General features: G+C 37.4%; 2 protein-coding genes across 3 annotated transcripts; both read left to right on the top strand.

Annotated features, from left to right (window-relative positions):
• Positions 1-15,900: 15,900 nt before the first annotated feature.
• Positions 15,901-22,018, top strand: LOC104241164 (uncharacterized). Of its 2 annotated transcripts, XM_070148877.1 has the most exons (9): positions 15,901-16,063; positions 17,481-17,935; positions 18,636-18,886; positions 18,976-19,061; positions 19,155-19,258; positions 19,350-19,813; positions 19,914-19,982; positions 21,441-21,497; positions 21,739-22,018. In XM_070148877.1, the coding sequence occupies exons 6-9, from the start codon at positions 19,580-19,582 to the stop codon at positions 21,745-21,747; spliced, it is 369 nt and encodes a 122-aa protein (XP_070004978.1). In that variant the 5' UTR covers positions 15,901-16,063; positions 17,481-17,935; positions 18,636-18,886; positions 18,976-19,061; positions 19,155-19,258; positions 19,350-19,579; the 3' UTR covers positions 21,748-22,018. The 2 variants fall into 2 exon arrangements, with proteins under 2 accessions (XP_070004978.1, XP_070004979.1); XM_070148878.1 differs by lacking the exons at positions 17,481-17,935; positions 18,636-18,886; positions 18,976-19,061; positions 19,155-19,258; positions 19,350-19,813 and adding an exon at positions 16,171-16,241.
• A 20,665-nt stretch (positions 22,019-42,683) lies between these two features.
• Positions 42,684-43,999, top strand: LOC138871157 (uncharacterized). Its single transcript, XM_070149017.1, has 3 exons — positions 42,684-42,931; positions 43,256-43,391; positions 43,556-43,999. Exons 1-3 carry the CDS (start codon positions 42,684-42,686, stop codon positions 43,997-43,999), a joined length of 828 nt encoding a protein of 275 aa, XP_070005118.1.
• Positions 44,000-72,089: the final 28,090 nt, after the last annotated feature.

Raw genomic sequence — 72,089 nt, 5'->3', positions numbered from 1 at the left:
TGTGCTCTAACTCGACCGGTAGATGGCAAGCTTTCCCAAACACCAACCAATACGGAGACATACCAATCAGAGTGTTGTAAGCAGTCCTATAAGACCATAGAGCATCATCCAACTTCTTTGACCAATCGGTCGTATTTGCATTGACCGTCTTTGACAATATGCTTTTGATTTCCTTGTTGGAGACTTCAACTTGACCACTTGCTTGAGGATGATAGGGAGTAGAAACTTTATGATTGACACCATACTTTGAAAGCAAAGTGTCAAAAGCTCTATTGCAAAAATGAGACCCCCTATCACTTATGATTGTACGAGGAGTACCAAACCTTGTAAATATGCTCTTCTTGAGAAATGCAACAACACTCCGGGCCTCATTGTTGGGCAAAGCCACGGCTTTAACCCACTTTGAAACATAGTCCACCGCCACAAGAATGTATGTGTTCCCACACGAGCTAACAAACGGGCCCATAAAATCAATGCCACACACATAAAAAATATCAACCTCAAGAATGGTATTGAGAGGCATCTCATCTTTCTTCGAAATTCCACCCGCTCTTTTTGACATTCATCACACCTCTTCACAAGTTCACTTGTATCTTTGTACAAAGTTGGCCAATAAAACCCACAACTAAGAACTTTGGAAGCCGTCCTCGCCCCGCCATGACGGCCACCATAGGGAGAGGAATGACAAGCCTCCAAGATACTCAATTGCTCTTCCTCCGGGACACACCTTCGGATCACACCATCCGTACAAATCTTGAACAAGTATGGCTCATCCCAATAGAAATCCAAACTATCCTTCTTGAGCTTCTTCCTTTGGTTATAAGAGAGCTCACACAGGATTATACTAGTCACAAGGAAATTAGCAACATTCGCAAACCATGGCATATCATTCATCGACACCGAAAGGAGTTGTTCGTCGGGAAATGAATCATTGATCTCTAGGCCATCACGAGGCCTCCCCTCCTCCTCCAAGCGGGACAAGTGGTCCGCCACTTGGTTCTCCCTACCCTTCTGGTCCACAATCTCCAAATCAAACTCTTGAAGTAACAAGACCCATCGCATCAGTCTAGCTTTGGAATCCTTCTTCGTCATCAAGTACCGGAGTGCGGCGTGGTCGGTATGAATAATAACCTTAGCACCCATAAGATACGGCTGGAATTTTTCCATTGCGAACACAATAGCCAAAAGTTCTTTCTCGGTCATCGTGTAGTTCACTTGAGCATCATTCATTGTCTTGCTCGCATAGTATACCGGATGAAACATTTTGTTCACTCTTTGACCCATAACCGCCCCAACCGCAACATCGCTCGCATCACACACGAGCTCAAAGGGCAAGCTCCAATTAGGTGCGGTAATGATAGGAATGGTGGTCAACTTATGCTTGAGAAGTTCAAAGGCTTGCATACATTTTTCATCAAACACGAACTTAGCATCTTTTTCCAACAACTTGCACAAGGGATTCACTACCTTCGAAAAGTCTTTGATAAATCTCCGGTAGAACCCCGCATGCCCAAGAAAACTTCGGACTCCCTTGATAGATGTAGGGGGATGGAGCCTTGAAATCACATCAATTTTTGCTTTGTCTGCCTCGATACCATGCTTTGAAATTTTATTCCCAAGAACTATGCCCTCTTCCACCATAAAGTGGTATTTCTCCCAATTAAGAACAAGATTAGTTTCTTCACAACGGGCCAAAACTCTATCAAGATTCTTCAACATTCATCAAATGAGTCTCCCACAATACTAAAGTCGTCCATGAACACCTCCAAAATGTCTTCTACCATATCAGTGAAAATGGACATCATACACCACTGAAATGTAGCCGGTGCATTACACAATCCAAAAGGCATTCTGGAGAAAGCAAAAGTGCCATATGGACAAGTGAATGTGGTCTTCTCCTGATCTTCCGGAGCAATCAAGATTTGGTTGTACCCAGAATACCCATCCAAGAAACAGTAGAAGGCACGCCCAGCAAGTCGGTCTAGCATCCGATCAAGAAAAGGCAAAGGAAAGTGATCCTTGCGGTTCACTTTATTCAACTTGGGGTAATCCATGCATACCCTCCAACCAGTGACGGTTCTGGTAGGAATCAACTCATTTTTTGAATTTGCAACCACAGTCATACCACCCTTCTTCGGTACACATTGCACCGGTGAAGTCCACGAGCTATCAGAGATAGGGTACACAACCCCGTCATCCAACCACTTGATCACCTCCTTTTTCATAACTTCTTGCATTGCCTCGTTTAACCTCCTTTGATGCTTCACGGAGAGCTTTGCATCATCTTCCAGAATAATCTTGTGCATACAGAATGCGGGGCTTATCCCCCGATATCAGCTAAAGTCCATCCAATTGCCCTTTTCCGCTTTTGAAGTACCTCCAATGTGGCATCAACCTGCATGTTAGTAAGACAAGAGGAAAGAATAACTGGCAAAGTAGAATTTGAGCCTAAGAACTCATACTTGAGGTGTGGAGGCAGTGGTTTCAACTCCAACACCGGAGGCTCCTCAATTGAAGGTTTTGTTGGTGGAGTCTTTCTATTCTCGAGCTCCAAAGATAATTTCCTAGGCTCATAAGAGTAAGAGCCCATTCCTTGTAAAGCATTCATGCACTCCACTCGGCTTGCATCCTCATTGACATCAAGATTCAATAATACGGCCTCCAATGGGTCCTCCACATTGATTATTGCACTGGTGCATCAATTATCACTGCTGTGATGAGGTCCATAAAAGAGCACACCTCGATACTGTTGGGTTGCTTCATTGATTTGCACACATGAAAGATCACTTTCTCGTCACCCACCCAGAAGGTAAGTTCCCCTACTTCCACATCAACTAAGGCCTTCCCCGTAGCAAGGAAAGGTCTCCCCAAAATGATATGAACTTCATAATCTACCTCACAATCCAAGATCATAAAGCCAGCTGGCAAGATAAATTTGTTCACCCAGACAAGCACATCATCAATAATACCTAATGGTATCTTCATCATTCTATCTGCCATTTGTAATCTCATGGAAGTCGGCCTCGGCTTCCCAATACCCAAAGTCTTGAAAACGGAATAGGGCATCAAATTGATACTAGCTCCCAAATCACATAGAGCTTTAGAAAAATCTGTACTCCCAATGGTGCAAGGAATGGTGAAAGCACCGGGATCTTCAAGCTTCAGGGCCATTGAATGCACTATTGCTCTAACTTGGTGAGTCATCTTTATAGTTTCACAATCTATAGACCGATTCTTTGTTACCAAGTCCTTCATGAATTTAGCATAGCCCGGTATTTGTTCAAGAGCCTCCACCAAAGGCACATTGATGGATAAGCTCTTCATTATGTCAATGAACTTTTTAAATTGATTTTCATTTTTCTGCTTCGCGAGCCTTTGAGGATAAGGCGAAGGTGGCCTTGGCAAAGGAGCCTTGGCTTTAGGCAAAACAGGCCCCGGCATGTCTATTATGTGTTCCCTAGACGGGTTCACATCATTTTGAGTTTACACCTCGACATCTTGAATATCAATCCTCACTTCTTTATTCACATTTTCATCACTCATATTTTCAACCACCAAAGGAACTTCATCTTCTTGCAAGTCAACATTATCATCCACAATTTGCTGTTGTTTGGAGGCACGCACATCACCGCCTCTCCCACTTCTTGTTATTACCGCCATAACATGATTGTTCCTACCCTTCGAGTTCACTACCATATCACTTGGTAGATCACCCTTAGGGCGAGTATTTAAAGACTGTGAGATTTGGCCTAACTGCACCTCCAAGTTTCTGATAGAGGTATTGTGGGAAGCCAACTGAGCATCCGAGCCCGCATTCTTCTTCATCATCTGTTCGAACATCATTTCAATTCTACCCATATCATTGCTAGATGAACTAGGACCTTGAGATGAAAATGAGGGTGGATTGTTCGGCTGTTGGTACATTGGGGGCCTTTGAAAGCCTTGCCCCCGGTTTCCTTGGTTTCCATTGTTCCATCCACCTTGATTGTTATTACTACCCCAATTGTTGTTATTACCATTCCAGTTTCCTTGGTTGTTTTGATTGTTGTTCTGATTTCCCCAGTTGTTGTTTTGGTTGTTGTTCCCCCAATTACAATTGCCTTGTTGTTGATTTCCCCAACTGCTTTGGGGTCTCCATTGTTGTTGGTTGGAAGAATTGCCTCTTTGGCTTTGATAATTATTCACGTATTGCACCTCTTCACTTTGTTCATCATAACCATCATTTTGAAATCCACCACAATCATTGTCAAATTGCTCCGAATTACCTTGGTTCTGTTGACCTCTTTTTCTTCTTTTGTTGAGAAACATGTTAACACCCTCCATGACATTCACTTGGCAAGGATTTTAAACTTGTTGTAACTGTGCCTTTGCTAGTTGGTTCATTGTAGTTGTCAACTCAGCTATAACCTACCCATGATCATGTAATTCCTTGTGCAAATAAAAAACTGTGGGGTCACCCTGGGGCACATTGGTTCTACTTTGCCAAGCGGAAGAAGTGTCAGCCATCTCGTCAAGAATGTCACAAGCCTCATCATAAGACAGCTTCATGAAGTTACCCCCAGCAAGTTGGTTTACTATGCATTGGTTTGTGGTGTTAATACCCTGGTAGAAAGTCTGTTGGATCATCTCCTCGGTCATATCATTGTTGGGGCATTCCTTCACCATTGTTCTATAACGCTCCTAAATCTCATGCAAAGGTTCCATGGCATCTTGCTTGAACGCCAAGATCTCATCTCTCAATGTAGCCATATGCCTCGGTGAGAAAAAATTTGCAATGAACTTGTCCGCCAACTCATACTAAGTAGTGATGGAATGGTTGGGAAGTCGCTCGAGCCAATCCAATGCCTTCCCTCTAAGTGAGGATGGGAAGAGTCTTAACCGGAGGGCATCCTCGGACACATTAGTTTGCTTGCTCTCCTAACATATATCCATGAACCCCTTGAGTTGTTTGTAAGCATTTTGATTTACAGCACCCGTGAAATACCCACGTTGCTCTAGTAAGGTCAACATCACATTGGTTATTTGAAAGTGCCAGCCCGAATTCGGGGTGGGACAATAGCACTTACATAGCCTTGGTTCGGAAGCACTCTAGGAGCCATATATTGTCATTAACATTTGCATTATCCTGGCGGCCTCTACATTGCCCTTGAGGTACAAGAGGCACCTCATCATCTCCGACATCATCTACCTCCTCCACCGCAATCACATTTCCAAAAGGGTCATTGGCGTTGTTCGCTGCCATTTGGTACCTAAGTTGGGACATAAACAAATTAGTAACAAATAAGGAAAGAAGAACAATACACAAAACTATTTAGATAGATAGCCAAAACCGTTAGGTCCCCGGCAACGGCGCCAAAAAGTAATCAAGGCCAACCCTGCACTACTATTGAGTAGCGAGAGAGGGTCGAAGCAGCTTTTACCCGCGGGATCGATTTCCACAGGGAGCTAGAAGTTGGAGTCGGGTGTCTATCTAATTGAGAGTTGTGTATGGTCACACCTCCTTTTTACTTGCGCCTTCAGGGCGTAGAGGGAGTAAGGGAGTTTTTCCAATTAAAGGACAATCGAAACGGGATTTTTATTTAAAGATTCAGAGTCGTCACTTGGGAGATTTATGGTGTCCCAAGTCATCGGTTGAATCCCGAATCGAGGAAAAGAATGACTCTGTATTATAGTCCGCGCACCAGAAATCTGGATAAGGAATTCTGTTAACCTGGGAGAAGGTGTTAGGCATTCCCGGGTTCCGTGGTTCTAGCACGGCCACTCAACTGTCATATTCGGCTTATTTATCTGGATTTATACCTGCTGAACCTATATGCAAATTTTAACTTTTTACCGCTTTTATTACTATTATTTTAAAAGAGAATTGCAACGTCGTGAAAATGCGTCTCGAACTTCGCCACATAAATGCACCCGTCGTTTTTGACACATTCCGACTTTGTTGAGATTTGGATTTGGGTCACATAAATGTGCACCCGAGTTTAGGGAGGTAACGTTATTAAAATACGCGCCTAAAGAGACTAACGCGTTATTATTTTGGGGAAGGCCGTGAAATTAGCTAACGGCCCGTCCCTTTATCTAAGTGTTTTAACATATACATTTAACGAGGGCCCCGCAAATTATGTACTTTGTCCGACGAGGCTCATCTCATTTATTGTTTAAAAGTCCAGCCTAGAAGCGACTATGATTTCCTATTTTTTGTTTGTCTCTAAAATAAAACAAAGATCCTAATTAATTGTGATTAAGAAATCCCATAGTCTATCAGTTAAACACTAGTAGACCAAATGCCATTTCAACTTTTGGGCCCAAAGGAAACCAATCCAGGCGATGGACAAGGGCTCTTAATAAATGTATGGTATTGGGCCTAGGATGGGCTCAACCTGGATGGGGCGGAATCAGCCGCATAGTCGGGGTTAAGGGGGCGAACCCTTGCAGTCGGGCAAGCCATGAAACGGCTCACAAATGTGCTCATCATTTAATCAAACATATTTAAACAGTGGATTCGTTTTGCTTTGTAATTTATACTTTCTTCCTTCAGCTTCCAGTTATTAGAGCAGATATGAAATGTGGTACTCAAAATCCCTTTTTATGGCTAATTGAAAAGAAAGGTAACTACTAAAGGTTTATATTATTGTTGGCTTACTTTTTCAAACATATTTACAACACAAGATAATAGGCAACTAGCTGAAGCTAACCCAACTTATTCTACCAATTTAAATGAACCTAATTACAACTAACACTTAAACTGCAGAAGAAAACTCATATACATTCGAGACAGAACGATTAACATTCCATGCTAATACAAACAGTTTTTAGTTTATTACGACATAAAGAATTTCGATCCAACTAGTACAACTTCAAGCAAAGGTCTTAATAACATTAAGGAGTCAGACATTCTGATACATAAACCAGAAAACTAAATCAAATGATCTCATGCTTCAATTACAGGTTCATTCTTCGCATTTCAGTTCACAATTACCCAAGATCAAGCTATGTACCTGGTAATCAATTACAATGGAAGAAGAAGAGGTCAGCCACAGCAATGCAACAGTATCAACAACAAACAATAACACCAGCAGGTTGACAATCAACAGCAACAAACAGAGCCAAGTTCAAGACCAAACCACAGTCACAAAGCCCAGGAAGAAAGAAGCTTAACCAAAACACTGAATCTACTAGAAATTAGACTAGGCAGTCATAGGACATCTTTCAGCAATCAGATAATACCCAGCACCCTCGAGTAAATCACCAAATATCTTCAAATGCCCTGAACACCTAAGCACAGAACAGAAACAGAGAGATTTGAACTATTTCTATTTTTGAAATCAATGTAACAGTGTGAGCTGATTGTCTAAAGCACTCTCTCAAACTCTTAAGGTTTCAAAGTGTAGAAGAATTCAGCTTTAAAAGCTCTCGAGAAAACTGATCCTCAAACTCTCCCTATGAGTTCTAGTTCTCAGAAACTGATTCAAGGCTCCCTCAGAACTGATTTTTAAGACTTCTATTTTCACCCCAGGTCTGAAAAACTCTCCTCTTATTTCTTTTGAACTTCTATATCTCTCCCTTCTCAATCTCTATCAGAATCTTTTTTCATTCTAAGGTCTGCCCTGTATTTTATACCCTAAGACAGACCCCTTTTCCAGCCTGTTTTAACACTTAGATCATTAAGAAATGTATTTCTTCCATCATATTCCCTGACAGCCACTACTAAGTGTCTAATTTCATTATTTAATTCAAAGGTGTATGGGCAACCTGAATTTAAAACTCAGGCGTGCCCTGACAACCAGAATGAGCTTCCACTTGATTTTAACACTTTCACTTCAGTGATTTACCCTTAACTTTATTAACTAATGATTCCTAAACCGACTAACAAGCATGATATAGATTCAAACAACAACTAAAACAAAAAAATTCACAAAACTCAACTGATTAACCAATTCAGTGTTTTATTCCAACAACAAAAGAAACAAGACAACACAGAATCGCCCATAAGATTGTTTAACAATACGCACGAGCATGGGATGAACAAGTTATATTAAGTTGAAATGAACCAGTTTGACTGACTAAATTATTAAACAAGGCAGGGTTTCACACAACTGACTATACAGACTTGTGAGACCAAGAACAGATTCCCCAAATATTATGACAAACAAAACATCGAATTGGCAACAGAATAAACAAAATGCCAAACGTTTGTTCTTGATAAACAAAATGGTCGAATAAACAAAATGCCAAAACAGAGGACTGGTTGAGTTTCAACCCGAAAACGACCAGAGGAAAGAAAAAGAGACGGGGAAAGATTGACAACAGAATAAACAAAACTAGGAAATAAACTCACCGGCTAGGCTCGAACTGGGAAATGACATGCTGAGTCAACACAACATAATGCCAAACGTTTGTTCTTGTTGGAGAACAAATGTGCGTCATTATTTTATGCTGAAACAGACTTGAATAAACCAAGAAATCCAAACGAACGACTCCCTTGTGCACTAGTCTCAATTTAGGGTTCTAAGTCTTGAACTTAGATTTGATATTCGACGAACTTTGGTCTGATTCGAAAGGAATCCATGATGAATTCGTTATGAAGGAGTCACGGGGGGTATGTGGGTATGTGGTGTTGATTTGGGGTTGATTTGGATGAACTAGAGTTTGGGTCGATTTCTTTGATCTAAGATTCGAGGGGCTCGTGGGCGATTCGAAGAAAAATGAGCATGGATTCGGAGAGGGGATGATTTGGTGGTTCAGGGGAGTGAGTTTCGTGGTCACCGGCATCGTTGCCATCGGCTTTCAGGCGAAGGGGTATGAGGGCGGCTAGGGTTTGGTTGGGGGTCATTTTAGTCTCTGATTTGGAGACGAAAGGGTGAAAATGAGGTGGGTGAAATGGGTTTGGGTGTTTTGGTATATTGAAAATTAGTTGATTAATCTAGGCCGTTGGATGATGGGAACCAACGATCCAGATTAAGTCACTTAAGCCAAACGGGGTCGTTTAGGCTTAGCTGGGGCGGGTATGGTTCAGGGTAAGCGGGTTGGGCTAGAGACGGGTTATGGGAGGGGTGATCTGGACTGTTGGATCAAGTCATATCAACGGCCCAGATTTGGCATCAGAGAACGATGTCGTTTTGGCCGTCTCTGAGACCAGCCGGTTTGGGCCTGGGTTGGGGTGTGACATTGGGCCTGAACCTTTCTTTTAAAACTAGCCCAGTCCGATTTTTTAACTCTTCTTCTCTTGTTTCTTCTTTTTCTTTTATTTTCTTTTTGATTCCTAATTACCAAAATTCTAAAATAAATTGTAAATCCAAAATTAACTTAAACAAATACTAATTAACCCTTAATAATAATTATCACACAAAATTAAATACAAAGATAATCACACAATTTGACATTAAACCCTAAAAATGCGAAGTACGTTATTTTTTCGATTTTCATTTTTGTGAAACAAATTACTGTTTAATTAATCCTAAATTGTAAATGCAATGCAACACATATATTTTTTTGTATTTTTCATTAATTAAAATAGAATAAACATTCACAGACGAAATACAAATAATTATCCAAAAAATGCCACGCGAATTCTCAAAATTGCTCACAAAGGAAAATTATTTTATTTTGAATTTTTGGGAGCAGTTCGCATAGGGCAAAAATCACGTGCTCACAACTACAATGCTAAATTAAACTAGAATAAGCTAAGAGTAAACTATTGCGGGTCGTTCAAATGGTTAAAAGGCACTAGGGTAGTGACTTTCGCCTAGGTAATAAATTGACAGATACTTGAGTCGAAGGCATAATTGACATATTTGGGGAGTATGATGCAACCGTTGCACGATTTTACCCACTCTACACCTCTCGGTGGTTCGAGTGATTTTGCCCGAATTAACTTTCTCAAGACCAATTGGGTATGCAAATTTGCACAAGCAATCAAGGTTCAAGTCGGGTATTACTATCTCTAGGTTTAACATTTTAATTGGGGATATTAATCTCTTGAGTATGCCCCAATTCCTTGTTGGACCAATTTCAAAGACTTAGGCCCTCTTTCTCAAGAAGAGCCAAAGTCAACTAAACACAAACTAGTGTTTGCAACCACCAATTCAGCAATTAAACATGAAATTAGCCCAAGTATCAAACACCCATAGTCAATCTAGCCCTAAAAAATAAGACCCATCAATTACCCACACTAGGGTTGAGCCACAACCCTAGCTTATGGGTCTAGCTACTCATAATTAGAGAAGGAAACAAAGGAATAAATGAAGAAAACCTCATATTAATTAATTGCTAAGATAAACTAGAAGATTCAATGTTGAAATGAATCCAAAATTTCTCAAAATAGCTAAAACTATCGAAGTCACGAGCGCAGCTCAGTACAAAATCTATTTGATGACCTAAAAATGGGAAAAGAAGCTATTTATACTAAGCTAAAAAATCTGGACAAAAATACCCATGCAGGGCTAGTGCGGACCGCACAAAATCACGTGCGGCCGCACTAGGCTCTGAACTTGAAAATCCAACTCTCTGAGCTCGAGTAATGCGGACCGCACGGAATCGAGTGTGGCCGCAGTGGCTTCTAGTGCAGTTCGCATGAAATGGAGCGCAGATCGCATTGGCTTCAATATCCAAACTGACACTTCTCTGATCTTTGGTTCTGCGGACCGCACTAAATCGAGTGCGGCCGTAGTGACTCCAATGCGGACCGCATTAAATCTCATGCGGCCACATTGCCTGTTGGCCTGGAAGTCTACCTCTCTGAACCTCACTTGTGCGGACCGCACAGAATGGTGTGCGGCCGCATTGAGCCTGCTTTGCCTGAGCTTGTCTTGTCTTGGTACTTGTGCAAGTTTCACTCCTTTTTGAGCCGATCTTTGACATCTTGTCAATTTGTTGATCAAACCTGCAATCAAGCACAACTTGTGAGCCTTTTGGGACTATTTTGTACAAATTTCTAATCAAAACATAAGCAAGAAGGAGTATAAAATGTATCAAAATCCCTAGTTATCAAGAATAGCTCTAAATATGAGGTGCTCTGATAGGAGTTGATGGTGCACGGTAGGACTGTTGATCAGAATACTGCATATGAGAACAACGGCCACCTGAAGCACAATGAGAAGTTTGAAGTGCTGAATGAATCCCTGCCTCCAGATGAGGCACCACTAAACCTGCCTGAATGACGGGGCCTCTTGTCAGACCCCTGACTACTACCCTGTGATAGAACCATCTCAACTCTCCTGGTCACATTGGAAGCATCCTGAAAATAACTCTCGCTCACCGTCTCCTTATCCATCTACAATAAAATCGGCTGAGCGAGTCCCTCAATGAACCTCCTCACTCTCTCTCTCTCTCTCGGTGGGAAGAATGATAAGATCATGACGGGCCAAGGCAATGAATCTGGTCTCATACTAAGTGATGGTCATAGAACCCTGCTGGAGACGCTCAAACTGCCTTCGATAGTCCTCCCTCTGAGTGATAGAAAGAAAATTCTCCAGAACCAGACAGACGAAAAGTAGCAAAGTCGACCCTATTGGTCTCCACTATCCCCATATTCCGAAGAACCTCATGAAAACTGTCTAAGTAATCCTGGGATGTACCACCAAAAGTAGTAGTGAATAGCTTGGTGAACCTGTCCAATCTCCACAAAGCATCGGCAGACATAGTTGATCCATCACCGGTCTGAGCTACTACTCCCGGCTAAACTGCTCCAACTGGATGAGCTGTTGGAGTTTGAAACTGGGGAGCCATCTGCTTCGGAGTGCAGGTAGCGGGAGTCTGTGCTCCTCCCACAGCCTAAGAGAGGGCTGGTGCTACAGGAAGTAAGCCTGCCTGGGTGACACTGTCCATAAGGCCCACTAGATGGACCAAAGCATCCTGAAGTACTGGGGTAGCAATGAACCCCTCTAGGACCTGATCTGGGCCCATCGAAACTGTCTGGGCCAGAACCTCATCATTAAACTCAACCTGAGGCTCCGCCGTTGGTGCTGCTGCTCTGGGCTAAGCTTTATCCTTGCCTCGGCCTCGCCCTCTGCCTCTCGTGGGAGCTGCTGCTGGGGGCTATGAATGCTGATCAGTAGATGAGGAAGCTACCAAGCTTGTCCGTGAATTGTGAGACCTAAGCAACCTAGAGCTCTGATACCAACTTTTCACGACCCGGATTTCTCACCATCAGGAGTCGTGATGGCGCCTACTAGTGAAAGCTAGGCAAGCCGATTATTACCATTACTTAACCCTTTTCCTTTTAAATCCCTTAACAGTTGTAAATTAACATTTTATAACATCGGAAATTAAATAAGCGGAAGAATGAAATTCAACAATTAAGCCAATACCAATACGAATCTATAACATAAACAACTCAGAACTGGTGTTACAATCTCACAGAGTATCTAAGAAAACTACAAATAAAGTTTGAACAAGAAAGTACATGCCTGTCTTTGGAATACAATATAACATAAATAAACTAGATAGGGAAGGGGACGCCAAGGCCTGCGGACGCCTGCAAGCCTACCTCGGGTCTCCTGATGGACTGAAGGCAGCAACCCCTAGCTAAGGTCTGTATGCTCCAGTACCGAGATCTGCATACAGTGTAGAGTGTAGTTTTAGCACAACCGACCCCATGTGCTGGTAAGTTTTGAGCCTAACCTCGGCGAAGTAATGACGAGGCTAGGATGAGACTACCAAATAAACTTGTGCAGTTAAAGCATATACGACAAGCAATAATAACGAAAACTAGCAGTTAAAAATGGGAAGGGGAAACATGTTGCGGGGGAACATCAAGTAACAACAGTAATTCAGGAGAAAAACCTAAAGAACATTTTAAAGTTTGCATCAGTAAGAATAAGAAAACAATAACAAGTCAATATCCAATTTGATTATTTATGGTTGCGGCGCGCAACCCGATCCAAATCTTATAATACTGTTGCAGCGTGCAATCCGATCCAATCATATATCATTGTCGTGGTGTGCAACTCGATCCAATTATATATCATTGTTGCAGCGTGCAACCCGACCCCTCTTGTCCTCCCTTATTACTCTATGTTGTGGTGTGCAACCGATCCCATAGAACGTTGTTGCGGCATGCAACCCAATCCCAATATACAATTCAACACCAATCACAAAAGAATCCCAACAAGGGAACAATAAGAAAACAACAATATCCCGACAAGGGAATCAACAAGGAGGATAAACACATCCCGGCAAGGGAATCAACAATAAGAAATAAATACGTCCCGGCAAGGGTATCAGCTATAAACCAAACTTGTTCCAACATTTAACTTCACAAAAGAAACCTCAACTAGAACCAATACTCAACCATAAACAATTGCCACGAGAATAATCATAATTCTTATCCAACACCGAGAATCAACAACTTAGGGATTTGTAATACTTATTAAGAACACAACGATTTCAATTTAAGACTCACGGGCATGCTTGACAATGACGTATAGATACTCGTCACCACACATATACGTCGTACACTAAACTAGCACATGGAAAATAAAGTACGATACCTATTCCCTCAAGCCAAGGTTAGACCAAACACTTACCTCGGATTTCCACGGCCAACTCAATCCTCAAACACCGCTTTTTCTTTAGAATTCACCTCCAAATTACTTGTATTTAGTCCAAATTAATTTAACAACATCAATAAATGCTAAGGAATTCATACCCAATGCTAAATTATAGATTTTCTACCATTTTTCCCAAAAAGTCAAAAATCGACCTCAGGCTCGCTTGGTTAAAACTCGAGGTTAGCAATTAGTTTCGAAATTCGACCCCAAAACGAGGTCTAAATCCAATTATTCAAAAAGCCCTAACTCTACCCAAATCCCCAATTTCTACCATAAAAATCCTATATTTTTGGATGAAAATTGATGAAATGCAATGGGAAATCGAAAGAAAAACGTTTAGAATCATATACCAATGCTTTAGGGAAGAACTTGTCTCTTGAAAATCGCCTCAATACTCTCTAATTTTGAAAATATGAAGTAAATGGGTTCTGTCCATTTTTTGCTATTGTTTTAAAAATGACTGGGAAGGCCTTCATCGCGTTCGTGATGGGCCTGTCGCGTTTACAATGGGTCAGGCCCAGATGGCCATCGCGTTCGCGGAGCTTCAGCTCCTCAAGCCTTCGCGTTCGCGGAGCTTCAGCTCCTCAAGCCTTCGCGTTCGCAGTCAGGTGGCCACGTTCGCGTAGAACAATTTGAAATCCCTCCCCCAGACCCACTAACCCTACGCGTTCGCGAGAGCCTGAACGCGTTCGCGAAGGCACTACAAGAAATTGAGGATACGACGACATTTATTTAGTGACTATTGAAATAAATGTCGGAAAATTTCCTTTTTTGACATTTATGACAAAATGTCGTAAAACCTACGACATTTAATATTAATTGTCATAGAAACAATGACATTTGATATGTCGTAAAAATAATGACATTTGATAGGAAACATCATTAAAACAATGACATTTGATTCAAAATGTCGTCAACATAATGACATTTCTTAAGAAATGTCGTAAAAAGTATGACATTTGCTACAAAATATCGTAAAAATTAGACATTTGATACAAAATGTCGTAAAAGGATGACATTTGGTATAAAATGTCATAAAAACAATGACATTTGGTCCAAACTGTAGTAAAAATACGACACTTATCAGTTGTTGTAAAAATACAGATACAAATGACAAAAAAATATGACCTTACTTTAAATGTCATATTATTTGTCGGTAATTACGAACATTTACATCTACAATTGGAAATTTCTCTATACTTTCTAAATTTTAAATCATTCTTTGTCTTATAAAAAATATCACACCCTTTATTTAATATTTAATTTGTTAAAATATTGTGATAATTACCTACAATATAGACGATTTCTCTTCTTGTTGCTTAATATTTTAAAAGGCTCGTCTAGGACTAGCTCATGGGTGAGGCATTTGCATAATGCCTTGAGTCGGCTCAAGTGTAGGGCTTAATTTGTGAGGCTTACATGCACCACAAACATAAGATTATGCACCCTACATGCTTATCGCTCAGCGTTTGGGCTCGCTCAATATGTACTAGGTAAATCATCTGTTAAATTTTCTAATTAATGGTGTAGACCCTCAAAATACATTAACAAATGAATGATCTTAACTCAAATAACGAGTCATAGTATTTACTAAGTGAAAACATCGTGAGAGTTAATATTATTTGAACATTTTCTCAGAATATATAGATAATCGAACTGTATATCTTCACTCGCTATTGATTTTTATTTCTTAATTTTTTGTCTACCAAAAGAGACTTTAATACTTTGTATTTATTTCTGAAGGAGTAATATTTTGAATTATAATATTGATAAAGTTTATTGATTATTACTTTTAGGAAGGTAATTAAATGTGTAGTTTGATAATAATTTATAACTTCTGGCCTTTTAGGGAAATAATCAAATATGTAGTTTGATAACAATTTTAACAATATTGCATTATTTATACTTGTAAAACATGTTAGATATTTTGGTTTTTTATGAGTTTCCTTAATCCTTTGATTTTCTTAAACTTTTAATGCACTTTCTATATTTTTATTATATATATATATATATATATATATATATATATATATATATATATATATATATATATATATATATTGATTTCTTAAACTAAAAAATTTAAAGATTCATGAGGCTAATGCCTCCCCCGATATTAAGTGAAATGCCCACGTCATATGCCCCGCTTTTAAAATATTTTCTGATTTAAAACTTTTAATATATATATATATTAAAATATTAATATTTAGTCAAAATATATATTATTATTACTACTACTTGTTAGATGTTGGATTTAAATATGAAATATTTAAAATAAAACAAAAATATTATATGAAATCAAGGAACCAACATTTACTGACCAAACTTGAGAAAGCCGTAGCCTTACAAGCACCTCAGGATCCATCCCCTCTCTTCTCTCAATCTAAAATCAATTTTGGCTCAAAATCTCAAATTGGGTTTAGCCAAAATTTCTCAAGTCCGCTCCCTCCACCCCAAGACTCAAAAGGAGCTATGTATGGAGAGTATTGGAGATTTAGAAGGAAAAGATTTTGGCGGTAAGAATTTTGGTTCCCTCCTCCCAATTCTAAAAAATATAGTTTTCCTTCCTTAGTTAGAATTCTACAAAAAACCTATTTTTTTGCATTCCACTGTGTTATAATAGATACTTGGAGACGAAAATCTCTGAGGCTTTTGTTGCTGAGATTCACAAAGGTTATTTTCTACAAATTCAAGGTACCCAATTTAGTTAACAGATATCTTTCGTTTTCTTAGTTGTTCGGATTTGGGTTAACAAATTTCTTTCTTTTTCTTAATTATTCGGATTTGAGTTAACAATTTTCTCTTTTAGGTATTGATTGGTAGATTGATTTTGATTTTTTTGGTGTATTTCTGGGTGTTTGTTGTTTCGTACATTTATAAAGTTGGATATAAGATTTTCATTATTTAGTGGTAGATTATGCTTAGAGTTCAATTAGATTATTAGTTTCTTGGTGATTAAAGCGTTAATTATTGAATAGTAACTAATTGGTTATTCTTTTTGTTGTCTGTTTGGTTTAAAAAATTAGATCTTGCATTTTTTTTGTGGGAGAGAGAGAGAGAAATTTTGGTGTTAATCTTTGTGAGGAGTACCTCATTTTGCTTTTTTAATAAATATATTAATATTAATTTTTATCAAGTAAAAATTTCTGTTGTCTATACAGTTGTGTCAGTTTATACAAAATATCTTTTAGATATTGATTATTAGTTAGTTTTTGATTTGGTTTTGGTTTATTGGGGTAATTATAGTTTAATCCATCTCTAAAGATTTCATTATTAACCACTGATACCACAGCGCCTTCTTCATTGGTAAGAAAAACAGCGGTGAATCCTCTGTTGTCGCCAGATAAACTGTTTATGAGGGGAAACTGCAATCTTTATTAAACGTTTGCAGTGTTGCAATATGTTGATTTAATTATTTGCTTGTCTTTTTCTGTGCTCTAGCATTCATATGAAATCAAGTCTTAAGCTGTATATTAGACTCGAGTATGTTTTGGTAAATGTGCATCCTCTGTGTATGTTGGTCAATTGTTGTAGAGAGAAGCACGCCAGTTTTTTGACTTATATTTGTGCCTGCAAAAATGTCTAGTTAGGTTAGAATTAGGAGAAACACATGTGGTATAATGAAATGTTATAGAATACTATAATTGGCTTACACCATCTGTTTCCTTCCCATTCCTGAAAAACTGAATTTAATGTCATTACCATTTCGTGCGATAGTCATATTACTAGAACCAATTCTTAGACCTGTAATATATGCCTAAATGTTGTTGTTAGTGCGTGGATTCATCTGTCGATATATGTTTTCTTATTTCATCATTCATTGAGAGTTTAATTGGATTATGGTATTTTGATTATCGGATACTTTGTTCATTTTGTTGAGTTTGCGGGTTGATTTCCTATTTGATAATAGTACGAATTGGTTATTCATTACAGTTATGTCCTGCGTTGAGTCGAGGGTATGTCGAAAACAGCCTCCCTACCTTTTAGGTAATGAAACATATGATGAAGAAGACGACGACATATCTTAGTTACTTTATTTTTTTCCCGCTATTTTTCTAAAGATTGTTATTAAACATAGATCTCGAGTTGGGGATTTCTTATTATGCTTTTTAGTTGTTTAAATCTCATATGCATATGTGTCTTTTTGTTTGGCTTGCTAGTTTAATATTATTTTATATGTCTGGATAGTAGAAAATATTTTTCAATTTTGCATGAACTATAGTATTTGAGCAACTTTGTTGTGATGGCAAGAAAAAGACAGAGAAATTTCAGTCAAGAAATGCTTCTGCCTGATGTTCCGGAACAACAAGAAGAACAAATGGGAGGTGCGGCGATGCCTCAACCACCTCAAAACTGGCCACAAAATGAAGAACAAGCTATCCGATCCGGTAAATCAAGAAATGATTCACATGAAACAGAAAATTCCCTAAGTACTTATTCTGTATAATATCTTATCTTTATTGAATAGCTACACTTTGTGTATTTGTACACTTTTTCCCAAGCAACCAAGTAGACCTAAATGTAAAATATCAACTCAAGCAAATCCACCAAGAGTACTTGTACTTTGACCACTCATCTCTATCAATGTTCCTAAAATAATATACTTATAAGTCCCCCACAGAAGTAGAGACACCACTTAAACATACAAATAGTATCATGAATGTGCAGACACCTATATTCTGTTCTTATGAAGGTAGCACTTGCTTTGCTATTAAAAGCTATTTTCTGCAGTACATTGGCCAATTACACTTAGCTCTTCATATACAAATTGAAAACATGAGATAGATTGTGAGCACATCAACATTATCGCTAAGATATATTTAATGGATCTAGCTGAGACATCTAATAATCTAACAGATATGTTATCCAACAAAGAATTCATATCACTATACCTACCTGTATCGTTGAAATATTTTTCCCCAAAAATATATATGCTTCATTTATGGCAGCTTTTCCTCTATCACTTTATTATTCTAATCCCTTGGTATTAATAGAGTGTTTGTGTGAATTTTTAAAAGAAGAAAACAAAGAATTAATTGAGTTTTACTAGTTATGGATGACTCTCTTTTTTATATTTGGTTATTGCAGACTCTAGTACTAATGAAGAGCAATCTAAGCGACCTAGGGGTCTTACTATGATGCACTCAGGATGGGAAAAAGATGGTGGCATTTTACATGTTGAGTTGAATCATCTTAATCAAGCTATTGGACCTGATGCAGCTAGATTGAGTTCAAAACTTGGAGTCATAGCACGAAATTGTATTTTAGCTCCTTTAAATCATAAAGATTGAAGGCTTGTGCCTAAACTGTACAAGAATAGGATATAAGCTCATATTAAGGTGCTTAGAAAATTAAAGAAAAAGGTTATATACTAAGATGCTTATTGATTTTATGCTTTTATACATGTGTTATATGTTGATGTTTGCAGGAAAATACTGATGCAACTGAGGATATGAGACGTATGTTGATAATATCGGTTGGATCTAAATGGAAAGAATGGAAAGAATAGATGATGTATGCCATATTTACTATAAGCTTTCTGCAATTTATATATCAATACTTATTTTCTTGAATATATTTGCTACAAATTTTTTACTATTTAAACAGATGACAAAGAAAATGGTGTAAAACCAAGTCTTATCGAGGTATTCAAAGAAACACATACGAGAAAGAATAAACAACCAGTAAATGAGATAGCTGATGAAACTATGGTAAATTCCCATTCTTTATGAATTTGAATTAATTTCTTTCCAATATAAAATTTTATTAACTTTTCATTATTTTACCTTTTCTTTCCAAAAGAAAAAATGGATGAACTTGCTAAGGTGTATCCCGAGTTAAATGTCCCTGGAAGTGCTCCCAATGATGTGTATGCACAGGTTATGGGACCAGACACTCATGAAAATGTTCGAACTTTAGGAAAAGGAGCAGCTCCAAGTTTTGTTTATGGCCCTGCATATAAGCGATCCTAGGCTGAGAAAAGAGATTTTGATAGAAGGGTTGAGATAGAAGTTGAAAAAGCTACCTCCGCTATGAGAATTGCAATGGAAGAAAAATTGTCTGAAGCAAAAGAAGAAATGGAAGCGACGGAGAAAAAGTTATTTGAAGCAAAAGAAGAAATAAAAGTGATGGGGGGAAAAATGTTAGAAGCATCAAAGGATATGGATGCAAAAATAGAAGATAAAGTAAAGCTGGGTATAAATGCATATCTAAAATCTCTGGGTATTACTATTGGCTCAATTAAGAAATTATCTGGTGATGAGCAGGTAAAAAATATTGTGCTCTTTAGCAAAAATTTATTGTATTTAAGATAATCTTGTAATTTAGTTTTCTTTTAATTGTAGTAATCTTCCTTTTTTGTGATAGGTTTCTGATAACTCAATGGACGATCACCAACAATCACTATCACCTGTTTCACTTGTTCACACAAAGATGGTGAGTTCGTAAACTCATTTTAACTAAATCTTTTTCTGCATACATTCGAAGAGTATAGTTTTAACTATGTCAGTTTTCACTTTAATTACGTAAAGCTTCAAAATAGCATTTTAAAGTATAGAGGTTATTTTGCAGTAAAAAAGATTATGAGTATGTTCTCTCAAGGATGGAGTTCCATTTTTTAAACTTGTGTTTGACGATGATGGTGGCATTCCTGTTGCAGCTGTGAATAAGTTAGCTTCTTTTTCTTTTTGTTAATTGATAAGATTCCCATCAAGCATGATTTTACCCTCTTACATAAGGTATTTAGCCTCTTGTAGAACCTGGAAGATTTTCCTGCTTTACCAGGATTTAAAGGTGCTCATCTGCATGCACAAAACTCTGTCTTAGCAGGTTGATCCAAGTGGTAGCATTCTGCACATGTTTGCTTTTACACTTTTGGATGAGATCAGAAAAGTAAAGGCAGGTTAGGGAAGTAAAAAGAGAACATATAAGAGACATTCCATGTTCTTTCTGTTATAAAGGAGGAGGTGAAGTAAAACTGGATATTTTCATAACGTTCCATGTCAGTCTTTTATTTCCTTAATTCGATAGAATTAGAAGGGGGTGTTATTTACTTCCCTTTGGTTGTACCAAACAACATGAAATGAAGGATGATTACATCTCCGTGGCAAGGAGATAATGGAGTAGCCTCTCCACTTAATCCTTATCTCTCCTCTCTTGAATGTTAGTGTTAAGTTGCAAGTTAACAGTTTCTACCATGATAGTAGAGGTTGTCAATTCACAAGCTTTGTCGTATAGCTCTTTTTTTTCCCTGAGAAGGCAAGGGACAAGGGTGTTACCATGCTTTATGGCCTTTGTTGTTAGATATTTTTGCCTAAAAAGAAAAGCCCTAGTAGTTGAGCCCATAAATAGGACCTCTTATCCTCATTAGGAATTCATTCTCAGCAGCCATAAAACATCAGCTGAGATCTGAAATTACAAAGAGCTTCAAAAATAAGGAAAAAATAGGACAAAAAAGGGTTTCAGCACCTGTTTTCAATCTGGTTTTAATTGCTTTGTATTTCTGGGTTTGAGGAGTAATTTAACTTAAAGAGTTATTGCTGTTTTCCGGTGATTTCTGGTAGCTGAACCCACTATTTCTTTGCTTTAACACCTTTATTTGGTATATATTTGTTCTCTTCTATAACTAAGTATGTTTTGTGTAACTGTCAATACATAATGATGAATGAAACTTGATGTATCTATACCATGTGTAATTTAGTGAATCTAGCATGTTCACTCTCTGATTTATGTCTGCAAATTTTAGTCTACTAATATCCTGTTTAGACAGTAAGTAAATAGTTGTGTTTTAAATCATTATGACTTTGTTCTGTTTTTTTATATCTTGTATTCATAATTTTTTAAGTTGTAAATTTTGTAAACTACCATAGTAACCAATCTAATATTTCTTCTCAGGTTAACATAATCAAGAAGACTGGAGTTAGTGAAGTTGGCACAAAGAAAAAGAAACGAGTAAGTGTGAAAATATTACAAGGTTCTTGGGCGGTTGCATTCACTTTCTTGGATTTTTTGCTTTATGTTGTCTGTTTCTTTCTCTCTTCAGTTGCTAGTATTATATTCATTATCATTTTGTTTCTCTTTTAGAACATGAATCTGTTATTATTTTTGGTATTCCAATTGTTTTAGAGGAGGAAAGAATTCACTTTATTATAAAGGTATAATTCTTTTTTTATTCTTGTGACTTCTTGTGCAGCATTCTTGAAGGAAGTGATGTCAATTACTGGCAGTGAAAAGCTTGACTTGTGGAGAGTTGGTTTTATAAGATTTAGTCTAGAAGTTGAGGAAAATTAATTTGAATTAGGAGCGATCTTAAAGTACTTACACATTGAAATTATTATCTTTTATGATTTAGTTAGATTTGGGTTTTACGTGAGAACAAATCATTTAATTTGACATTATCTATCTTGTACTAAGTACGTTTTATATTGCTATTTTCTTCTTTGGTTACTGTGGTAAAAGATATTTGCTTTACATTTATTTCATGTTTGTTATAAAAGTTGACATTTGTGAATGTAAATGTGCTCATGATGAAACTAAACAGAACATTATTATTTACATTCTAAAAAATATGATAGCGACATTAATTTAAATATCAAAACATTTAATGCGACATTTTATGTTGTAAAAGATGTCACTAATTTTTTTTTAATGACATTCACATAAAGTGAAAACGACATTTTGTATATGTTATGAATTTTCTTAGTGACATTTACCAAAATGTCGGATATTTCAATATGACATTTTGTGAAGATCATACGTAAATGTCGTATTTTTTTAGTAACATTAATCAAATTGTCGAAAATTTTAAGTGATATTTCCTATATGTTGTAAACCAAATGTCGTAACGTTCTTACTGATATTTACTTAAATATCATAAATTAAATGTCATAAATTTCTTATTGACATTTACCTAAATGTTGCAAAGTAAGTGTTGCAAATTTCTTATCGACATTTACCTAAATGTCGTAAAATAAGTGTCATAATTTCTTATTGACATTTACCTAAATGTCGTAAAGTAAGTGTCATAATTTCTTACCGACATTTACCTAAATGTCGGAAAATTACCGACATTGAAATTAACAACATTTGATGAAATGTAAATTAAATATCGGTAAATAAATTTGTGACATTTAAACAGCATAATACGACATTTATTAAATGTCATCATATCTCCACTTTCTTGTAGTGAGGGTAACTCCCCCCACAACTTCGCGTTCGCGTCCTTAGCTCCGTGTTAGCGAAGAACAAACTGGCACCTGAGGAAACTTGCCTTATGCGTTTGCGAGTGAAGCCACGCGAACGCGAAGAACAAAATCTCTGTGCGCCTGAGACAACAAAACCTGCAACTTTTCTAAGTGTAAAAACATCCCGAAACCTATCTGAAACTCACCCGAGCCCTCGGGATTCCAAACCAAACATGCATAGTATCTTAAAAATATCATATGGACTTACTCGTGCGATCAAATTGTCAAATTAACACCTTTAACAACGAATTTAACATTAAAATAAAAGAAAAATCTCATGAACTCTTAAGTTCCATTTTTAACAACCGAGGGTCCGATTCACGTCATTTCAATTCCGTTTCTTACCAAATTTTACAGGCTCAACCTAAATACCGTATAATATTTGTACCGGGCTCCGGAACCAAGATACGGGCCCGATACCATCAATTTCAAATAAATTCAAATTTCCAAAAACTCTTAAAATTTCAGTTAAACAATTTTCTTCAAAAATTCATTTCTCGGGTTTGGGACCTCGGAATTCAATTCCTGGCATACGCCCAAGTCCCATATTTTTCTACGGACTCTTCGGGACCGTCAAATTACCGGTCCGGGTCCGTTTATCCAAAATGTTGATCTAAGTCAACTTAAATCAAATTTTAAGGCCAAATTATCATTTTCATTAAATTTTCACATAAAAACGTTCCGGATATACGTCCGGACTGCGCACGCAAATCGAGGTAAAAAAAAGGAGGCTTTTAAGATTTCGGAACACAAAATTTACTTGTAAATCAAGTGATGACCCAAACACAAAATCAAGGTCAATATCTGTGTGGGGGCCTTAATAGTAGATAACAAACGTGTTACAGTGTCTTTTGAAGTAAGATGTTTTCTATTTAAAGGAGAAGTGGAAGAAGAAAAAACAAAGGAAAACTTAAGGTTAATTTCATGGTTACATAACTTTTACTTTATTGCACCAAAATGCTAATTTACTTTTTTAATGAAAAAGTCACTCACTTTTATCCGAATATCATTGAAAGTTAATATATTTTGTAATAAAAAAGTTTCATATCATTATCTTGGTAGTTGGTTTACAGTTACTGTTTTGAATGAAGCTCTTGAAGAGAAGAGAAAATGATAAAATATTGATGTGGGATTTGACTTGATCATTCGTCCACTGAGTTATTAATTGTTCGATAGCGAAGTCTTGATCAGTTAATTTCCAAGAAATAGTGTATAGTTTAAAACCAGAATCTTGAAAATATTAAGTGTGTGTAAACTGCTTAAAGGCAGTACTTCGAAGGGATTGATTTCTTAATTATACTCATTAGGTAAAAAAGTTGAATATTGTTTATCTTTTTATGTAGTCATGTTGACAAATGAATCCATTCAATTCCAGTCACGTTCATGATACCCTGCACTTAAACTATTAGACAAAACCATGGAAAATATAGGATAGAACAAAGAAAAGAACTTTTAATATTTGTTGAAAAGTTGGTTAAATACAAATGCATGATGTGGTTTTCAGAGAATTTATTTTGTCAACCACTACACAAACAGATGAGTCCATCAAACATTCAAACATCATCCAATAGGAGCTTGCTCTCATTTGTTCTTAGACTTCGTGTACATTATCAGTAAATACAAACATAAGCCTGAGGGTTGACGCGATGATATCTTATTCGGTAAAAGACTTAAATATTTATACTTTATATATCCACGTTGAACAATGAATCGATCTAAATCCAGTCACATTCATGACAACTATGCAGTTAAACTATTAAACAAAATTGCCATGGAAAATATATAGGATAGAAATTATAAAAGAAATTGATATTTGTTCAATAAATCCAATGAGGATGGTTCTCAAAATCCATTTTGTCAACCACTATACAAGCAAAGGGTCCATAGAGTATCATTTGGTTGGAAAGCTCGCTCTCATTTACTTTTGGAGTTGTATAATACTCCGTACATATTCTCTTGCATGTGTTGAAGTTTGGCAAAATGCCAAAGTCCCACGTCGGTTGGGAGTTGAGTTTGGGGGGATTTTCCCCCTATAAAATAAGGCCTAATGTTTAGGATTTAGATACATCTCTTATTTGCCTTCTTATCTTCTTAAGGCATTTGTATCTTCTCTCTTTAGTATTATTTCACTTGTATTTTTGGAGTGGAATAAAATATTGGTTGTGTCCGAGGAGTAGGCAAAATTAGCCGAACCTCGTAAATTCTGGTGTTCCTTTTATTGTTGCTTTATTGTCTTATTTATTATTTGGTGGCTGTCATAATTTTTGGTATAGTAGTTGTGACTTATTCACACTATATACATTTGGCTTCCGCAACAATTGGTATCAGAGCCAAGGTACTGTCTAAGTATGCTCTGTGGTTGCAGCATAGTCTGATCTTCCACATCAGAAAAGATTTATCTTGGTAACTGAGTCAAGGTTCTGTCTGAGTATGCTCTGTGGTTGCAGCTTAGTCTGATCTTCCACACCAGAAAGGAAATAATCTTGATTTGTGTCGTCAGCTATTAAATAATATTTGTGTCAAAGATGGGAGACAATAAACAAGAAGAATCTACATCAAGTGTCAACAATACGTCATCATTGGCATCTTCGCTTATGACAAGAATTGTGTCAAATGCGAAATTTGCGGTAGAAATTTTTGACGGATCAGGACATTTTGGGATGTGGCAAGGCGAGGTTCTAGATGTCCTTTTTCAACAAGGGCTAGATCTTGCCATTGAAGAAAAAAGACCAGATGTTATTGGAGAAGAAGATTGGAGAATTATCAACCGTGTTGCTTGCGGTACCATTCGATCCTACCTTGCTAGAGAGCAGAAATATCCATACACAAAGGAAACTTCTGCAAGTAAATTATGGAAAGCACTGGAGGATAAATTTTTGAAGAAAAATAGTCAAAATAAATTGTACATGAAGAAGAGACTGTTTCACTTCACCTATGTTCCTGGTACCACGATGAATGAACATATCACCAGTTTCAATAAGTTGGTCACAGATTTGCAAAATATGGATACAACTTATGATGATGGTGACTTGGCCTTGATGTTGTTGGCGTCACTTCCTGATGAGTACGAGCACCTTGAAACTACTCTACTCCATGGAAATGACGAAGTTTCTCTCAGAGAAGTTTGTTCGGCTTTGTACAGCTATGAACAAAGAAAGCGAGAAAAACAGAAGGGCGGAGAAGGAGAAGCACTATTTGTGAGGGGTCGTCCTCAAAATCAAACGAGGACAAAGAAGGGAAGATCCAAGTCAAGATCCAGACCCAGCAAAGATGAATGTGCCTTTTGTCGAGAAAAAGGGCACTGGAAGAAAGACTGTCCGAAGTTGAAGAATAAGGCCAAACATAACAATGGAAAGGCCATTATGGATTCAAATGTAGCTGATTGTGATGATTCAGACTTCTCATTAGTTACAACAGAGTCATCAACATCATCAGACATATGGTTGATGGACTCGGCTTGTAGCTATCATATGTGTCCCAACAGGGACTGGTTCGTGGAATTTCAAGAAGGAGAATATGGAGTCATCCACACAGCGGATAACAGCCCTCTTACCTCATATGGCATTGGTTCAATACGATTAAGGAACCATGATGGAATGATCAGAACATTGATAGATGTTCGATATGTACCGGATTTGAAGAAGAATCTCATCTCTGTGGGAGCCCTAGAATCAAAAGGGTTCAAAATCATTGCAGAAAATGGAGTGATGAGAGTATGCTCCGGTGCACTAGTGGTAATGAAGGCTAATCGGAAGAATAATAATATGTACCGCTATCGTGGCAGTACAGTTATTGGGACAGCGACAGTGACATCCAGTGACGACAAAGAGGCAGAAGCAACCAAGCTATGGCACATGCGCTTGGGACATGCTGGAGGAAAATCCTTGAAAACTCTATCAGATCAAGGATTGTTAAAAGGAGTAAAGGCTTGCAACTTGGAGTTTTGTGAGCATTGTGTCAAAGGGAAACAGACAAGGGTTAAATTTGGTACAGCGATCCATAATACTAAAGGCATTTTGGATTATGTACACTCTGATGTTTGGGGTCCTTCCAAAACACCTTCATTGGGTGGGAAGCACTATTTTGTAACCTTTGTTGATGATTTTTCCCGAAGAGTATGGGTGTATACAATGAAGAGCAAAGATGAAGTGTTGGGAATTTTTCTCAAATGGAAGACGATGGTGGAGAATCAAACAGGCAAGAGGATCAAGTGTATTCGCACAGACAATGGAGGTGAATACAAAAATGATCATTTCAATAAGGTCTGTGAAAATGATGGCATCGTCCGACACTTCACTGTTAGACATACACCACAACAGAATGGAGTGGCAGAACGTATGAACCGGACCTTGCTGGAGAAGGTACGGTGTATGTTGTCCAATGCTAGCTTGGGCAAAGAATTTTGGGCTGAGGCAATTACATATGCATGTCACCTCATTAATCGTCTACCATCTGCTGCTATTGATGGCAAGACACCATTTGAAAAATGGTATGGAAAGCCTGCTGTAGATTATGACTCTTTGCACGTGTTTGGCTCAACTGCATATTATCATGTGACAGAGTCAAAATTGGATCCAAGGGCAAAGAAGGCTATTTTTATGGGAATTACTTCTGGAGTCAAAGGATATCGCTTATGGTGTCCTATGACAAAGAAAGTAATATTCAGCAGGGATGTTACCTTTGATGAATCTGCTATGGTAAATAAGGTAACAGAAGATACCAAACAAAATGAAGGTGCTTCTAAGCAGGTGGAGTTTGAGGGAAAATTTATTTTTCCTACACAAGAAGCAGAGGAGGAAACAAATGAAGATTACCCTCTGGAAGGAGAGCCAGTAGAGGAGATTCCAACTCAGGAACCTCAACAACAACTTGAATCAATAGCAACCAGCAGGCCAAAAAGAACAATAACGAAACCTGTTCGTCTCATAGAGACAGTTGCTTGTGCAACCTCAATTGTAGCTGATGATGTTCCTACCACTTATAAAGATGCTTGTCCAAAGTTCAGAAGAAGATAAGTGGAGGATTGCCATGAATGATGAAATACAGTCCCTTCATCAGAATCATACATGGAGATTGGCCAATCTCCCGAAGGGAAAGAAAGCAATTGGGTGCAAATGGGTATTTGCAAAGAAGGAAGGATTTCCTAACCAAGTAGATGTTCGCTACAAAGCAAGATTGGTGGCCAAAGGATATGCTCAAAAGGAGGGAATTGATTACAATGAAGTATTTTCTCCAGTTGTAAAACATTCCTCCATTAGAATTATGTTGGCTTTGGTAGCACAATTGGATTTGGAACTAGTTCAGATGGATGTAAAAACTGCGTTTTTACATGGAAACTTGGAGGAGGAAATCTACATGACTCAGCCAGAAGGATTCAAAGTTGCTGGAAAAGAAAATATGGTGTGCAAACTTGAAAAATCGTTGTACGGATTGAAACAATCTTCTAGACAATGGTACAAGCGATTTGACGAGTTTATGTTGCGGCAAGGGTACAAGAGAAGCAAATACGATCATTGTGTGTATTTGCACAAGCTTAAAGATGGTTCCTTTGTATATCTTCTCCTATATGTTGATGATATGTTGATAGCTTCCAAGAATTCGGAAGAAATTGATAAGTTGAAGATTCAACTGAAGAAGGAGTTCGAGATGAAGGATTTGGGTGAGGCAAAGAAAATTCTTGGCATGGAGATAATTAGAGATAGACGTTCAAAGAAACTCTGTTTATCTCAAAAGGAATATTTGAAGAGAGTACTTCAACGTTTTGGCATAGATGACAAGACTAAGCCAGTTAGTACTCCACTTGCTTCCCATTTTAAGCTAAGTACTACTATGTCGCCAATGGATGAAGCTGAACGAGAGTATATGTCAAAGGTACCATACGCAAATGTTGTTGGTAGCTTGATGTATGCAATGGTTTGCACAAGGCCTGACATTTCACAAGCTGTTGGAGTTATTAGCAGATATATGCACAATCCAGGGAAGGAGCATTGGCAAGCTGTGAAGTGGATTCTACGGTATATTCATAATACTGTAGATGTCGGGTTAGTTTTTGAGCAGGAAGACAATCAGTCTGTAGTTGGATATTGTGACTCAGATTTTGCGGGTGATCTGGACAAACGAAGATCAACTACTGGTTATGTGTTTACTTTTGCAAAGGCACCAGTTAGTTGGAAGTCTACTTTGCAGTCAACAGTTGCTTTGTCTACAACAGAGGCAGAGTACATGGCTATTACAGAGGCTGTGAAAGAGGCAATTTGGCTTCAAGGATTGCTAAAGGAGCTTGGTGTTGAACAAAAAGGTATCACAATTTTTTGTGATAGTCAAAGTGTTATTCAATTAGCGAAGAACCAAGTTTATCATGCAAGGACGAAGCATATTGATGTTCGGTATCATTTCGTACGAGAAATCATAGAAGAAGGAGGAGTCACGGTGAAGAAAATTCATACTACGGAGAATCCTGCTGATATGCTGACAAAGGTGGTGACTGCGATCAAGTTTCAACATTGTTTGGATTTGATCAACATTGTTGAACACTGAAGATTGAAGATGAAGACACAACCAAAATTTGTTATTGAGAGAAAATTGAAGATGTGGAATTTTGCCAAGGTGGAGATTTGTTGAAATTGGCAAAATGTTTGTCCCACATCGGTGGGGAGTTGAGTTTGGGGGGATTTTTCCCCTATAAAAGAAGGCCTAATGTTTAGGATTTAGACACACCTCTCATTTGCCTTCTTATCTTCTTAAGGCATTTGTATCTTCTCTCTTTAGTATTATTTCACTTGTATTTTTGGAGTGGAATAAAATATTGGTTGTGTCTGAGGAGTAGGCAAAATTAGCCGAACCTCGTAAATTCTGGTGTTTCTTTTATTGTTGCTTTATTGTCTTATTTATTATTTGGTGGCTGTCATAATTTTTGGTATAGTAGTTGTGACTTATTCACACTATATACATTTGGCTTCCGCAACAGCATGTGCTAAAAAATTCTATAAACAAGTCAATTAATAATCATGGCCGTGCAGGAATGGACATATTACATAAGCGTATCAACAATTTCATATTCATTGAAGAACTCAAATCAGATTCTCTCTTTTCACAATGATAACATAAATCACTATGTCATGAAATTTCCCACGATAATCAATATTTCCTTTACTTTATTATATACTGGAGTATTTAATATGACAATATTTCCATTTTAGTTTATTACAAAAAGATCATTAATTGAAATTCAACGAAAACTTCAACCATTTGAAATATAATCTAACAAAAAAGATCTAACATTCCCGATGAGGAAGACGAAATACACATAATTAAAGTCGAGAGCAATTGTTGTATTATAATAGTAGACGAAATACACAAATTGTAATAGTACGAATTAACAACCTAATTAGTACATGTATATACCATTCGTTCATCACGTTTCTGTAACGGTTAGAACTTATCATGTTTGCCAATATAACTTTCATTATTTTGTCAATACCATAAGATAGAACACTGATGCAGTGGTACTCTAACACTACCTATGAATCAACAAAAGCTTTCTTCACTTCATGATCACATGTGTTTCTGCTAATTATAGATAAACCATGGGTGCAATATATAATCTAAAGCTTATATATCTCATGAGCTTCAAGAATTATCACAGCAGCTAACAGAAGTGTATGGACTCGTGGTTTTCTTGGCATTGCTGCTGCTTCTGTTCTTGATCATTTTAACCAGCATTTCCCCTGCTTTCGAGGACATTGAAGATAGAGTTTCCCCCAACCTTTCGAATATTTGAGCCTTAATTTGGCCCCTTTTTGGAGGAAATGCTTGTTATCTTTCTCTTTGGGTTAGTTGGAGAAGCTGTTGCCATTAATTGATCACTGATCCTCAACAATGCAGAGAATACAAGGAAAACATAATATGAAGTTCCTCTTAGAACCAACTAAGACAGAGGGAAGTTATATAGAACCAAAAAGAGGAGGCTCCAAGTCCAAGTCCAAGTGTCCAACATATGTAAATAGGAAATTCCATTCAATTTAAGTTATATACCATTAGTGTACTTTAACCTTGTGGTAGCCTGTTCCAACCATTTTATCATTTTACCGACTAATACTTATCATAGAAACTTATATATAACTACTTTATGAGTGATCTAATTACTACTCCCTCCGTTCATCACTTTTACTTGGCAGTTATACTAAAACAGATTTTCATTTTTACTTGTCACTTTACGCATATGAAGAAAAGGCAAATTTGTTTTCATGTTATACCCACATTATTTATTTACTCATTTCAAATCATTTTCTTATCCAATAAAATATGCATCAATTAATATAGATATCATGGTAAATATGCATTTCATTTATTATTTTTTAAAGGACGTGAAAAATCAAAACATGCCAAGTAAAAGTGAACAGAGATAATAATTGTGTAAATATTGATTACACTATTCGGTGCACAAAACTTAACAATTTCTTTTTGGGCCCTTGAGCTTATAGGAGAACCAATTACACATGACAGGCCGACGGGGTCCCACAGCTTAAAGGAGAGCCAATTACATGACAGGCCGACATGCCCAGAGCTTAAACTAGCCAAATTTACAAGTGCTCATTCAAAAATAGTTTCACTTTTAAAAGTAATCGAAATTTAGTTACTTTTTATGTAAAGATAAATTTGAACAAAAATACTGTTTAAAATTCGGAAATACTCCAGTATATTATACTGGAACTCCAGCATATTATACTAGAGTTCCAGCATAAATATAACGGAGTTCCAGCATAATATAATGGAGTTCCAGCATAAGTATACTAGAACTCCAGCATAAATATACTGGAGTTCCAGCAAAGTATACCGGTCCAGCATAATATGTTGGAAGTTCATACACAGGTGCTCGAATCTCTAGTATATTATGCTGGAACTTTCCGCGTGTTGGAGTTCCAGCATAATATGCTGAAAATTCATACACAGGTGCATCGAACTCCAGTATATCATGCTGGACCGGTCTCCGTTGTAGCAAAATAGTGTCTATTTTTTAATGATTTGTCAAAATGCTGGCTATTTTTGAATGGTCCAACTTAATAGGTTACTTTGAGTTTTAGCCTTTATTTTCGTATTCCGAAACCTCGATTAGCTCTCGATTTGTGTGCGTAATCCGTATCTTATTTTTATGTGAAAAATTGAAGAAAATATGAATTTTAGCCTTAAAAATTATTTGAGTTGACTACGGTAAATATTTTATGTAAACGGATCCGAATTGAAATTTTGACGATCATGTGGGTCCGTATAGTGATTTTGAACTTGGGCGTATGCCCAGAATTGAATTCGGAAGCCCCTAGCGTGCTACCAGTTTCGAATTTCCGTTCTGAAATTTGGTATAGGTTCATTTTACTATGTAAGACTTGTCTGCAATATTTGATACAAAAACAGAGTTGATTTGATATGATTCGGACGCTCGGTTGTGAATTTGACAGTTTTTGAGTTTCTTTGAAAAGTTCATGCATTTTGATGTCCGATTCGTAGATCTAGGTATTATTTTGGTGTTTTGATCGCTCGAGTTCGTATGATGTTATTACACTTGTATGCATGTTTGGTTTGGAATCTGAGGGCTCGGTGAGTTTTGGATAGGCTACGGATCGATTTTGGACTTAGAGGATCTGCTAGTTTACTGATTTATGGTATCTGAGATTTTGTGCTTCGCGATCGCGAAGGTACTCCCCCGATCGCGAAGGGGAAGCTGGGATAAGGGCAGAACTCCTTCATTGCGAACACGAAGCACTGGGGGGTTTACCCTTCGCGAACGCGATCAGCCTCTCACAAACACGTAGGATTATGGGATTTTAGGGGGAGTTGGCCAGTTGCTCCATGCGAACGTGAGCCCAGGCTTGCGAACTCGAAGGCCGGGGGGGAGGGGGACAAGCCATCGCGAATGCGAAGGCCACTTGAGCTGCTGCTCTTCGCGATCACGTCAGGCCCTTTGCAAACGCGAAGAAGGCTTGGAATCCGTGATTTAAATATCCCAAAGTCGGGATTCAACCCATTTTCACCATTTTCAAGTTTGAGCTCGGCCTAGAGGCGATTTTGAAGAGGTTTTTCATCCCAACCTCATAGGTTAGTAGATTTTAACTTGTTTCCTTCCGTTTCCATAAACACCTATTGATTTTAACATTTAATCTATGCTTGTTCATGGTAGAAATTAGGGATATACGTAGCAATTGAGGATTTTGAGAAATTGAGACTTAGACCTCAAATTGAGATCAGATTTCGAAACTAATCATATAATCGGGCTCGGGGGTGAATGAGTAATCGGATTTTGGTTCGAATCTCAGGTTTTGACCAAGTGGGCCCGGAGTTGACTTTTTCCAAAAGTATTAAGATTGAATCATTTTCACGCATCGGTAGTTTTTAAAGCTTATTTTTAATTATTTGAACTATAGTTGGTTAGATTTTGTTGGTTTAGAGGTTAATTCTAGAGGAAAGGTCGTGGTTGATTCTTGATTTGGTTGTGGAGTGAGGTAAGTATCGTGGTAAACCTTGACATGAGGGATTAGGACTTGTTAGTCTATTTGCTACGTATTTCATGTGTGGGAACAACGTATATATGAGGTGACGAATACTTATACGTTGTTATCGGGTTAAAGCATGCAGGTGGAACTTGTTTTTTTGTATTTTATTGCTTTATTAATTATGATATCCATGCTTAGGTTAGATTATTACTTCTTTGATTATTCGTTTCGTAATTATTTCTTATGTAAAAGTTATAGAATAATTTTAGAAGTTGAATTTTTGTATCATGGCACCATATTTGAAGTTAAATTTATTCTCCGCATTAGTTATTACTCGAATTCATGTTATCATTACTATATGGTGAGGAAGAGAGTAAAAGCACGAAGGATGATGTCGTGTCATTGCATTTATATTATTACTATTACATGGTGAGGAAGAGAGTAAAAACATGAAGGGTGATGCCATGCCATTTCATTTACATTATCATTATTACGTAGCGAGGAAGAGAGTAAAAGCACGAAGGATGATGTCGTGCCATTTCATTCATATTATTATTATTATTACATAGTGAGGACGATAGTAAAAGCACGTAGAGTGATACCGTGCCCTTATATTCATATATTGCATGGTGAGAACGAGAGTAAAAGCACGAAAGGTGATGCCGTGCTATTTTCATATCATTGGTTTGACTGATTTTGCCGGTTTTGATGATTTAATTGGTTATTTCGTGATTTCATACCTGTCGTAGTTATTATATTTCCCCCTTTTTGCATTTCCTCTCCCAGTTTGTATGTTATCATGTTATGTTATTATTAATATTTTATATATACTTGTACATGTTTATTTACGTAGGTGTCTTGCCATAGTCTCGCCATTACCTCGTAGAGGTTAGGCTCGACACTTGTAGAGTATATTGGGTCGGTTGTACTCATATTACACTTCTGCACTTTTTGTGCAGATACTGGTATTGGTTTCAGCAGTGCGTGAGGTGTGTCAGCTCAGATCATTGCATACAGAGACTCGAGGTAGATCTGCTGGCGTCTGTAGACCTTGAAGTCCTCTTCCTTTCCATTTTTGCTGTTCATTTCTTTCGAAACAGTTGTATTTATTTCAGATTTTGCTTGTATACTTCTAGTTGCTCGTGTACTCTTGATTCCGGATTTCTGGGAGTAGATATTATCTTGTGATTTATATCAGTATTGTGTTAAACTGAATTTCTATTTCTCGTTGTATATCACTATTGTGTTTTTAACTGTTAAAATTGGTTATTTATTTATTTTATGTCGGCTTGCCTAGTGACACCTCCACAACACACCTCAATAGAGATGTGAAACGGTCGTATGCAATAATAAATACCCAGCTAGAAGTCGAGGTCGAATCCACTATGAGTTATGAGGGGTGTTGGTATATATTTGAAATAAGCAAATGAGTTATCTAGATTGCACTTCCACAAATACAATTTTATTTTCTGCTTCTACGGTTAATCTAATGATTGCAAGATAAAGAAAATATACTAGAGATAATAATTTTAAGTTTTTTTTTTTCAAATAGATAAAAGGCCTAGGTGTGACCATAACCAATGTGTCTTGACACCCAATTTTGTTCTTCTATACCCGAATTTATCCTGCTAAGCTGCTATTTTACTTTAAAAGGTCATAATGATAGTTATGATGTTTTTATCTTAATTCAAGTATTATAAGTTTATATTTTTTTACTTTTATTATAAATATTTGTCACATATTGTATTCATTAAATTAATAATTTTCTGAAACATACAATATTGCAATTTATTTTAACCTGTCCAAGTATTTATATAAAGTAATAGTACTTATTTTTATAATTTCTCTCTTTATATATTTGTTTAATTATAACTTATCAGTTATGGCCATTTGACTAAAATAGTAGCCCATAGCTTTCTCATTGGGTATCCCAATTTTCTGTAAATTAAAGAGGAAAAGCACGATTAGCCACTAATAACACATGTATTTACTTTTAAGCCACTGTTTAAAATGTCTTTAGTCTTTAGCCACTGCTTTAATAAATTTTACCTATCCGGACGAAAATACCCTTCTGCTCATAAAGTTCAGGACCAAGTGTCCTTAACTTTTGAACTTGTAACTCTAAGTTCAGGACTACATGTCCTTAATTTTTGAACTTGTAACTCTAAATTCAGGACATCAGAATCTATTGTCCATAACTTTTTGAACTTGTAACTGTAAGTTCAGGACCTATTGTACTTAACTTTTGAGCTTGTTAGTCTAAGTTCAGGACCAAGTGTCCTTAACTTTTGAACTTGTAACTCTAAGTTCAGGACCAAGTGTCCTTAACTTATGAGCTTGTTACTATAAGTTCAGGACTAGTTGTCGTTAATTTATAAGCTTGTAAGTCTAAGTTAAGGACTACATGTCCTTAACTATTCCGATAACCTCCCTACTTTGACGACCCTCCTCCATTTTTTTCAGACAACTTGCAGCTCCCACTCTTTCTTCTTCACACTCACCTTTTTCTTTCCAACAAATACACATACACAAAGGATTCCTACTCTCTTGGCTATACATATCTGGCACAGTCTAGCAAATCATAAAGGTCAATCATCAAATCTAGTGACACCATGCGGCGTACAAAGATCATATGTTAAGAACTCCAAAATGAAGCAACAAAGTGAAACTCGCATGATAAGAATACCCTCCACCAAAATAAAAGAACAATAAATTTCTTGTGACCAAAGGCCAAGCAACAACAAGAATGACAAGAAAATATTTTAAAGGATCGCCTATTCAAACTTCCACCATAAGATGGAATTTTTGTGATTAAAGATGAACTAACGAACATCAGAACTTCAAAACTCGTATAGAAACCTAAGATAAATGAGCACCAGACAGCTAAACAGATTGTACTGAGAGGTCATAAGCCTAAAGAATAATGGCTAGAAGAAAGGGTAACACCGTCTTTTTATATTAATTTTAATAGACTAGTGACTACTTTTGCTCAGCATTAAAAATACTGGATAAAAAGTAAATACCACTTTAAAGTGGCTACCCCATGCAATTTTTACTTAATTAAACTCATCTACTACTCCTTTTACTAGTAGATTAAACTAAGCCCAATAACCCATTTGGCCATTCACAGTCTTTTCCAAACAAAAATTCTTTCTCTAAATTAATCCAAAACCAGACCAATTCCCCATCTTCGTCCTCGTTATCTTCCTCGCCACAATACCCAGTTTTTCCTTTCCTTCATTTCTCTATTTTATGACTTTAATTAGTCTCTTTATTTCCTTCTCTTTTTTATTTTATTTTTTTAAAATTATTTTACCATTTTATCACTAAGTGTCATAGCATGATCTCTTCCTTAATCACTCAAAATCAGAAATTATTTTCTTCCTTTAAAGAACGAATTTTGGCGGAAGGTTTGGGTACGAATTTCATTGAAGAATCAGTCCAGGTTCAAAAAAAGTATCACAAAGTGGGTAAGTATTTTTGGAACTTCTCTTTTCTTTTACTGAGTTGGCTCCCCTTCCATCAATTTGATTTTTGAAAATCTCGATCTTGTATATTTCTTCTTTTCAAAAGCTTTCCTTTCATGTCTAGTTATGTAACAACTTAACTTTGCAGATTTTCTCTTACACTTATACTGAATCAGATTAACATCTAATTGATTCTATTAAAATCAATTCTTTCCTAACTTGCAGCCTTAAATTTTGCTCTGTTAATTTTACCCGAGTACTAACCTTCTACAAGTATAAATACTAGTAGTTCTTTAGCTAAACGGGAGGCTTTTCACTCGCTGCTAATATAGCATTATATTATCTTTTTCTTTATTGCTGTGAGCAAAACAAAGTTTGGCACTTTATGTTTGTTCGACATAAATACTACTGAACACTCTTGAGGTTCTGGTGATTTTGAGGTTTCTGTTGTTTCTTGTTGCTACTGTTCGAGTTTCTTGCGCATAATGTGGAGAATATTTGGTTCACTTACTGTTGTCCAAGCTTGGAATTCCGGATTTCATATTCTATTACTGATGTGCTCTTTGCATGCGGAAGCGGACCCAGAACTTCGAGGTGGCGGGGACACTATTATTTTTGTCATAGTCATGACTCATGCAAATTATTAGCTACAAAGTTTGACGTCGTGCAACTCCCTTAAGACTTTGATGATTATGATAAGTTCTAAGGTTCAATTTTTAACATAGAGAAGAGTTTGAGAATTTTTGAGGGAGATGTTTAATCATAGGAAAGGGTTTTTTGGGCGGAAACTAAAGAAAAAAATTAAAAAAAAGGACCAGAAACTAATGGAAAAAATCTAAAAAAGAAATCTGGGCGTATAAATCCTTAAACTAAAATCAAACTAACTGTTGGAGCTGAGAATCGAACCCCAGTCATCCACGGTAAGAGAAACAACAAGCTGCGGATGTGACCAGTGCGCTAAACGGACATTTGAGATTGAGGGTGCCTAATAAAATATATAACTGTTCCTCAAGGTATACAACCTACTTATACATATAAATATAGGTTTTTTCCCGAGCTTAACGGGTGCCGATGACCCCTTTACCTTCCACGTAGGTCCGCCCCTGACTGCATGCCAACTTTAAATGACGGGGTACGTCACTTGAATCTCCATATGTGCCTTCCTTCTTTGTTTGGTTTAAAAAAAATAGCAGAACCTTATGGCTTGGTCATCTATACATCATGCTCTAGGACTAACCTTACTATTTTTAAAGTGTTCTCCCCAACTTGATATATGTCACGCTTATTTCTTTTGCTTGTTTTGAATATCTAGATGGTCTATAGATTATATAATAAATAGTTAAATACTAGAGATTCTGCCTTTCGCATTCAATGGTAAATGAGACCGACAATCTATCTGTGGCAAAAACTATCTAGATGTATGTCTTTAATGTGCTCTTATATGGCTGATTGACGAATGGCCTGAATTGAATATTAGATATCATGCTCTAACGTGTATCATGCTTTTAGGAAATAGCAATAATCAAATCAAGTATATGAGAAGTTATAAGTTTATTCAAGAATTGAATAATGGCCTGGTCGCTTATTTCTTCCCTATTGGCATGTATATTCGTATTTGTGTGAGTTAACTTGACAGGGTCTCAAACTCTAGTTTGGGCTGAGTTTTGGATCTGGAAAGTTGGGAAGTTCCTAAGAGGAGTCTTCCAGAGAGACATGGATTTTGTTTAGTAGTCCTTAGGCTCATGTTATATTTTATTCTTGTAGCTTGTAGTAAACTCTATATAATAGTGAATGAGGGTTGTTGAAGCCAGCCCCTTTGTAGGGAAACTTTCGTATCTATGATTTAGTTTGCTTTCATAGAGTCTCTTGCTCTGTTCCTTAATTGTGGTATCAGAGCCAACCCATCCTTTTGGAGGGAGGAACAATTTACTAAATATGTCTGACTCATTTCCATCATCCTCTTCCCTTGCAAAAATGAATATGTCTCCTACTCTATATAAAACCTTGTCCAAAAAATATGATTACCTCTATGAAGTAATCCTGCCCGATGAACAAAAGTATCCTCCACTGAACTACCCCTCATAAACCCCTACTCAGCTTTCGCCAAAAAATCATTTGCACCCTGGACCCAAATTCGTTCCTTAGTCCAACACAAACCAAAAGGAGTCAAAGAATATGTTGCTGCCTCAAAACTTGACTAAGATCCTATTCTTGCCACTTGAGAGGAACAATTTATCACTCTTCAAATCCCAGATGATTTTTCCAGACAATGGAGAGATCATGGTTTTACCTATATCCATTTTGGTGCTATCCGAATCGCTTTAACATATCACGGAAGAAAAGGTCAACCTGTTGTAGCTCGACTTTCTCTTCTAGATACAAGATACTTGGAGTACCAACATGCAAATTTGGGCACTGCAGAAGTTACCCTGAATGCTGGGACTGTCTTCATAACCATCTTTCCAAATTTCAACATGTCCCTTTATGATCCATACTTAACCGAAGCTCTAAAAATCCAAGTTCAAATCCAAAGAGCCCCTCAAGCCAAAGATTCCATCCAAGCCACTCTTCATCACCAAAGGGCATGGCGAGTCCAAAATCATGCCATGGATCTTTGCCTTCCTGGAGGAGAAAATGCGTTACTCCTAAATATTGATGCTACCAAAGGAAACACCATGTGCACCCAAATACCCAGACAAATTTCCAGAGATGAACTTGTCAAAATTCTTCCTGATTCCTGGATCACAAATTATGAATAGTTAAGAGAACCGGTGGAATCTCTACAATCTGGTGAACCAACTTTTACCAAAAGAAATGATAAAATCGTTTGCATAAGCTTTGACCATTCCCATCTCAAAAAATCAAATAAAACCATCTTCTCTTACCAAATGATTCAACCCAAAGATACAACAGATACATACCCTGAACCTAATGGAGAGTTCTTTTGGAATATACAAAGCATCATGGAAGAACATGACTGGTGTCAAAATTTTGACAAAGAAGGAAAAATGACTTGGTGGTTCAAATGCCCCTTTACGGGACACTGCCCTTGGGATCTTGATTGCGACTGTCAAGACTGTTTGGAAGATCCAATTGGAGAATATGATGAACAACACCAGCGTTATTGGGAAAGGTTCGGCCTCAACAAAACCAAACCAAAATCAAAGAAAAAGGGAAAAACCACTGAAAAACAATTTCGAGTCAAATATGAAAATAACGATCCTTCAATTGGCTCATTAAGCCGTCCAGGTAAATATTAATTTCTTGTCAGTTACAAACCCCAAGAATGACTAAAATTACCAGGAAAATTCACTCCAAGCTGGGAGGATAGTGAAATCACACCCCAACCCAAATCACAATCAGTTCATACCCCAGAATCCAAAAAGCCACCTGAACCTGAAACTTCACCAACTCAAAAAACCATAAATCCCACACAACCACAAATATTCATGCTAAGTTCTTCAAGCTCCAGTCATACCTAAGATTTTCCTTCACTTCAACCTTTTGAAAAAGAGGGTATAAGCCATGCTCCAAATATTCCTAAGAAAAACATAGTGCTACCTACTGGAGAAAACCCCCCCAACAAGTGACATCGAAGCAACAATGAACTGACAATCAGAAAACTCCATCTGCCAAAACAAGGTATTGAACAACATAGGCAAAACCATAAAGAATGTGGCCCATACACAAAATAAAATGATAAGCAAAGTGGAAACAATTGAGAAAAAGATGGAGCAGACATCGTCTCACCATGCCGGACTAATCACAGCCTTGGAACTAAGATTGACAAATTTACAATATGAAATTTGTCCGCCAGGAACTTCACTTTTCCAGTTCTTCCAACAACAACAAAAGGAGACGATTTTCATCAAAGAACAAATTCAACTTCTGAGAAATGACCACTTTGAGCCACAAAAAACCCCAGTTTTCTCCTCAAAACCTACCTTCTTCCCTATGTCTCCACAAGCATATTCCCCACCTAAATTAGACTACACATTTTCTTCTTTTCCATCTACCTCACACAATCTAATCTCTTTCACCCAACCCTTAAAAGAAGAACATGATTTTGATATCGCAAAAATGGTTTGGGAAAGGAAAGATGCCCTTGCAGCACAGAAACAAACCAAGAAAAGGCGAGATCAAGGAGAAAGTTCAAAAGGGTCCAACCCCGAAAATCTGATGATTTCTGACCAGAAGGCTCCATACCTCTATGTCTCCCAGCCAAGATACATATCAGAAGAAGATACTCCATGGTCAGAATCTCTAAATTCATCAGACGATGAAACAATGGAAGATAGCTCTCAATCAAGCAATGAATCCACAACAAACTCTTCCGAAGACGACAATCCCCCAATATTTGTAAACCAGCCAAGAGACCCAGAAGTATCTGAAGTAGATGAGGAACAAGAAGGCATGACAAATGAACCAATTCCAGAAAAAAGATATGAGTCCATGGCGTCAAAACCCATTGGAACTGGTTTCCACACTTTCACCTTAGATGACATCAAGGTTTCAAGATGGCCTCAAAGGATCCAAGACTTCTATACTTGGATGGTGACCAAAAATTTGGTGGAACGAGAAAAGTATATCATCCTGTCAGAACTAACCTCACGGTTCTCAGGAATCCTCAGAGATTGGTGGAACTCACTTGGAATTCAAGACAAAAATACTTTTCTTACTTCCCAAGATTTTGCCTTCAACATCAGAATCCTACATGAAGTTTTCTGCGGAGATACTGGCCAAAGACAGGAGAAAATGCGAAGACAACTCTTCAAGATGAAGTGTGTGTCATTCGACAGAAATGACATTGACATTTCCAAAAAATGGCGAAGATATACTTTGAAATCGGAGGAGACATCAATCTGAAGCAAGCATTTGTCTTTTCCCTTCCAAAGTTATTGGCAACCCGAACCATGACCATCATTGAAGAAAAGTTTCAGTATATAACAATCCTACAAATTGGCTACATCAGGCAAGCTATTTTCGTCGCATTGGATGACATTTGTACAAAGCGCTCAGCCCTAAAACAAATTATCCAGCACAATCCAGCGCTTGACAAAGCATGCCGTAAATCTGATCTAATCACCGTATCAGGATGTTCCTGCCACACATCCAGGCGAAGGAGAGAATTCAGGAGGTTCAGATGGCCAAGAATTCCAGACGGGAAATCAAGGTCCAAGAGAGGCACAAAATATTTCAGACGCAGAAGGCCAGGAAATTTTCACAAGAAGAACAAATGCTTTATTTGCCATAAGATTGGACATTTTGCAAAAATTGTCCCCAATCAAGAAGATCTGTCAAACTCCTTGAAGAGATTGAAAATTACACTAGCATACATCCATATTCTCTGTGGATGATGAACCTAATGAAGAAATTTTATTCTCTCTTGATATCTTTGAAGATCAAGGCAATGATCAATACCAAATTTCAGAACTAACGATCGAAGCCCGAGAGGAGATCAACGCTCTCGCAGCCGTTCCTCAAGTAGAACTCAAAGTTTATTCATCCAAATGGGATAAACCAACTCGAGTTATTGCTTTCATCGACACCGGAGCTGCTTCTTCACTCATAAATCCTGCTGTTCTCCCTGAAGATCAATGAGTGCCATATTTTAAGGATTTCAACACTGCATCAAATGCAATCTTGACCACAACTGTTGTTACAAAGCACCCGGTCACAATTGAGTTCTTTCTAAGATTGAAGTACAGAACCAAGCTGCTAGGATCTGATGTACCAGGAAAGGATCTAATTATTGTGTTCGACATTTACAGACAACTTAGAGATCAACTCTAGATCAAGCCTAACGGGATAGCTTTTAAAAAGCAATTCAGACCTTATTCTGAGATTCCAAGGCTATTCCAAATCACCGACGATGAAAAAATCAAAGAGATTGAGCAAAATCTCATTGAACATTCATGTGCTGAATCCCACAAGGATTTCATGGAGAAAGGGAAACACCTGTTATGGAAAAATGAAGAGTTTTTTATCAAGCTCCCTTTCAAGAAGAATGAAAATATCAATCCAACAAAAGCCAGCCATTCAGGGATGAATCCAGACCATCTTCAGCTTGCAAAGAAAGAATGTGAAGAACTTTTGGAATTTGATCTGATAGAGCCATCAGATTCACAATGGGCATGCAAAGCATTTTATGTCAACAAAAGAGGTGAACAGACAAGAGGAAAACTCAGGTTAGTCATCAACTACCAGCCACTTATCCATTTCCTCCAAGATGATAAGTTTCCTATCCCAAATAAACTCACCCTTTTCTCCCACTTAGCCATGGCCAAATATTTTTCCAAGTTTGATTTAAAATCCGGATTTTGGCAATTGGGAATCCACCCTGAAGAAAGATCCATAACGGGATTTTGCATCCCCGATCATCACTTCCAATGGAAAGTCATGCCCTTTGGGTTGAAAACTACACCCTCCTTGTTCCAAAAAGCCATGATAAAAATATTCCAACCCATCCTCCATACCTCTTTAGTTTATATAGATGACATCCTGTTATTTAGTGATACATTGGAGGAACATATCAACTTGCTTCGTCAATTTGAGGCATTGGTAACACAGTACGAGATCATGCTTTCTACAAAAAGATGGTTCTTGCTCAAAAGGAGATCGATTTTCTCGGAATGCATTTTGTCCAAGGTGAATACAGTCCAGGACCACATATATGTCAGGAATTACTCAAATTTCCGGATACCAACTTCACAATAAAGCAAATCCAATAGTTCTTGGGGATAATAAATTATATAAGAGATTTCATCCCAAATATCTCTACATACATTTCACCGCTCACATAAATGCTCAAGAAAAATGCTCCATCATGGGGAGAGAAACAGGATGAAGCACTCAGAAAAATAAAAGAGATATCTAAAAATGTCAAGTCTCTCTACATCCCTTCAGATGGAAAGAAGATACTGCAAACTGATGCCAGCCATGAATATTGGAGTGCTGTTCTATTTGAAGAAAAAGATGGCCAGAGGAAAATATGCGGATACGCCAGTGGAAAGTTCAAAGATGTCGAGCAACATTATCACTCCAATTTCAAGGAAATTCTTGCAGTAAAGAATGGAATCAAGAAATTCAATTTCTTCCTTATCCATACAGAATTTTCTAATAGAGATGGATATGAAGGCCTTCCCAAAGATGATCCAGATAAATTCAAAAATTATTCCCAATCCTCAGATTCTCAGGTGGGCTCAATGGTTCTCTCCATACAAGTTTCAAGTCAAGCACCTGAAAGGAAAAGATAATATTCTCGCAGATTTTCTGTCTCGACCGGAAGAATTCTCAAAAAGATTTTCCCCAGCAAAACTGAAGTCAAAGCAAAAGCTAATTAGCCACATCTTCATGCTTTCAAGTATACCAGGAATAAGTTCATCAAATCTAACAGACCATCCACCGGAGTTGTTCAACCTCATGGATCCCTTTGATCCGTTAATTATTATGGAAAGAAGAACGTATTATGAGCTCCAAGTTTTCCGGCAACATGGAGGATCCATTCTCAAGCCATATGGGGTCAATCCAGAATATCTGTTCTGCCATATATTCATAGCTCAAGCTAAGAATTTTCCACAAGAACTATTATGGTTTTTCTGGTACCTATGCCATCAGTATTATATTTTCATGGAATTCAAATACAACGTCTTCAAGGATTTTGATAACATTGCACTAGCTCTTAAAGTATTTTTACTATGGTTCAAGCCTAGAAGATATTGGATGAAATGTTTTAGCGATTCCTACGCAGCAAAGATATTCATGTTCCATAGGCCAGTGAAGATCATTAATAGAAAAGTCCAGGCGCAAGCAGAGACATCATTCTGGTGGAAATTTCCCGTGTCTATTTTATCAATGGAGGAAGGATATAGCGAGGCACAAAGAATCCTTTTCCAGCAAAATAGGTGCATCCCGAGAGAGATATGGCCAAAAGATTGGGCAAGCTGGAATTATACCAACACTCATCCTCACTGGGAAAGAGTCCGTGAAGTAGCAAAAGAATATCAAACCCCATACGAAGTCATCCGAGAAAAGATTACTCACGGCATTTCTAGATTAAAGTTGCGGATTACCTCTCTCAATCCAAAGGAGAAAGAACACAGCGGAGAAGGACCGTCAAATTCCAGGCATTACTACACAAGGTCTTTGAAAAGATGCCTAGAAGACAACCCTAGAATCAATGAAGGATAATTATCTAAATCCTTGCTAATCCCACCATAATCCTACATTACCTACCAAAAAACCCTCAAAAATATCCTACCCATGCCAAGACAAATTCCCACATCTTTCCATACTATCCGGGCCCCACTTCCACTTGTTTTCACATGCTTCCACATGCCTCCACATGCTTCGTCACATGCAACACAATACTTTCACATGGAGTCACACGCTCCCTCATACTTTCAAATGCTACACCATGTATATTTCACCCCTTTCACATGTTTTCAGGTATTGTTTAGTTGTTTTGTCTAAAGTCCTTCACATGCCAAGAGGGACCCTCTTATAGATAAGTTTGTCATGTAAGATAGGTTTATTTATCATGAAAGTTTGTCCTGTAATAACCTCCTAGTCCTATAAAAAGGAGGCCTTGTAGTAGTTGTAGGATCATCTTGTAACCTTTGTAAATCTTTTGTGATATATTACATATGAGTGCTTTCTAAATTTTCCTCTTGTTCTTTCTTTCGAATGGATGGAAAGGCCGGTCCATGTATGAAAATAGAGTAAGAATACTCTTTCAAAGTTGGCTTATTATAGTACGAAAGTTTTCTGAGTTATAAACAACTAACATTGGTTATAGTACAAAAATTTTCTGAGTTGTATAGCTTGGCAAACTGTCCCTTTATGGGTTGTTGAAGCCAGCCCCTTTGTAGGAAAACTTTTGCGACTATAAACAAATTAACTGTTTGTGTAGCTTGGCAAGCCGTCCCTTATAGGTTGTTGAAGCCAGCCCCTTTGTAGGGAAACTTTCGTATCTATGATTTAGTTTGCTTTCATAGAGTCTCTTGCTCTGTTCCTTATACTGTGGTATCATACGCCTCTTCTCTACTTACGTCCTCCGGATATGCTTTTTTATTTGGTTATTATAAACATTAGTCTTTCCCGTTAAAGATGATAAAGAAGACTCGCTGTGAGAGTGTGATTTTTGCCCTATACGAAATACTCCTATAAAATCTCAAGAAAATAGTTTTTTGTTAATTATTTGTCATTTTAGGAATTTTTGTAGAATTTTTATTTAATTGTTTGCATTTTTGTGCATGTTTAATTTTATTAAACCATGAAAAATGCCAACAAATATCATGCATTGCATTTATGCTTTATTTTTACATTTTTAGAATTAATCAACGATTATTTGTTTTATAAAAATTTGAAAATCACAAATATAGCTCATTTTTACATTTTTGTCTTTTAATTTCTACTTTATTGATTTTCTCTTTTAATTTAGAATTAAGTAATGTTTATAATTTTATAATTAGTTAATTAGTTTAATTTCACATTTTTAGATAATTTAGGATTTTGAATTTTAGGATTTTTAATTAAAAAAAAAAGAAAGAAAGAAAAGAAAGAATTGAAAAATAGGGGTTTGTTTTTGAAATTGGGTCAATTTTACAACTAAATCCGGCCCAAATCCGTCCCCAATTCAACCAAACTCAAGCCCAAATCTTGTATACCCGATCCAGCCCTTCCTTGCACCAAATGACACCGTTTCCCTATCCCTTAGATCTCATCTGTTGATTTTGTTTAATCGAATGGATGGGAACTGACCACCCACTTGATATATAAGTGTCCGAACGGGATAGACCCCCCCATAGACCCATCTCTCATTCACCCTGTCTCTCATCCTAAACTCTAAACCCTAGACGCCCTTCGTTCTCTCACTGCCTCCACCGCAAACCACCCACCGGAAATCGCCTCACGGCAGTTCTGGTGGTCCAAAGCTCCCCAAATTAACACCCCAAACTCTCCTTCATCTCCTCTTTACAGATCCCTAACCCTTTTCCTTCGAATCACTGCCCAGGTTCTCGAATCTTGAATCGAAATTTAGGTTCAAAACCCCAATTTCCCCAAATCCACCCAAAATCACACCCCACAGTCCTCAACCTCCACTCACCACTGTCTTGCCGTTGATTTCTCAAAAATTCTGGCCAAACTCCTCGAATCTTAAATTTCAGATTCTTTGAACCCTAACTTTTTCCCCTTTTTTGATTTTCCGGTCAATCGTTGGTCATATGAGCCCAAAACGTCCATTAGTCGACTGTTCTCGTTAAGAACAGTTGATTAATGTTGGTTTCAAGTTCATTTCTACCTTGACGAGGTTTGGTCGAGTTCACAGTGGTCTAGTTTGGATCAAACTTAGGTAATTTCCTTTTTGTGTTTATTTTATCTTTTGTTAATTGTCTTTCTTTAGTCGCATGTGTAGGTTTAATTTTAGATTTTTATTTATTTTTTCTCTTTTTTTTTCTTCTTATTTCACGACTGCTTAGTACTTGCTCTTGACTGATTGAAGCATGTTGAATATTGTAGTTTAATTTTGGTTGCATTAGATTTAGAATAATTAGGGTTAATGTTAGATGTATAAACTGCCCAATTGCTCCTCTTCTTCTCCATGTTTCTGTTTGGTGCTTATGTGTTCCTGTCCAGTAGATTGATGAAATCATGCCTGAATCCCATGAGTTGAATTAATTAGGTTTCATGTTAGGTTCAAATTTGTTTAGAGTTTCTTTAGCCTATCTTTGTAATTCTGCTTGTGTTTAAGGAATTAATCATTCTAAATCTAGTTTAGGTTTAATTAAGTGAACATTTCTTCTTATGGATTGATTTAGTTTTTGGTTCTAGATGGCAGTCACTTGACTCCCTTAGGTCTTTTGATTTGGATTTCTGATCTTGTCTAAGTTTGTTTTGTTTGTCCTGATTTGAGAATCAGTGGGAACTTTAAGGACTCATTTGAACCTGAAAAGTTTAGGATAAAGATGAATTAAGCAGTAACCTAAAGGGTAAAAATGGGTTTACACTTAGGCTAAAAATCAGAAATGTACAGTTGTCCTAGCTGTTATAAAAAAGATGCTGAAATATAGGACAGCTGTATCAAAGGCTGTAAAAAAGGACAATATTATTTATTCCATAGGATAAGGAATATACCCAAAATATATTCGCCCTAGGCAGCCTATATATAGGTAGGTCCTCTCATTCTGAAAGATACACACATTCAGCCTTATTCTCAGCACAAAAAAGCTCTATTTTCTTTATGAAAAACTCAGATACCAAAAAATCTTGAAAAAACTTCAAAACCTCTCATTTTCTGATTCTTTACAAGTTAAAAATATGGTTTGAAATAGAGAGCTTTCTTGGTCTATTAGTTGAAATTTCTGGGTTCAGTTGGTTGGTTTTGGGTTTGAAATTTTGACTTATTTGGGGGCTGTTGTAGCTGTGTTGTTTTGTTGCTGCTTTGTTGTGCCCTTTGAAGTTTTCCAGCATTTTTTTCTTTCATTTTAGTTGCTGTTTTCAAGTGTTGTTTCAAGGTATACATGTTTCTTCCATGATTAAGTGCTTTGTAAATGGAGTTTCAAAATGAATACAAATTGATCTTTGCTTTGCCAGTGTTTAGATATCTGTAGGTTCCTTGCTTAAAGTTGCAATCATGCTGAAATTTTCTGTCTTAAATAAATGTTTTTTTTCTCTTTGGTCCGTATCATGAGTATTTGTGCCCTTGTAGGATTCTAGCTTTGTTGGTTTTTTTCATTTCAGCTTATACTTATTTCTTTTTTTTTTTGTTACATTGGTCAAGTAGCCTATTAGACCCCCATAATTTAAACTTGGTTTATTCATTGAGTCCAACCCTCATATGGTTAGAATCATAGATTGAACTTCTTTCCCCTTTTCCCTTGGTTCATCCTTGCAGTATAGGGTTGAGGCCTTTGTTGGTTCAATGAGTTTAACCTTTAAATATGGTTAAACCCATGGATCACTTTGTTTTGCATTGATTGAATGTTTTCCTAAAAGTTGTATGGTTCAAGAGTGATTCTGTAGCAAGTCATCTCTTCTTCTCTTTTCCCGTTATAAGTAGTATGAAGTTATTTAGGATTTGTTTGCAAGCCTTGAGCCAACACCTGCAGATTTGGTCACTAGTTGACCAAATCAGCATGTCCAAAGGTTACAAAATCCAGAATTCTACTGTCCGAGCCTGCTGCAATTCAATGTTGTTCCTATGAGAGGCACAACTTTTATGGATAAACAATGTCCAAGAGAGGTAGTGTTCATTGGTTATATGGGGTTTGTAATAGTTTAGTTGGTTAGATTAGTATTTAATGTACTTAATAGGATTACTATGTAATAATTCTGATTTTCTTAAGAAACCTGTATTCTGATGTGAAAAGTTGTAATAAGTGAAGCTTTAATTTTGTTTTAAACTATTGGTAAGACTACCATAATGTTCTCATAAGTGTAGTGGCACAATGGGCTAAGTTGTGAGCCCAATAGAGTTGTTTTCGTTTAAAGTGGGGCTGAATTTGAGGCCAAATAAATTTGATCAATTTGGACTTAGGCCATTGGGCCTGGGTCCTGAGCTCAAGTCCATGCGTTCCTTTTTCTTTATAGATCATGGTTTAAGTGTATGCTTCTCTTATCTCGCAACTCATGTGGTTAAATTTTAAAATTAGGATTGTGTGTTGAATACCTATTTACTCAGAAACAGACTGAAATTTGGTTGTTGTAAATATGCAAGTGCTATTAATTTTAGAGGTGGATAGGCCTAATTGCAAAAATAGGCCTGCCTATATATAAGCCCAATATGGACTGTTTTATCTCTGGACTCAACAAAACTATTTCTGAGTCCTTCCTCTTAAGGACAGATACCAGCCCTAAAATAAGCTCAAGGCAGCAGATCCCCTTAGCTAAACGACTAATGGGCCATCATTGGCCCAACCTCTCCAAGAGAATTAATTCTAAGCCCAGCCTACCCTTTTTTTCAAGATTAAAGATTTCTTAGTTGGGATTTCAATTAGTGTCCTTAGTCTTGTTAAAATAAAAACGCAATTCCCTTTGTTAATATAAGTGAGATGTGCCATGCCAAATAAAATCCCTTAACTCATGGCCCTCATAAAATTAAGTCAAGGTTTAACCCTTGTAGGAAAGAGTTGAGGTGTTCCATATTTCCATTAAATAATCTATGGCCCTCATATGAATATTAACTTAGTATTAGAATAGCCCTAAATAATCGTAGTTTGCTTTAGGCCCGATTTCGATTAGTATTGTGATTATGTATACGTTCGCATAACATAATTGCGAATTTAATTCTAAAAGTAACCCGAGGGATGCGTTCGCACAACTTCAACCAAACATTTCTTAATAAATAAACAAAGCGTTATTTAATTGTGGACACGTTCGCGTGACATGGTTTTTGACGCGCCAAAGGAAAAGAGTATACGTACGCGTAACTCAATTCTTTCGTTATGAATAATCAAGTGATTAAAAGCGGTAAAAATATAAATGCACATAGGTCCTAAAAATGAGTAGTTAAATAATTTAAGCCAAGTATAAGTTGCTAAGCGACCTTGCTAGAACCATGGAACCCGGGAATGCCTAACACCTTCTCCCGGGTTAACAGAATTCCTTACTTTGAATTTCTGGTTCGCAGACTTTCAAAATAAAGTCGAAATTTTCTCGGTTTGGGATTTAAAAATAAACCGGTGACTTGGGATACCATAAATTATCCCAAGTGGTGACTTTGATATTAAATAATCCCATATCTAATAATGTCACTTTAATTGAAAAAACTCTCATATACCCTTTGGGGTAAAAAAGGAGGTGTGACACCCGCTGTTTATTTTCTTTTATATGAAACTGCCATAATTGGCATTTGAGTAGTACGTCGGCTTCTTTAAAATAATTCATATTTTATCATGGGTCTATTTTTAGCTTTAAACTAAAGAAAAAACTTTCTTTTATTATCATATTTATCATCCTTTTATTAGTTATTTCATTTTCCAAACACTTAAGGAGTTCTATGTTTAATCTCTTCATTAGTTTTTGTTTGTTTTTGTTACAATGATAGGCTATTATCCAGTAGGCTAATATTTCGCTTTTATTTTAATTTTGTGAGTATACTATATATTCGATAACTATTATTTTTACTCTAATTGATTCTTGGTAAAAGTTTTACCCATTTCTTTTATTTCTTATGCATATAGCTATTTAGATTATTAAACTTGGTGTATTGTATATCTGGATATTAATTCAAGTATCTTGCATATTTAAGAAGCCACTTCATCACTTTAGTTAACTTAATTAATTTGGAGGTTAACATGAGCCCTTACTTGTCTTATGTGCTACTTGTTTAAGTCCCAATGTGCCCCTTTTATGTGACGCTAATAAGAATGGAAATAAAAACTTAAGATTTTTTTAAAGTCTAGAACCATCCCTTTAGAATAGTGTCCAAAGCCTCCTGGACTATACAAAGGACGGGTAATTTTGAATTAAGATGCGATTTAGAATTAATTAGTGGCGCTCTTAGGTTAACAATTTAAAAATAGTAATGAGGGTAGCGGACATGATACACAATTTGCCGGAATAGCCATTGCACTTTTGGCTATAAAAGTCTTAACAGACTTTGCACGGGAGTTGATCCATTAGCTTAAAATTTTAGGTTCCCTTTATATAATTAATTAGTTCCTTTAGACTATTAATTCTTTCTTTATGCACTTGACTGTTTAAGTAATTATTTTTTTCATCTCTAATTGTTTGCATATTTCATCGCGTAGTAATAAAAAACTAGTCTAACTTTAGATTAGTAATCCAATAATCCCATATAGCATAAATTTCGGTTGGGACCCACAGTTGTGGACCTCGAATAATGCCTAACACCTTTTATTCTAGGTAATTTGAGCCCTTACCCAATATTTGTTGATGTGGACTAGTTAAATTAGAGTTATTTGCAAATAGGTACCCTAACATACCTTAAAAATCGTTAGATGACGACTCTTCTCTTTTAATCTCTTCCTTAGAAGAGTTGTCACACGTTGAAGCCCGCTTTCGCAAGAAAATGGGGCCCAACAAGGTGTTTGCCTAATGGGATAAAGACGTTAATGCTTGTTTTGTTGATTGGAGTGTATTATAGCTCAAAACTCTACATTATCCACTCAACACCTCTCCTTCAGAGAGTGATTTTGCCCAATCTGGCTTTCTCAAGACCAAATGAGTATCAACCAAAATAGTTGATAAGAGCTCAAATCGGGTTAGTACTATCTATATGTTGAACCCTTTAATTGGGTTAATCAATCTCTCAATTGACCTAATTCCTTATTAGCTAAGTTATCTTAGACTAGGTCCCTCTTTCTCAAGTAGAGACTAAGTCAAATAGGCATGAATCAATGTTTGCAACCATTAATTCTAAAATTGAAGCATGAACTAAGCTAAATAATCAACACTCAATCATAAACAAGCACTAAATTAGATATTCATAAGTTTTACACACTAGGGTTGAGTCACAACCCTAGTAAAAGTCTAGCTAATCATAATGGGATTCAAAAAAATAAAGAAGAAAAGCTAATTAAACTCATAATGAAAGATATAAATGATGAAATCAAATGTAAATACATAAAAGTAATGTAAAACTTCCTAAAGTAGTATAGAAAAACGGCTACAGCAACTTCAGATGTTCAAACTTAACCTAATTTTGTGAAACTCATCTATTTATACAAGGCTGAAAATCTCGGACAAAAATACCCCTCGGGAGGTTCTGCGGCTGCACAATTACATGTGCGGTCCACATATTTCTTCAGCTGGCAGGAAGTGGAGTTTTGTGGCCGCACATTGCTAGATTGCGGCCGCAAGGCAATCTTTTGTGGCTGCACATTGCTGGATTGCGGCTGCGATGCAATCTTCTGTGGCCGCACAACTCTTGTACGGTCTGCAATTCACAAAGGCTCCTAGACTTGGTTTTTTTTGCATACTCTTTGATCTTTGACTCTTAGCCCAGTTCAGTGGCCGTGCAATTCATTTGCGGTACGCACATTGCTGAACGTTCTGCTAGATTTTCCTTCTTGGTTTGCGGTCATAGATGGAATTCTATGGTCCGCGATATCTTCTGCGGACCACACATTTGTGCTTCTGCGCCCTTTATTGCCTTGTGCTTCGAAACTCTCCTTTTTGAGTCGGATTTTATCTCGGGAGAACAAACTTCCATCATTCCTATAATTTGCACAATTTCATTTATTTTGGGAACACAATTCAATACTTTCATACTAAAACAAAAGCTAAAAGGTTCTAATAAGTAGTTAAAATTACTAATTATCAACTCCCCAAACTTAAGTCTTTGCTTGTCCTCAAGCAAATAAACTAGTTCCCACTTCCAAACGTTAAGGGTCATTTCAGTGAGTCAAAGGTGAGCCTTCCATACATCAGTTAGGACCAATAATTACCCACACTACTCATGTATTATCAACAAGGCGACGAGTAAATCATTCATGCACATATAGTTCTAATGTGACATTTAAGCTTCAAGAATTAACTTTACTCATCAAGGACTCTTGCTCTATCATATTAGGTCATAGTGGACTCCAAACTTCCTCCTCTACTTTTCATTTCCCAAGCTCACGTAAGAAATTTAGCACTCAATCCAATGTTCTATGAAAGGTTCACTCATCTCTCTCAAGAGAATGCCACAAGTACGGCTTCAAGTACCATAAGCTTGCCCCTCATATAGAGCGCCACTAATGTAAGCTCACTCGGTTTGAAATCAAGTAGGACTTCTTTCGGGATATAATTAAGGATTTTTGTTTATGGTAGGATACCGTATGGGTAATTGGTTACACCTTTCCTTAAGCATTCCATCTTTCATTTCTCGGCTAAAACCTTGCCAATTCTTAGAGGCACTTTCTTTTCATTGGGGACTAGAGAGACTTAACATCGCTCTTTCTTCATCATTTCATTCCTTTTCTCCTTTTTATTGATTTCTCCAAGTTTGGTATTATTACCTTTTTTTAAATCCCTTTATCCATTCCACTTATTCACTTTTTGTATTATTTTTTTGTTCTTTTTTCTTTTCTTGCCTTCTCTTCTCATAGAGATCATTTTTTTTCTCGTCTCAACCCCAAAGTTACATTTTAAGCCATTTGTTTCACGAGAGTGTTAAGGAAAGCTCGGGTGCCAAGAGAGGGTCACGACAAAACTGGTAAAGGCTAGTAATATGGTTACCAAATGAGAAAGGCTAGAGGCTCAAAGGGATTGACTAGGGATAATGACGTTAGTTGGCAATAGAAAACTCAAATGGCCCAAGGAGAGCCTACAATCACTTCTCAAACCAAGAAACACTTAGGATTTCGCCTTGAAACACATTCCGGGCAAGTTCTAGACCTTTCGCACGGATACTTGGACCAGCTACAATTTATCTCACCTCTCACCCAACTGGATTGTTAAAGAGGGAAGAGTCGAGGGCCCGCAACGACCACATTCAAGTTTAAGGATCAATATGGTCAAATTAAACCACTTGATGATTGCCAAAGTCAACACAAGAGTCACAAAGTCACTAACTAGAGTTATTTCTTTCAAAAATCTTGTCTCTAACTATAAACATGTAGTTAAGTGTATTGGTACCAATTGAAGCATAGTTGACTCTTCGAGCATGACTTAATTAGGTCTTTTTATTCATTACTACTACTATTATTACTTAAACACAAAAATGGATTCATTCCCTTAAGAAGGTTGTCACGCTATCTATCGTTGGGACGAGTCACCCGGTTCATACAACAACTACCTTTGGAAAGAACCGTGACATTAAAAAAACCAAAGACTTATTATCTACCAAAACATAAAAAGAAGTTATTCAATCAACCAAAGAATCTACTAAATCAAACCAAGAACAATAAAGAAACAAAAATAGAGAAACTAATAAGAAAAAATTACTAAAGATAGAATGAATATACATAATGAGAGAAAGAGAGAAAATACATACATAATAAGAAAAGAGAAAATAATATCAAGTTATTACAGGACAAATGTCTCAGAATGTATCAAATATAACCAATAAACTCCACCCCCTCCCCAAAATAAAGATAAGCACCCGGGACAATGCTTAACAAGATAAGAGTAAAAGAGGGGAAAGAGTGAAAAAAACTCCATATGGCTCCTTGGACATCTCTGTGTCCCCAGCAATGTCACCGCCCTCAAGATCATCCAATTGAATCTCATCATCCTCAATTATGGGAGTGGCTGGGTTGGTGAACATCTCGCGCACTGCCTCAGTAGTGTCGGCAACAAGGTCTGGCTCCTCAGACTAGCCAGCTGGTGCCATCGGTGCAGATGGTGCTATAGGATATGGGCCTGAATGGTGTGCGTCAATCAGCATGTCAAAGGGGAGATCTCCCGCTGTATCAATTCTTTTCACTTCTCTTCAGAGCTTGTCCACTGACTTCTTGCTAGCCTGGAATTTTCTCATCTTCTTTACTTCTTTTCCCAGCTCCTTGATAATTGACTCGTGTTGTACCAATGTTGCCATAATATTGTTTTAGTTTTCTAGGAGTTTCTTTAATGTATCTTCCACGGTCGGGGAAAACTGAGGTGTCTGAACAAAAGACTGTGATACAATAGTACTGGATAAGTCAGATAGCTTTGTAGTGGTTTTTTTGCATCTAGTTGTTGAGGCTCGCCAATGTCTAGGAGACTCGCAACGCAGAAAGTGGGACAGTAGCCATAGGAACTGGCTTCAAAGCCGAGGTGAAAGCTGTGGCAGGAACTGCAGTAGCGATTGAAGATTATGGTGGAGGCATAGCTACGACATTAGAGAAAGGCTCGGCCGAAGTGGATGGAACATCAACTGCCTCCGCAACTACCACAGCTGGCTCATCAGACTGGCATGTGATGGTAGAAGGCTGTCCTTTTCTCTTCGGGTTGTTAACATCCATCAGTGAGCACCAAGAAAAAGGCTTCTTCGGTCGCACCTTTGTATCATAATCCCTCAGCTCTACCCTCGCATCCATAAGATATTCTATAATTGTGTTGGGATACGGGTAGGACGAGTCATCTTGCCGAGCAATCATTGAGATGTTGGCCGACATCATAGCGCCCACATTGATAGGGTACCCCGGCTGTAATAGAAGCAACTAGAACTGTCCGAGGAATTGGAAGGTAGGTCTGATTCTGGCTCGGGTCCAGTCTGCTGCAGACAAAGGCTTGCCACCCTTTTCGGCTCGAAACTCAGAGTGCTCTGGTATATAGGAACCCTAGAAACAATCTATAGTGGTGGTGGCCCTGGTGCGGCTAGAATCTCTGCTAACCAAGGCCGGGCTGCATCTCCCATTTTATACTTCTCCAAATATTCCTTTGGCTCAACATCTTCGAAGCCTAAGTACGTGTTGAGTGTATGTTGATCAAATCTCAATTTTAGGTTACGTACTTTGGTCACTTTTTTCCCTTTTTTGATGTGAGCCACATTGGCATAGAATTCACGGACTAGGTACTCTTTAGCGTCCACTCACTTTGAGTGAACCACATCCACCCCTTGCGTTCCCTGAATTGTCTCAATACTACTAGGTTGTACCTCTCCAAATCTTTCAACTAAAATTATCGCTCAAGAGTTAGCGACCTCACTGGCCACCGAAAACTCTTTGTTCTTCGATCTTTTAAGACCGACAACTATAGCATCTACCCTTATGCCATCATCGGGGATATCCTGAACTGGTGTATCCTGTGCCTTAGGGATAGGTGTAGTCGATGGCTCAGAATCCTAACTAGCACTTTTTTAATCCCTCGAAAGTGCTATGAGATGAGGATGACTCGTCCCTGAGTTGGTATCTCCCTTGCGGCCTTGACTGTACAGCCGACTGATTTTGTATAGAGGTTGAGTTGCCCTCTAATGCTTCCCTAGATGGGACATTTGAGCTCGTATTGGAGAGATATGCACCTCTCCCTCTGCCTGCTGTAGCTTTCTTTGTAATTGTCTTTTGCTGTCCAAGGGGTAAGGTACTCTTGCCTCGACCTTGAGAAGATTCACCCATCCCTTTAAAAGTGTCGCCTTTGCCTCTAGATCGAACCATTGTATGTATTAAGCAAAGGCGATGGTTAGTTGCAATTCAATGTTCAGACATACATAGGAGATATGCAAGTATACACCAGAAAACACAGTGAGGTTCAAGGTTAAAGCATGCTTGCAGGATAAGGATCTGCGGTCCGCATAATTCTCTTGCAACCGCAGATGAAGACTTGTGGACCGCAGAATTTTGTTATGTGGCTAAAAAAGTGAAGTGCGGTTCGTACAATTTCTGCGGCTAGAACATGATTTCTACGATCCGCACATTTAAGTCACAAAGTGTGGACTCTCTGTTGACACTAAAAGGGTTGTTCTGCGGCTGCAATATGAATTCTGTGGTTCGCACATTTATCTTACGGCCACAGATCCCTTCTTCACTAATAATGCCCAAAAATCACAATCTGCGCACCGCACAAATTCAGGTGCAGTCACAGAATTCAAAAAAATTACGAACATTTCAGTTACTCCCTCCGTTTCATATTAAATGAGGTAGTTTGACTCGGCACGGAGTTTAAGAAAAAAGAAGAAGACTTTTGAAACTTGTGGTCTCAAAAGCTTAAGGGGTAAAAGGTTTGTGGGGCTATGACATTTGTATGGCTATAAAAGCTTCTCAGTAAGGGTAAATGGGTAAAATGAAAGAGTTTAAAGTTGAATTATTTCCAAATTTAGAAATGTGTCATTTATTTTGGAACAGACTAAAAAGGAAAGTACCTCATTTAATATGAAACGGAGGGAGTATTTCTTTCTAGGTTTTGCAATTTTGTGCACAATTTGACATGGCAATATCATAGAAGCATAAAAATATGTTAACCCAATCCCCATAGAGCATGTATTGTTTAACCCAGTACAGATTCACCCCCACATGGATACCTAGTTGAATTCTAATGACAAACGGCCTAAAAATCTACATATTAAAAGAAAAATAATTAACAAGAAACTGAAGCATACTAGATGATTGAGTGTTATGAGTGAATAATCAAAAATTTTGTGTGTATGGATAGATAGATTCACCAAGAAATTTCAAGAGATTACTGTGTTTGTGCTCAGAGAGGGAAAAAAACGTACTAGTTTCCCCTATTCCTCTATTTATACTACTTGGTTTTCTAAGGGAAGGAGGAGCGAGTGCGGATGCACAATTTCATTTGTTGTCTGCACTCTGTTACCTAGTGACCTTAACTCGCATCTCGTCTGTGGTCCGCACAATTTTTTGTGCGGCTGCAGATTTCCTTTTGCGGTCGCGCATCGACCTTTTCTCTGACAGACTAAACCAGAGAGTTGACATTTTTCACCTTTCATTTGTACGGTCCGCAAGATAATTGTGCGCCCACATTGCACTTTTGCTGCAGCAACCATAAATGCGTGGTCTGCACAAATCAACTACGGTCCACAATCCCTGCAACACTTAGCCAGATTTTTGTCCACAATTCCTGTAAGGCACACTCAACGCTGTATCACACTTCAAATCAAGTTAGCACAAAAATAACACCTAACTACAAAAGAAAAAGGAGAAGAAACATGGGTTGCCACCTAAGAAGCGCCTGATGTAACATCATGGCACGACACAGAATACCATCAATTGAAATGAATGACCGCCACGATCTAGCTATCTCCAACTTTACCCAAATAATGCTTCACCCGGTGACCATTGACTCGGAATACTTCATTGTTTTGTTCTTCAAGTCCAATGCACCAAAAGGTGTCACACCCACAATTTCAAAAGGACACTCCATTTAGACTTTAATTTCCCGGGAAACATCCTCAACCTTAAGTCGGACAACAATAAAAGATCTCCCACCTTGAACTCTTTGTTCCAAATATATTTTTCATGAATATATTTCATCTTTATTTTATACAAGGATGAACTTGCATAAGCATGGTACAAAATTCATCCAATTCATTCAAATGTACAACCCTCAAGTTAGCGGCTACATCCAAATCAAGATTCAACTTCTTTAGAGCACACATGGCCTTGTGCTCAAGGTTCACCGAAAGATGACAAGTTTTTCTGAACGCCAACCAATATGGCAACATTCTGATAAGTGTTCTGTAAGACGTCCGATAAGCCCATAATGCATCATCAAGCTTCTTGGACCAATCCGTCCGATTAGCATTTACTATTTTTGGCAAAATACTCTTTATCTCTCGGTTGGAGACTTTCACTTGACCACTAGCTTGTGGATGATAGGGAGTCATGAATTTATGAGCAACACCATACTTGCTAAGTAAAGTGTTGAACGCCTTGTTGCAAAAATGTGAACCCCATCGCTTATAATAGCCCGTAGTGTGCCAAACCTTGTGAAAATATTCTTCTTCAAGAATGCCACCATACTTCTCACCTCATTGTTGGGTAAAACAACAGCCTCAACCCATTTGGACACATAATCCACCCCGACCATGATGTAGGTATTTCTACAAGAACTCACAAAAGACCTATGAAGTCAATACCCCACACATCAAAAATATCAATCTCCAAAATGAAGAGAAATTTCATTTTTCATTGAGATTCCACTAGTCCTTTGATATTCATCACATCTTTTCACCAACTCACTTGCATCCTTGTAAAGAGTGGGCCAATAGAAACCACAACTAAGCACTTTGGTTATCGTTCTCGCTCCACCATGATGACCACCATATGGCGAAGAATGACAAGCCCTAAGAATTTCACATTGCTCTTCTTCCAGTACGCATGTTCTAATCACCCCATCCGTACAAATCTGGAAAAGGTACGGTTCATCCCAATAATAGTCCTGACAATCCTGTTTGAGCTTTTTTCTTTGGTTTGAAAGGAACTCATCTGGGATGATACCACTCACAAAGAAATTTTCTAGATCTGTGAACCATGGCACCTCTCCAACCGGTCACTGTTCTTGTAGGAGGCGGAAAGTGATCCTTCCTTGTGACTTTGTTGAGCTTCCAATAGTTATTACACGCTCTCCAACCGATCACTGTTCTTGTAAGAATTAACTCTTTCTAGTCATTGGTGACCACTGTTATTCCCCCTTCTTTGAGATACATTAAATTGGAAAAGTCCATGAACTATCGGAGATGGGGTAGACAACCCTGACATCCAACCACTTGATAATCTCCTTTTTGACAACTTCTTGCATAACCTCATTAAGTCTCCTTTGATGTTCAATAGATGGTTTGGCTCCCTCATCCAAGTTGATCTTATGCATGAAAAATGCGGATCTTATCCTCCGAATATCCACCAATGTCCACCCAATAACCTTCTTTCTCTTTTGTAGCACCGCCAAAGTGGAGAGTTTACCTGCACGTTAGTCAAACAAGAGGAAAGAATAATGGGTAAAGTAGAACAAGGACCAAGAAATTCATACTGAAGATGTGGAGGCTATGGCTTCAACTCCAAGGTAGGAGGCTCTTCAATAGAAGGCTTTGTAGGAGAGTTGTCCTATTTTCAATATCCAAGGATAATTTTTGGGGTGCATAGTTGTACGACCCCATTCCTTGCAAATAGTTCACATATTCCATGAAGTCATCCATCTCATCATCATCAAAGTTGAGCAATACAACCTCCAACATATCAACCACATTGATCATAGCACCTGTATCATCAACAATAACATCGGTCACCAAATCCACAACAGAGCATACCTCATTGCTATTCGATTGCTGCATTAACTTACACACATGGAAAACAACATTTTCATCACTAACCCGGAAGGTAAGTTCTTCAGCTTCAACATCACAAAGAAACTTCCTTGTAGAAAGGAAAGGTCTTCCAAGAATAATTGGCACTTCATAATCAACTTCACAATCTAGAATGACAAAATCCACCGGAGAATGTTTATCAACACGGACCAAGACGACTTCAATCACTCCCAAAGGTCTTTTCATAGTACGATCGGCCATTTGCAATCTCATAGAGATGGGTCTTGGTTTCCTAATTCCCAAGGTCTTGAAAACCGAATAGGGAATCAAATTTATACTTGCCCCAAGATCACAAAGAGCTTTTGCAAACTCGGCACTTCTAATTGTACAAGGAATCATGAAAGCACCGGGATCCTCCAACTTAGGAGCCATTGAATGCACAATTGCACTCACTTGATGAGTGACCTTTGATGGTTTCAAAATCCATTGACCGCTTCTTTGTCATGATATCCTTCATAAACTTTGCATAGCCGGACATTTGTTCCAAAGCTTCTACTAATAGCACATTGATTGAAAGACTCTTTATCGTTTGAATGAACTTTTTGAATTGATTCTCACCATTTTTCTTCGCAAGTCTTTGAGGGTATGCAGGTGGAGGCTTAGGCAATGGTGCCTTAGCCCTTTGTACTACCGTTTCTTGTATGTTAATAATGTGATCCCGAGATGGGTTCATCTCCTCTTGAGTCTCTTCCACACTATCATCAATATCAATCTGAACCACATCATTAGGTTGAACCACATTGTTCGGAATCTCCTCTTCTTGCACCACTTAATTATCATCCATAAGTTACCTTTGACTTGAGGTAGGTGCATTCTCACCTCTTCCACTTCTTGTAGTAATGACCATGGCATGCCCCATGTTGTTTCCACCCTTTGGGTTTGTCATACCTCCTTTTTACCTGCGCCCGCAGGGGCGTAATGGAGTTTTTCTAATTAAAGGACAATCAAAACGAGATTTTATTTAAAGATTCAGAGTTGCCACTTCGGAGATTTATGGTGTCCCAAGTCACTGGTTGAATCCCGAATCAAGGAAAAGATTGACTCTGTATTACAGTCCGCGAACTAGAAATCCGAGTAAGGAATTCTGTTAACCCGGGATAAGGTGTTAGGCATTCCCGAGTTCCGTGGTTCTAGCACGGTCTCTCAACTGTCATATTCGGCTTATTTATCTGATTTTTATACATGTTGAACCTATGTGCAAATTTTAACTTTTTACCGCTTTTATTATTATTATTTTTTTAACGAGAGTTGCAACATCGTGAAAATACATCTCGAACCACGTCACTTCAATGCACCCGTAGTTATTTACACATTTCAACTCTGCTTAGATTTGGATTTAGGTCACATAAATGTACACCCGAGTTGAAGAAAGTAAATTATCAAAAGCGCGTCTAGAATGACTAACGCATTATTATCTTTGGGGAGGGCCGTGAAATTCACTAAACGGCCCATCCCGAATTCTAAATGTTTCATTTTTAACCATTTATTGAGGGCCCCACAATTTGTCTCTTTATTTAGCGAGGCTCGTCTCATTTATTATTTTAAAGGACAAACCTACAAGTGACTATGATTTTCTATATATTTTGTTTGTCTCTAAAGTAAAAGAAAAAGGTCCTAATTATTTTAACAAGTCCATGTATCATTACTACGATATCAAAAATTTCTTGAATTAAAACAAATTAGCTTTATTAGATTCCAGCATTTGGGCCTGAAGCCAAACCGTGCTGGAAAAGCAGAACAAGCCCAATGGCCGAGAGGGATCGAATCCTATTCACTACTCAATGCAGCACTCAAATAAGGCGAGCTGAAATGAATGGGGATACAGGGATGAGACTGGGTCATCTCTCAACTGGGCCTAAGAGTGAGCCCAAATTCCTGAAGAAACTTTTGATTTACCGGAAACATGACGTTTATAAAGAGACACCCCAACATTAATTAACTACCATATTCTCAGTAAATGGAAACTAGCTAATTAATCAGAACTTTAAATTGAAATGGGCATGCTTCAATATTATCAGTACTGTAACGAGTAACCTTGATTCAACCTATTATTTAACATAATGTCTTAATCATAGCACCTCAAGTTAAAAAATTTTAAAAGTAAACTCGCATTTCTTTTGTCAATATATCCGGACCTAGAACAAATAGACATGAACTTCAAACTGTTGCCTACCATAAACTACCAAGAAAAACATGGAACCACATCCTGCATTTAAATAGTGCAAATTGCTGCATCACACCCCACTACAGCCTAACAAAACCCGCCGAACCTGTTTTTAACATATAAAGCTATTTGGATCGATTTTATAACTACTGGAGATGAATTAATGGAATTGAATTAAGCTATACCATACTACCCTGGTAATACTGAATGAACTAGTAAGCTAAGACAGTCCAGAATAGTCCATACAACATATAATCCAAACAGTTGTTCTAATAATGCAAAAACAAATACTAAGCATTTAACTAGCAACTATCAAATGATAAAACAATTGACAGCATCCAGATGAACTCGAATCTGGCCAGTGTTTCTATTTCAACTCAACTCAAAGTTACATCAGGGTGATCCAAAGGTGTACCTGGAAGTTATAACAATGAAGAAGGAGAAAATCAGTGGCAGCGAACAGCAAGTGTAACAGCAGATTTGGAGTTCAAACAGCCACAAACACAACCAGTTCAGCCCAGAAATATATTTATCAATCCAGGAAGAGTTCAGAAATGTTTTGAACCAACAAGATGAATAGATTAACCCAAAACCGATTCGAATAAACCCAAATGACCTTCAAATTGACCCTAGAAACATACCACAGCAACAAAACGCTCAAACTAATCCGAGAATATCTCGACTGAAACCAAAAGTCTACTGGAACCAAGTAGAAAACACTACTGACTCCAGTGGCTAGCAATTTGAAAGTTCTAAAAAAAACTCTTAATATTGACATCTCAAATTCTCTGTATGTTTCAAATTAAAACTGAATGCCCTCAAAGTTTTCAAAATGCTCCCTAAGTACTGAAACCTTAGAAAAACTCTCCAAAAAAAACTTTCTCAAACTGATTCCTAGTCCTCTCAGGTCCCCCAAGTTCTGTCCTAAGTCCCTCCACTTATACCCAAACACTGACCTTGCCAGCTCTCAAGAGCACTTAGGCAGAATTTTTTAACTAATTCTGCTCATGATCTTCTTTTAGTACCCCACTAGAGTATGTTTTCCCCATTACCCCTTGTTTTTTCCTTATTTAATGTTCAAACAGGCATGAGAAACATATTTTAATCAATCCCTTTTAAGCCTTCCCCTACCATTATGTTTTGTTCCCCATTAGCACTTAAACAAATGCATTAATTTAATGTTACCTTAGCACTTACTGGACAGAATACTTAAATTTAAAGTCCAAATTACCCCCCTAATGCCCTAAACTATTATCCTACATGAACCCCTTTCAATCTGTACCAAACCCTTCAGCTATAACCAATTCAAACTATCAAATTCCTAACAACTGACTCCTAACTCAACTGGACAGATTACAAAACTTCAGCTTTGCAAGACCAGTAGACCTCCTGATGATCAACTAGGCAGGTAATCGACAGTATGAATTGCAAACAAAGGGAATCACACACTATAGAACAAGTTTTAATTCACAACAGTTTTGACTAAACCCAACTACTCTCAACATGAGCCTGCAATTAGAGATGAGGCAAAGCAAGTGTCATGAAAAGAAACCTGATTAATAGCACAAGTCTAGATTCAAACAATCATGAACCATTTCCTAAGCATTAGGTCTATTGTACAGGCCAACATCACTGATTAAGGAATCACAATGACAAAGTAATTGGTAGCCTGAACTTAAACCAAACTAACCGGACACAAATTAGACTAGTTCTTGACAAATTCAACTCGCAAACTGGCCCAAATTGGAACTTAGACTACTGACCATAATTCAAACGGTAAATTCATGCAAATTTATAGAAGAGGAAGGGATAGAGTAAACAAACAGAACTGCAAGAGTGAACAATCAAAACTGGACATAAAAGACTTACCCGAATCACAACTCGATTAAAAACCTCGAGGATCTTCCCACTTTCAAGCCGAGATGGACTTTAACCATGTGTTTTCAAAGGAAAACAGCATGGCTAAAGTCAGTCTCTGACTCAAAATTCATGGAACCTGGCCTGCCTAACTTCGATCTGGAATCCGAGCTGCCCCACGATGATTTGAAAAGAATTGATCAAGGATTCATGGTGAGGGGGTCCAGGAGATCACAGGGTGTGAGTTTGGGGGCTATTGGGTAAGCTAGGGTTTTGCTCGAATCTTCGATTGAAGATTCGAAGCGTCTGGTACTGATTCGAAGAAAACTGATTCGGTATTTGGAAAGAGGATGTCGTGGGGAGGTTGTGGTGTAATTGTGGGGTCGTTTGGACCACCGGAACTGCCGTGAGGCGATTTCCGGTGGGCGGAGCACGGTGGTTGAAGGCGGAAGGTGTTGGGCCAGTCTCTAGGTTAGAGATGAAGGCGAAAGGGGGGGGGTATGGCTTGGGGGGCGTGGGGTGAGTTTTTAGGAATATATAGCGGGGTGGGGATTGGATCTTGGCCATTGGATCATTCACGATCAACGGCTTGGATCAACTCATTTAATGAGACGGCGTCGTTTCATTTACCTCGAGACCGGAACGGTCTTTGGATGGGAATGGGTCGGGGCATGGGGGCGATCTGCGGCCGTTGGATTAGATGAAATGAACGGCCTGGATCGACAGGCCATTTGAAACGGCGTCGTTTGAGATGGCCTGGGATGGATCGGATTTTTGGCACGGGTTTGGGCTGGATCGGGCAGGTTTGGCTGGGTAATTATTTGGGCTTCTTAAACTACATTGAATTTGGTCCCAATTCCAATTTTCTTCTCTTTTATTAATTCTTTTTCTTCCTAAATTGTCTTCAAAATTAAAACCAAAAATCCTAACTCAAATTATAAAACTAAGGTTGACTTAGAATACTAGTTAACTCTTAAATATTAATTATCACACGAAATTAAATACCAATAAAAATAAAATCACACAATTTAAATGCTAAAAATGCAAAGTACATTATTTTTTGTGATTTTTCCATTTTGTAAAACAAACTAAATTGTTTAATTAATTCCTAAATTGTAAAATTAAATCCTAAATGCACATGCAACATATTTTTGTATTTTTTCTTAATTAAAGTAAAAATAAACATGCACAGACAAATACAAATAAATCACAAACAACACAAAACTATTTTATTTTGAATTTTTGGGAGTAGTTCTCGTAGGGCAAAAATCACGTGCTCACGGGGTTTACCACTGTGTCACTTGGTAGTGACCCCTTAGGATGAGTGTTTAGAGCTTGAGAGATTTGCCCCATTTGAACTTCTAAGTTGCATGCTTTTCCATCATTTTCTTGAACATATTCTTAATACGCCCCATCTCATTGTTTGAAGAACTTGGACCATGGGAAGGATAAGGAGGTGAGTTGTTCGGTTGTTGATACATTCGGGGCCTTTGAAAGCCCGACCCCCAATTACCTTGATTATTGTTCCATCCGCCTTGATTGTTACCACCTCCTCCCCAAATTTTCTTGATTATTGCCACTCCAATTTCCTTGATTGTTGTTGTTTTGTCAATTCCCTTGATTGTTGCCACCACTCCAATTTCCTTGGTTGTTAGAATTCCAATTTCCTTGATTGTTTTAAGGTCGCCGATGTTGTTGGTTTGGGCCTTGAAAGTTGTTTCTTTGCCCTTGAAAATTGTTCATATATTGCACCTCCTCTTCTTGATCATTATAAGAATTATCTTGATCAAAACCACTATCCTCTTGCACATAATTCTCCACTCGATTTTGCACTTGTGGACCCTTGGTACTTCTTTTCTTTACCATCATGTTCACCCCTTCCATGGCATTGACTTGCTTAGGATTTTGCACTTGATGAAGTTAAGCCTTTGCTAGTTGATTCATGATAGTAGTCAATTCGACAATGGCTTGCCTTGGTCATGCAACTCTTTATGGAGGTGAATCATGTTCGGATCACCTTGTGGAACATTTTCTCGGGATTGCCATGCCGATGATATTTTCGCCATTTCATCCAAAATCTCACACGCCTCCGCTTAAGGTGTCATAAAGTTTCCACCGGAAAGTTGATTCACCACATATTGGTTATTCATGTTAATCCCACGATAGAAGGTTTGTTGAATCATGTTTTCCGTCATATCGTTGTTAGGACATTCCTTGACCATTGTTCTATACCGCTTCCATATCTCGTGTAATGGTTCATTGGGCTCTTGCTTGAATGCCAAAATCTCATGTTGAAGTGTAGCCATATGCCCGAGAGAGAAGAACATAGCAATAAATTTCTTCGCCAACTCATTCCAAGTTTGAATTGAATGGTTCGTTAGTCGTTCCAACCAATCTAAAGCTTTCCCCCGTAAAGAGAATGGAAAAAGCCTTAGACTCAATTCATCCTTGGAGATATTTATTTGTTTGCTCCCCCACCAAGTGTCCACAAACCCATTCAAATGCTTATATGCATTTTGACTCGGAGCACCGGTGAAGAAACCTCGTTGCTCTAGCAAAGTGAGCATCACATTGGTGTTGCTCGCCCTAATATGGGGAGGGACTATTACACTAGCATACCCTTCATTGGATAACACCCGGTATGGAGCTACTCATGGTCGATGTGGGGGTGGGAGGGGACATTGTCATGAGGCGCTCGGCCTCTTCTGTTGGCTTGAGGTTCAAGAGGAACCTCATCAACTTGCTCATCATCGACGTCCACATCCCCCAAAGGCATATTGTCGAGTTTATTGTTTACCGCCATAATTGTACCAAAAATTGATTCACACAAGTTAATAACAATAGATGGAAAAGAAGATAGTCAAAAAAAAAAACCCAAAATATTGCTAACACCATTTTTAACTAACCGGCAATGGTGCCAAAAATTTGATCACGTCCATAACACAGCTTAATAGAGATATGAAACGGTCGTATGCAATAATAAATACCCAACTAAGAGTCAGGGTCGAATCTACTAGGAGTTATAGGGGTGTTAGGGGTATATATTTGAAATAAGCAAATGAGTTATCTAGGTTGCACTTCGACAACACAGTTTTGTTTTCTACTTCTACTGATAATCTAATGATTGAAATATAAAGAAAATAGACTAGAGATAAATGTTTTTAAGGTTTTTTTTTAAATGGGCAAAAGGCCTAGGGCTGTGACCATAACTTAGGTGTTTACCTAATGGGATAAAGATGTTAATGCTTGTTTTGTTGATTAGGGTGTATTATAGCTAACAACTCTACATTACCCACTCAATACCTCTCGGTCAAAGAGTGATTTTACCCGATCTGGCTTTCTCAAGACCAAATGGGTATCAACCAAAAAAGTTGATAAGAGCTCAAGTGGGGTTATTACTATCTCTATGTTAAACTCTTTAATTGGGTTAATTAATCTCTCAATTGACCCAATTTCTTATTAGCTAAGTTATCCTAGGTTAGGTCTCTCTTTCTCAAGTAGAGACTATGTTAAATAGACATGAATCAATATTTGCAACCATTAATTCTAAAATTAAAGCATGAACTAAGCTAAATAATCAACACCCAATCATAAACAAGCACTAAATTAGAAACCTATAAGGTTTACACACTAGAGTTGGGTCATAACCATAGTAAAAGTCTAGCTACTCATAATGGAATTTGAAGAAAATAAAGAAGAAAAGCTAATTAAACTCATAATGGAAGATTAAAATGATAAAATCTGATGTAAATACACCAAAATAATGTAAAACTTCCTAAAGTAGTAAAGAAACGGCTACAACAACTTCAGATGTGCAAGCTTAACCTAATTTTATGAAACTCATCTATTTATACAAGGCTGAAAATTTCGATCAAAAATACCCCTCAGGAGGTTCTGTGGCCGCACAATTCCATGTGCGGTCTGCAGATTTAATCAGCTGGCAAGAAGTGGATTTCTGCGGCCGCACATTTTTTATCTACGACCACGTGCCAGTCTTCTGCTGTCGCACATTGCTGGACTGTGGCCGCGAGGTAATCTTCTGCGGCCGCACAATTCTTGTACGTTCCACAATTCACAAAGGCTCCTGCACTTGGTCTTTTTGCATAATCTCTAATCTTTGAATCTTAACCCAGTTCTGCGGCCGCACAATTCATTTGTTGTCCGCACATTGCTGAACGTTTTGCTAGATTTTCCTTCTTGGTTTGCAGCTGCAGATGGAATTCTTTGGTCCGCAATTTCTTCTGCAGCCGTGGAATTCCTTCCATGGACCGCACATTTGTGCTTCTACGCCCGTTATTGTCTTGTGCTTTGAAACACTCCTTTTTAGTCGGATTTCTTCTTAGGATACCAAACTTCCAGCATTCCTATAATTTACACAAAATTATTAGTTTCGGGAACACAATTCGATACTTTTGTACTAAAACAAACGCTAAAAAATGCTAATAAGCCGTCAAAATTCCCACTTATCACCCAGCAAGTGGATGTTAGGCGTCATCACGACCCCGAGGTTGGGATTCCTGGTCGTGATATATTCTCTACCAAAAAGAATATTATATTATTGAATAAAAATGTTTATTTTGGTGGAGTTTTGGACTCAACAACTTGTCTAGAGTTTGTTCGAGTCATAGGACATTATCGGACTATTGTATAATGGAGGAGATAAGTCAATAGTGTTACTGCTGGACCGCTAAAGATGCTACCGCAGTAGGATTGAATCTTCTTAAAGAGAGCGAGATATCCGCACTTCCGTCTGAATATATTTATTTATTTTTCTTCATCTTATTTATCACTGTAATTACTTGTAATTTTCTCAATAATTTTAAGAAGATTTATGTTTATGCAATTGAAAAAATAGCAGATATCAAGGTAGAAGTTCACTCTCTTTGTGAGATGAAAAAGTAAAAACTTTTCTACCTGCTCAGGTCAGGCAATGAAAAAGTAAAATAGTTTTTTTTTATCTAATATTGTTCATAAATATTAAATGATAATATTTTCACAAAAATAAATTTTTATTGAATTCTACAGAATTTGGGGGTAAAAGAAATAAAGAATTTCTTGCGCGAAAAATTTGAATATTCATGCATGAGCGAAAGTTAATTAAATCAAAAAAGTGTGGTAAGTGTATCCATCTTAAGTCTTGAAATAATTTACATGTTATTATTTGCCTCTATATTGATTTATTAATTTTATGCGCTAATATGAATGTTATTAAAAACTAAAAGCACACTCAGCAGCTATTTTGACATGATAGATTTTGATGAGTCAAATGTTCTATGTTGTAACTTCTTTTAAAAAATTTAAAGATTCATGGGGCTTATACCCATATTTGTTGCTTAAATTTTGCCCCACATTAGTAAAATACCCCGCCTTATGCCCCACTTTTTAAAATACTAATTTGGAGAATTCAATGTCAAAAAAATTTCATCATCCTTTGTCAATAAAAATAATTTTGAAACATTTGTTGCACCCAAGTGGCGCTAGTTGCTATTTTAGATTAATTACTTTTTTCATTCAAATAGTATATCATCTTTCACCTTTAAAGGATTTACAATCTAATTATCTCTGTATTAAGTCATGCATATAACTTTGTTCTTAAAAGAAAAAATAGAAAGTTAAATATTTAACGAAATATATCATAAGTTATAAACCATCATACATATTGTTTCTATTTCTTTTTCTTTTTCTCTTCCTTCCTTTTCTTTTTAATGATCATATTGATGTTTAACTTAAAGTATATATATTTATATGTATATCGCCTCATGTTTTACTCTTCTTTAGTGGATTTAAGATGTAAACTGTGTTGATTTATATTAATATGAGGAGTTTTTATGTGTAGGAATGATCCGGGAGCAATTGGGGGAGAAAGGTGCGAGATTAGAGCCAAAATAGACGAAAAAAGAGAAAGTGAGAATTTCAGCGCCACAGGCAGTGCCCCACGCTACTTGTCGTGCCCCAGGCAAAAGACTTAACAAAACCAGCGCCAGGGACGGTGCCTAGCGCTGGGCTGGGCGTTGGTGACGAGATTTCTGTCCAACTTTGTCCGGGACAACCCAATACGTATAAAATCAAGACTAAGCTTATTTTTAGAGGGGATACGCTACTTTGAAGGGAGAATACACACGAGAAACATTCGGGAACAAAAAGATCTCAGTTTTCTTCATTTTTTCTTAGTATTTTCAATTATCCAATACTTATGAAATTGTTTGCTATTATCATGAGTGGAAGAAACCCATAGTTCTTGGGTGTGATTTAGCCATGAATATTGTTGTTTAACGTTGACTTAACCTTGATTACAATTTACTAATATATGGTTGTTTCTTCAATTCTGTGATTAATTGCTTAATTGTCTAGCCAACATTTAGGTTTTATTTACTATCTATGTTATGCTTGGGAAACCCATGTTTAGATTAGAGAAGAATTGAAGAGAGCATGATCTAACTCTTAGGGGGTGAATTTGTGGTTAGGATAGGAATATACCTAGTCACCGTGCTTAATCAAAATATCGTAATCTTAATGCATTCTTAATAGATTTATTCCATAAGAACATAGGCGTTAATCTATTTTGAATAGGCGAGTAGTACTTCGAGAGAATACTATGACATCAATTATCGATTAATTAGCAACCATGAGTGAATTGTATGAAAGGGAGAGTTAACTAGAACACAATAGGATTGGTGAATCGATCACAACCCTGGAATATTTGTCTCTATTGAATACATAACAATCATTTTACTGATTGATAATTTAGTTACTATTTAGAATTATAGTTTAGTATAATCACATTCTTAAACTCGAATTTGGCTTGACTGAATAACAATCTTGGTGAATTTAGTGAGTAATTGATACAAGTCTATGTGGGTTCGACACTCGACTTATCATTTTATTACTTGTACGACCACGTATATTTGCGTGTGCGTTTGGGAGCAACACATACCCTTCGATGCCTCCAGATATTAGAAACTACTACCCTTTATTAGCTAATCAAATTAATTTCCCTTTCTCCTCTTACCAATCTTGTGAAAAAAATTTAAAAGTCGCTTTCTCTCTTGATTAATTTACCATTACGATGCACCGATCACTTCCTCTATCAATTAACAAAAAGAAGCTAAGAAAAACACAGCTCGAAAGATGCATAGCCGTAAAACAAAGGAAGATAATGTGATTATTTTTCTCATCTCATAAGAATTGGTATAATTTGTATGCATATGCAAACAATAGAAAAATATTGTATGAAATAGTAAATAATTGTGGCAAAAGTAACAACAATAGGGGGGGGGGGGGAGAGGCAAAAGAAAAATGATAGAAGCTTTATGTACAAGAGTTTCAAATAGAAAGGAGTGGAATGATTAATGAAGAAGAAGGGGAGAAATATTTACAGTAATTTAGTAACTTACATTGAGCAATAATAGGAATAAAAGGTGTAATGTATAGTGGGTAATCGTAATAGAAAGAATATTAAATTCATTAATTGTAATTGTAATGAATGTGTTTTTTAAGAATGAGAATAATGGACAACTAACGGCAAATAAAAGGAAGGTGAAAGGTGCATATATAAGAAGAAAAAGGCAAAGTTCTAAGTGAAAAGATAAATAGAAACTTTGGTATATAAGAATGTCACATTAATTTGCCTATTCCCTCT

Source organism: Nicotiana sylvestris, chromosome 6 (assembly GCF_000393655.2).
Source record: "Nicotiana sylvestris chromosome 6, ASM39365v2, whole genome shotgun sequence".
Lineage (NCBI taxonomy): Eukaryota > Viridiplantae > Streptophyta > Magnoliopsida > Solanales > Solanaceae > Nicotiana > Nicotiana sylvestris.
The sequence above is the reverse complement of the archived record's forward strand: the minus strand, read 5'-3'. Positions and strand labels throughout refer to the sequence as shown.

Bases quoted from the DNA above. Each gene is read 5' to 3' on its own strand.
- LOC138871157 (XM_070149017.1), top strand. From the start codon at position 42,684: ATGGAGAAAGGGAAACACCTGTTATGGAAAAATGAAGAGTTTTTTATC. The intron at 42,932-43,255 runs GTTAGTCATCAA...CCTGTTATTTAG, and splicing joins CAGACAAGAGGAAAACTCAG to TGATACATTGGAGGAACATA. The intron at 43,392-43,555 runs GTGAATACAGTC...TAAATGCTCAAG, and splicing joins CGGAATGCATTTTGTCCAAG to AAAAATGCTCCATCATGGGG.
- LOC104241164 (XM_070148877.1), top strand. From the start codon at position 19,580: ATGAGAATTGCAATGGAAGAAAAATTGTCTGAAGCAAAAGAAGAAATG. The intron at 19,814-19,913 runs GTAAAAAATATT...TTTTTGTGATAG, and splicing joins AATTATCTGGTGATGAGCAG to GTTTCTGATAACTCAATGGA. The intron at 19,983-21,440 runs GTGAGTTCGTAA...ATTTCTTCTCAG, and splicing joins CACTTGTTCACACAAAGATG to GTTAACATAATCAAGAAGAC.